This window comes from Thamnophis sirtalis, unplaced genomic scaffold (genome assembly GCF_051295495.1).
Source record: "Thamnophis sirtalis isolate CommonGarterSnake01/CBP01778 unplaced genomic scaffold, rThaSir2_p1.2 scaffold_2, whole genome shotgun sequence".
Classification (NCBI taxonomy): domain Eukaryota; kingdom Metazoa; phylum Chordata; class Lepidosauria; order Squamata; family Natricidae; genus Thamnophis; species Thamnophis sirtalis.
The window spans coordinates 125,950,347-126,022,435 of NW_028261382.1; the positions used below are offsets into that span (position 1 = coordinate 125,950,347).

Genomic DNA, 72,089 nt, shown 5'->3' on the forward strand with positions numbered 1-72,089 from the left:
GCTGGGTAGGCATGGCTCGGTGGTTATGTGACCATTTGGGCATGGCTAACTCAATGTGACTCAGGTTAACAGCTTAGCTGTTACCATGTAATTAGGGTTAACCAGAGAGGCAGTTTCTGTAAACAGGGAAATTGAGATTAGGCCAGAAACAACACCAGAATGTTTCCTTCCTGCCTTCCTTATGGGATAAGCCCTGTAAAGTGGGAAAAAACAAAAGGCGATTTCTTCCAACAATTGGTTCTCTGAACTGCTTAGAAAGTTAACAACCGGTTCTCCCGAATAGGTGCGAATTGGCTGAATCCCACCACTGAAATATACCTTATTCTATTCATTCACTCAGGCAATTTTCAGCCTATTTGCCAAGTTTGGAAAAGGATTACTCATTTCCGGAAGTGTTGAGTTTCATTCATTTCTAACATTTAGCACGCAATATTGAAGGATATTGTAACAAACAATTGTCTGCAGTTTTGCATTCTAATGTTATGAATTGTCTTTTATAGCCCTTATGTGTTCAGGTTTAAGTGAGGGATATATTTATCTGATGGTGTGCCATCAATAGACACATAGACACAAACAACGTCTACATACTAGACAAAAGAGGCAACCAACAAGCCAAAAAGGGAGCAAAAAGACCAGAATACCTCCCCACCAGCAATCAGCACCCAGATGAGCATAGATTAACTCCACGATTAACATCAGACCAACAATCAAGAAGTAAACAATATCTCAAATAAGAAACTGCCAAGCAAGCTAACAGCTCAACCAAACAATGTCTAAGACTACTCCCCCCAACCCTGACAGGGCAAGTCACTAGAACATAAACTGAGAACAAACTCCTTTACTAGCACTAATGAAGTTACCTAATTTGGGTAATGAAATGTCTGCAAGAAAATAAGAAAAATCAAAGAACACCTAGGACCTCTCTTACATATTTGTTTTACCAGCAGTGCCTTTGGGTTTAAAGAACTATTCTCCAGGTATTGCCTTGTAGTCAAATATATCAGGAGCATGGCCTAAATTAACCGAGGTCATTATTATGTTAATTATGTTACTTAACAAATCTATTAAAATAATACCTTCTGAATTTTTTTTGATGAAAATGTCTATAATTTTTTTAAAGGAAAATATCATACGTTTACATGGAGAATGTACTTAGCTTTTTCGTATTTTATTGCTATGGCTGCTGTTGTAAACCACACCCTGATGTTAAAGATCAGGGGTTGTCATTGAAGAAAGTTAATGTTTGATTACACATAAAAACCTCCAGTTAGTCTGAGAAACTACCTGGAGAATTGAGAGATGAAGTCAAGCAGGTGTTATTTTAAAGCAATTTGAAATTTTTATCCTCCAAGGTAAGACATAATCTTTTTACCAACTTTCATAGATTTCACATAGTACCTGATACCTGTTGGATTGTTCTATCACCCTGACTTGTAAAATATGCCACTTCTCTAGTGTATATGCCATTTGTTGTCAAGTGCATTTTGCTAGATATTTGTTTTACTCTTAGTTTAGTTTAGTTTAGTTTATTGTATTTGTATGCCGCCCTTTTCCCCAAAGGGGGACTCAGGGCGGCTCACAACTCAAACCGGGGAAGGGGGGATACAGACAAAAATTTAAAAAACAAACATAACAATATATAATTTAAAACTCACAACAGTCATACCATTTGAGACGGGGGCAACAGCTCTTTAGCCCCAGGCCTGTCGGAACAGCCAGGTTTTGAGGGCTTTGCGGAAGGCCTGGAGGGTGGTGAGGGTTCGAATCTCCACGGGGAGTTCGTTCCAGAGGGTTGGAGCAGCCACAGAGAAGGCTCTCCTCCGGGTAGTTGCCAGTCGACACTGGCCGGCGGATGGAATTCGGAGGAGGCCTAATCTGTGGGATCTAATCGGTCTAGTGGAGGTAATTGGCAGCAGGCGGTCTCTCAAGTACCCAGGTCCAATATCATGAAGGGCTCTTCATTGACTTATCTAAGATCATGTTTCTTTTTTTATGTATGAGTTAAATTTCATATTGCTATTAGTAGGACAGTGGTAGATTGATTGGAAAACTTGACAATAAATGAAAAAGACCAGTATAAAGCATAAAGGTGGGGCGGATTGAATGTAAATATCTTCTCCCCCCCCATGTTGGGAAGGCAATTTCATAAAATTAACAGTGAGCAGCTATAGAGACATTTATGATAACGCCATTATACGGTGTGTGGGAGCCCCTCCCTTTCCACCATTTTGGATTACTTTGCCTTTTCCAGAAATATTTCTCTCTTTCTGCCCTCTCCCCCCTTTTTTTCTTATTTGTCTCAAACAGAATCATCCCTTACCTTCCATTAGAATTTGTATTCATGTTATGTCTTTAGAGGAAGGACAAACTATTGTTTGGGTCCAAAATTCTCTTCAAGTCTCTTGTTACAAGGAGAATTCTCAGGTATAAGACAGTTACACAAAGGGAAACTTTGGGTCTAACCAGGTTGTTTGCTTAGGGTTGTGTAAAGCAAAAGGGTTTCCTTTTCTCTTTTAGTAATAATCTTGTGGTATTTTCAAGTATCTTTCTGCTCACTTCCTTTTTGCTTTCTGTGTATATTTCAAAATAAAAATCCCATGCTGAATATCAAAACAAATGAAAAGAGAGACAAATTCCTGTAAAGGTTTCCTGCCTAGCAAAGAAACTAGGGTGGTACAATTGAAAGCAGACGTGAATAACATACTTGCTGGAATCAGATTTTTTACACAGTTTTGTATCGCTGCTCAGAAATTTGTTTCAACTATTAATAGGAATCTAAAGAGGAAGCTTCATCAAGATGTTTAAGCCAAATGGACTTAATTTGCTGTGTCTCCTTAGTCTTCACCAGGTAAGTGGCAAAAAGCTTTCATTTCCCTTTAACCGACCTGATTTTGAATGTACTGGAAAACAGTTGTTTTATATTGGCAATTATTGAGATAGGAAAAATAGTACATTTCTTGCTTTTTAAAAGAATATTCATAATCTAATTATGGCAAACACATTATTCATTCCCCCCCCCCAATCGCAACAGGTGATACTGTCTCTGAGCATTTCTTTGGTTTTATTTGTGTGGGTATATTAACTGCAATATATTTTCTGCTTTTTTGACCCATGCACACTAGCTCATAACTCTTTCTCTTGTTAGGATTTACTGTGCATTCTCTAATGTGTAAAATTCTATTTCCCTTGTTAAAATGTATAAATAGAAACATATACAAGTTGAATAATTTAATAATAACTTAAAAGGCATATTAAATATCAAACATTCTGCATTCAAATTTTGAATATTGTTTTCATTTACCTCTGATTTTCATTTAATGTATGCGGGTTTCACTTTTCTTAAAACAGGTGTGGGAGATAGATATGTTTAACATTTAGACCAGGGGTTTCCAACTGTGGCAACGTTAAGCCTGACAGACTTCAACTCCCAGAATTCCCCAGCCAACTTTAAGACTGCCATGCTTAACGTTGCCACGGTTGGAGACCCCTGATTTAGACTGTGTCTAAATTGCAAGTACCACTTATGGCAGTGGAAGCATTACGTCTGTTTGTCCTTTTTTATGGAAGCCAACTCTTTATTTGAAGGACTGCCCAGTTCATGTCTGCTTTTAAAATAAAGAACCATAAGAAAGGAGAGCAGAAGATGTATCATTGACCTTCAAAAACTGGAAAGCAGGCAGGGCAAACAGAGGTCATCTGCTCACAGACTGTCCATTATGCTGAGAGGCACATTTCTATTTAAATTGTATTAATTCAAAATGTATATCTTTGCCAGAGATGGGCAAATGTTTTGCTTTTTTAGAAGTTGGGAACATTCCAAGACAACCACCCCAAGTGGCTCCTACTAATCAGAGTAATTAAGTCACTCTAATGAATGGGCAACTGGGTTGGGGATGATAGTTTGCTAATTTGGAATGTATCACTTTATGGATCTTGTGAATCTTAAGAATACAAATAGGAGGCCCCAAACCTTTGGTGGTTGATGAATAACCTTGGAGATCTGTGAACATATTATGGGGACTTTTGCAAAATGGTTGTCATGGAATAGCTTTGGAGGGTGGAGTTAATCAAACATTCCTTTTATCAGAAGACATCTTGGGGGGGGGGATAGTTCTCAGCATCAACTTCATTTTCTCCTTTTTTTCTGGACAAGTAGTAGCTGAGACAAATGGTTGGGCTCTAGACCCCCCACATTTTAAGAAAATCTATGGAGTTCATGTTGGGGCCCAGATACAATCTTGGAAATAAAAATCATCCTATGGCCTATCACTTTGGTTTTTCACTATGCCAATTTCTAATGAAAACTCAAAGCACTGGATTTTGTTTTAAGTCTGGTGAGACAGGGAGTTTGGCAGGCATGAGAGGAGTCTCTGTTGTCACACCATTAGACATTGGAACAGGTTAAACACCCATTTAATCCTTTTTGAAATGTTTCCACCTGTAACAGCCCCTGTGTGACTGTAATGTCATCTAGCAGGTCCAGCAGGAGAGGCATGTTGTGGGTCCTGTCAGCCAAGGGTTTTTGTTAGATGGGACTTAGAAGGAAAAACTTTCCGGTTGTGACTGCCAACCTGTGGAACATCAATATCATGAGGCTGGGCCCCAAACCTATTTTGTCCTTTGGGAAGGCCCTTAGTTGATTCTGTCAACTAGCTTGGAAACTCAATGTAGAGCAGTGGTTCCCAAACTTGGCAACTTTAAGACTTGTGGACTTCAACTCCCAGAATTCTGGGAGTTAAAGTCCACAAGTCTTAAAGTTGCCAAGTTTGGGAACCACTGATGTAGAGTGAAATGTACTATATGGCGATATGGTAATTATTCAATTCCCTTTTGTATGTTTTTCTTGTTTGTTTTTTTGCTTTTTTATATTTAAATTAGTTTATAATACAATAGAATAAGAGTTGGAAGTGACCTTGGGTCTTCTAGTCCAACCCCCTGCCTAGGCCGGAAACCCTATACTGTTTCAGACAAATGGTTATCCAACATCTTCTTAAAGACTTCCAGTGTTGGCGCATTCACAACCTCTGGAAGTAAGTTGTTCCACTGATTCATTGTTCTAACTGTCAGGAAATTTCTCCTCAGTTCTAAGTTGCTTCTCCTTGATTAGTTTCCACCCATTGCTTCTTGTCCTGCCCTCAGGTGCTTTGGAGAATAGTTTGACTCCCTCTTCTTTGTGGCAACCCTGGAGATATTGGAACACGGCTATCATGTCTCCCTTAATTCTTCTTTTCATTAAACTAGACCTGCCCAGTTCCTGCAACCGTTCTTCAGATGTTTTAGTCTCCAGTCCCCTAATCATCTTTGTTGCTGTTCTCTGCACTCTTTCTAGAGTCTCCACATCTTTTCTACATCGTGGCAACCAAAACTGAATGCAGTATTCCAAGTGTGGCCTTACCAAGGCATTATAAAGTGGTACTAACACTTCACGTGATCTTGATTCTATCCCTCTGTTTATGCAGCCTAGAACTATGTTGGCTTTTTTGGCAGCTGCTGCACACTACTGGCTCATATTTAAATGGTTGTCCACTAGGACTCCAAGATCCCTCTCACAGTTACTACTATTGAGCAAGGTACTACATATACTGTACCTGTGCAACCTGTGTTGCTGGTTTTTAAAGTACTTTGATGGGTTTACTATATATGCCACCGGAGTCACTATGCAAGATGGGTAGCTCTATTAATGTGATAGATAAACAAACAAATAAAGTTTTCTCTTAGGAATAGGTAGAGGAATTATGTTTCTAAACATTTAGGTTCCATTTATTCTGTTAGGTTTAGTAGAAGTCATCAGGGACGGAAATTTTGCCTGACATGTTTAACTTCTTGAAGATTTAATGATTGTTGCAATAGGTCAAGCTTTCAGAGTGCCTGGGTAAAGCACAGAGAGTTAAATTGGACAGGTTGGCCTGTCTAAGAAAGCAGAATGAGTTCTGTTCCTTCTCTACTTGTTAGGAGTCCTGATTCTTATTTCTAAGACTCCCAGCCCTTTGAAAGCAACAAAATGCTCTGTCCCCAAGTGTACTTAGGTATCATTATGTACATGTTACTGTGGTGGAAATTTGAAGGAAGCCAAAATAATATTTTCTGCATACCAAGTAGAAAATATCAGGAACAGTTTTGAAGATTCTTGATGTTTGCAGATATATATAAACAAACAATTAGAGAAAGAGAAAGGATGGTTGCAAGAACAGAAAAGAACAGAAGTATACTGTTGGCATAAATTAGCTTCAGGTTCTTTTCGTTTATCATCTCATTCTTCTTAATAGTAAATGGGTTACTATTTGTTACACCATTTCTGGGTTTTGCATAAAGTTGTTGACCCCCAAATAGAATAGCATGAGGGACATGTACTGTACTATCAAAAAAAAAAGGCTTCTGTTTTCTGTATTCACAGAAATCTATTATACCTGCAAGGAGGATGGGTAATATGTACAATGCTTTGAGTAGGGGTTCCACATAAACCAATGGTATTGCTTAAAGCATCTATATATACTTATCATTCAATTCAATACATAAGTGCAAAATGCAGGTATAAGCAGAAGTAAGCCAAAGAAATTAGGAACAAAATATAAAAAGGGAAACAAAACTAAATCTAACATATCTTATCAACACCATTCAACACCTTCTTTATTGTACATTTCTATCTTTGCAAATCATTTTTGTTTCCATACACCTGTATATTGCTTCCTGCGTTGCCCTACGCCCCCCCCAAAGGTGAGATATTTGTAGAACAAAAGGTGTTCTACTAATACCATGAATGAATGAGGATAAAATCATATAATAAATATATATAGGAATAGCAAATTCCATCCATTCACAGTTTTTTGGTCTTCTCCTTCTACTTGATCAATTTATTTAAGCTTACTGTTCCTTCCCCCTCTTAACATTTTTCATAATGGTGACTCTCTTGAATTCAATCCGTATTCATTCAGCACCTATCCTATCTCTTCTTGTTTCACCATCTCCATCTTTTAGGAGTTTGGTATGGCATGAGAATTTTATTCCAGGCGTTGTCTTTTTCTCAATAGATAAATATGAACTCCCTAATTTGCACAGAGCAGGATTCTCAACAACTTCAGGCTACAGAATCTGTTCATTAAAAAACAATAATCCTGGAGCCTTGATTCAGGAAGCAAAAAGCTCTAGTAATAGAAAGTTGACTGTAGAAAAGGGAACATTTTTTTTTGCCTTTAACGTTTTGGAAGACCATAGCAATTTCCCAAGGAGCCCTAAGGTTTTATGGCATACAATTTACAAATCCTGATAAAAGCGTAGTCAACCTGTCCCCTCCCCAGATGATAAAGATTGTGCACACTTCCTGTATCTTATAGATCAAGATTACATCAGATTCTATATATGAATTAGTATTATAGTTCAAGTACTTTGAATCAATAGAGCGGCAGATGTTCAAACTCTTCTTTGCAGAGCTCTTGTGCAGCCAGTTTATAATAACTTGAACACAGGAAGAAACCTGCAGGAACCACCCTTTATTATTCCTATGTTACATTATGAGTCATATTTTATAGCTCACATAAAAATACTCCAACAGACTAGGAAGGGTTGACACATTGATATATAATTTAATCTTTGATCTTTGCAATACGTTCAAGACTTTGATCTTTCTAAATGAATTATATGTCCCCATAAAGTACAACAAAGAGTTTTTCCCATATACTACAGCCTTTAACTATTTATTTCTTGTGTGAAGCCTGAGTGAAAATTTAAGCATTCTGGATTTCAGCTCCTTCCCCCCACCCCCCACCCCACTTTATCCTCGTGCCTGGACATTTCTTGGAGCCTTGATTAGAAAATTCCAGATTTTTTTCCCCAGCCCTCTTGAATTGGTTAGAAAAAAAATACCACCACTTTATCAGAAGAGGAAAGTGCCAGAGCACTTGTGAATTCCACATGCTTAAAAGAAACACTGTTTTATCAGATAACATTTTTAAATGCTAGTTTTTACATTTCCACTGATCAACTTGTAATAAACAAACACACAAACAAAATAAGTAAGTAATTAAGTAACTACGTAAGTAAGGCTGGAGGAGGCAATGACCACTGAGTAGACAGGAAACGGAGAAACAGAACTGCTTAATTCATTTTGTGCTTCTGTCTTTACATAAAAAGAAAAAAACGCAGTCCAACCTATCAAATAAAGCACTGTAAATTGCAGATTAGGGATGCAAGTAAAATAAGCAAGAGAATGGTAAGAGAATACCTATCCAATCTAGAATTCAAATCACCAAGATCAGATGGATTATACCTGAAGGTTCTTAAAAAACTGGCAGACACGATATCAGAACCACTGAACCATATCCTGGAGCACTGGGAACTATCAGATGACTGGAAAAGGGCTGATGAAGTTTCCATCTTTTTAAAAAAAGGGAGGAAATGGATCCAGGAAACTACAGGCCTATCAGTATGACATCAATACCTGGAAGATTCTGGAAAAGATAATCAAGTAATGAATTTGCAAACACTTAGAAGCAAACAAAGTCATCCCCAGAAATCAACATGGGGTTGTCAAAAAGAATTCATGCCAGATAAATCTTATTGTATTCTTTGATTATGTAGCAAAATTAGTGGATTCGCGAAATGTTGTGGATATAATTTACTGGGACTTCAGTTAGGCATTTGATAAAGTAGACTGCAACCTATTACTTGATGAGATAGAAAAATGTGGGTTACATAGACTCACCATTGAATAGATTTGTAACTGGCTGACCAACCACACTCAATATGTAGCTCTTAATGGAACTGCATCTATAAGGAGGGAAATAGGAAGTGGGGTAACCCACTGGGTCTATTTTAGACCCAGTACAATATCTTCAGCAATAATTTAGACAAAAGGGTAGAAAAGAAACCCAACAAATTTGCAGATGACACCAAGCTGGCAGACATAGCCAATACTCCAGAAGATAAGCTCAAGATCCAGAAGGATCTCAACCAACTTGAACATTGGTCCTATCTAACAAAACAAAGTTCAATGCTGAGAAAAGTAAAATTCTACATTTAGTCAAGAAAAAACAAACGCACAGTTATAAAATATTAGTAACTGTGGGAGAGATCTTGGTGTCCTACTGGACAATGATTTAACAATATGAGCCAGCCGTGTGCTGCAGCTTCCTAAAAAGCCAACACAATCCTAGGCTGCATTAATAGAGGGATAGACTGAAGATCACATGAAATGTTAGGACCACTTTTTAATGCCTCTAGAAAGTGTTCAGAAAAGAGCAACAAAGATGATTAGGGGACTGGACCCTAAAACATATAAAGAACAGCTGCAGGAATTGTGTATGTCTAGTTCAATGAAAAGAAGGACTAGGGATGACATGATAGCAGTCTATTTAAGGGGCTGCCACAAAGAAGAGAGATTCTACCTATTCTCCAAAACACCTGAAGGCAGACAAAAAGCAATGGATGGAAACTAATCAAGGAGAGAAGAACTAAGGAGAAATTTCCTGACAACTAGAACAATTAATCAGGAGAATGACTATCCTCCAGAAATTGTGAGCGCTCCAAAATTGGAAGTTTTAAAGAAAAGATTGGACAATACTTGGTCTGAAATGTTATAGCATTTCTTGCTTGAGCAGGGCGTTAGACTAGAAGACCTCCAAGATCCCTTCCAACTCTGCCTTTTCTGTTATTTTGCAATAGCTCACAATCACTGCCTGGATTAGAGGGACTTGCTGACAATGAAATGAAGTGCACCAACTAGCTTGTGAACTAGGCACATGAGCTGGCATAAGACAGAAAACATTATATCAATGGGTATCAAGAAAAGGCAGTTATTCAATAATCAGGGTTGTGTTACATCCCAGTTGTTGAATATGGTTGTTCAATGAAAATGTTAATTTCCCAAGAAATTGTGAAATGCAAATTTCAATTTATGTATATTGGAAACATTAATCTTGCAATAAGTATCTTACTTTTCATACTTTTCTTAAGTGGAAGATCTTTCTGGGACAACAAGAAAGAGAACTATTTTTGTGAAATTCAAATAACTGTAATATGTAATGTAATATATATATATATATATATATATATATATATATATATATATATATATATATATATATATATATATATGCACAGATAACTTAAAATGAACAGATGTTTTATTGACTGTCTTCTGTCTCTAAAATTAGATTACAATTTTTTGTAATTGGTTCTATAACCTGAAACAAATTGAAAAACTAGAGCATACAAATTAGATTTATTAAAGAAGAGAAATTAGACTGGTTAAATGTAGGATTAGCTATTGGGGATTTATCTTGGAAACACATCCTGTTTTCCTCACTCCAGCGCTAAGATCAGAGGTGGTATTCAGCAAGTTCTGACCAGTTTTGGGGAGCCGGTAGCGGAAATTTTGATTAGTTCGGAGAACTGGTAAATACCACCTCTGACTAGCCCCACCCCCATCTATTCTCTGCCTCCCGAGTCCCAGCTGATCGGGAGGGAATGGGAATTTTGCAGTAACCTTCCCCTGGTGTAGGAAGGGAATGGAAATAGTACAGTATTTTTCCTGTACTGCCACGCCCACCAAGCCATGCCCACAGAACCAGTAGTAAAAAAAGTGGAATCCCACCACTGGCTGAGATCGTTTGTTTGTGGAATCAAACAATAGTTTGCTTCCAAAGCAGAATTAGATAAGCATTTCAAGGTACACTGAAATGTAACCTGAACATTGAAAACATGGGAATTGAAGTGTAGAAGCAAAGGAGATGTCAGCTCTTTGAGATAATCTAGATGAGAAACTGAAACCAAGAATACAAGAACTTTAGATGCTTTCTGTATCCCATTCCTCCTTTGGACTCAGATTTTATTTATCAGAAGATGAGAAATAGGTTTTTCTTTTCATTAGATTCAGAGGAATGGAATACCTTCAAAACTGGGAAGTTTTGAGGGAAGAAAAAAATACAGACCATTGTCTCATTTCTTCCATACTAATAGATGTCCTGTAGGTGTTTAGCACTTTCAGAGTCTATAATGTGGAAGCCTTCTGAATCATGGAATCACAGAAAATATGGATTGGCAGGACAATAGGGCCATTGAGTTTAACTGCAAGCTCTGTACAGGGATTCACTAAATTAAGGATCCCCAACTCCCGGGACCACAACCAGTCAGAAACTAGGCTGTGCAAGTAGCAGGTGAATGCCTAAAGTTCTTTTTGTGCATGCACAGGTTGCATATGGGAAACCATCCCCTCCCCTCTGGCAGCACCACACACCACTGCCACTGTTGGTCCACATAGCCAGAAGGGTTGGAGACCACTGCACTAAACCATCTCAATAAGAGGCTCTCTGCTTCTACTTGAAAATGTCTATAGACAGACATTCCACTACTATTCTTGTCAGGCCCTCCCACTGCTCACAGCTCTTAACCAAGACATTCTTCCTAAAAGTTAGTCTGAATCTCCTGAATTTCAACCGTTTGCTCTTTGTTCTACTCTCAGTTGTAGCATAGAAGATGCCTCTCCCTTCTTGTGTGGGACAATATTGTAGATATCAGTAGTTACAATCTCATATCCGAATCCTTTAATCATTTGTCATCCAGGTAGTAGAACTCTTGTTCCAGCATTTCCAATGTCCCTTTCTAGGTGTGGTTCTCAGAATGGTATGCAGTATAGTACTCCCTGTTCAAAGGGCAGCTTTTTCTTATGTCTTCCACACTGGAGAAAGAAGCTGTAGAAGAAGAAAGAAATGTGTGGACGAAAGGTGCCATGGTAAAGAAGGAAGTATTGTTTACATTAGTATAGCTAAGCATTAAAGACATTAGTACAGCTAAAATCTGTCTTAGTCATGGACTGGGGACAAATTGAAGGCCATTGCTCATGGGAGCATGGCCTAAAAGAGGAAAAAAGGGTGCTGGCAGTATATATCTGTGTTGTAGGTAGGTTTAGGTAAGAATAAGCTCTAAATTATGCATGAATCTGGAATTTTAATCAGATTCAAACCCAAAATACTATAGGGCAATAAAAACGGTAGATCAAGATCATGTACTTACATATTTATAGGGCTTCTATGGCCACTAATCTCATACAATGACGCTGGGTGACAATGAGGGTGCTTACTTCAAGGAGGTAGAAGGTTTGGTAATCTGGTATAATAATAATAGTTTTAAAAATTGGGAAAACTAAAGAGATCATTGTCAATTTCAGAAAAGGCAGGCACAGCCACATTCCTCTGTGTATAAATGATTCACCCGTGGAGGTAGTTAGCAATATCAAATTTCTGGGTGTGCAGCTAATGAGTAGACTGGCTTGGTCACTCAACAGCAAGACACTGGGAAAGCATGCGCAACAGTCCCTGCATTTTCGGTGTCGCATTAGAAAAGTACAGCGTCCTCCCTCTGTCCTTACCACTTTCTATAGAGCAGTGATGGCAAACCTTTTTCGCCTCAGGTGCCAAAAACACGAGCACGCGTGCGATCATGCATGCTTGCGTGCCCACCCCCATAATTTTGTGCCCTATGTGCCATGCCCCCTGAATATATGCACATGACATCCCCCTGCTGCCCCACGTATGCATGCATGGCTTTCTTGGAGCCTGGAGAGGGGGAAATGGCCTCCCTGCCCCCACCGAGGCCCTCCCGAGGCCAGAAATGGCCCATTTTCCAACTTCCAGTGGGCTCGGTAGGTCCATTTTTTGCCCTCCCCAGGCTCCAGATGCTTTCTAGGAGCCTCCGGAGAGCGAAAAACAGCCCAACATGCAAACCTAAAATCTGTTCCTGAACTTCCGGTTTGCGCATTGGGCGGCTTTTCGCCCTCTGGAGGCTTTACTCTGGAGGGCAAAAAATAGCCCAACATGCAAACCGGAAGTCCATTGCCGAACTCCTGGTTTGCGTGTTGGGCGCTTTTTAGCAATAGCAATAGCAGTAGACTTATATACCGCTTCATAGGGCTTTCAGCCCTCTCTAAGCGGTTTACAGAGAGTCAGCATATTGCCCCCAACAATCTGGGTCCTCATTTTACCCACCTCGGAAGGATGGAAGGCTGAGTCAACCCTGAGCCGGTGGGATTTGAACCGCTGAACTGCTGATCTAGCAGTAGCTTGCAGTGCTGCATTTAACCACTGCGCCACCTTGGCTCTTTTTACCCTCCAGAGGCTTCAGGGAAGCTTCCGGAGGGCAAAAAATGGTGAAAAGTCAAGGCTGAAAATCAGCTGGTCAGCAGCCGCATGTGCGCTGGAGCTGATAGGGCAACGCCTCATGTGCCTTCAGAAATGGCTCCACATGCCACCTGTGGCACACGCCATAGGTTCACCATCACGGCTATAGAGGGACGATCAACAACACCCTGTCATATTGCATTACTGTCTGTTTTGGAACCATTATTGCTTCAGACAGGAAGGTGGTACAGACACAGAGCAGTGCGGATGGCAGAAAGGATTATTGGCACTCCACTTCCGTCCATCCAGGACATAGCATATAAGAGATGCTTGAGTAAGATCTTCCGGATTGTCTGGGATGCTACACATCCCCTTCATGACCTGTTTTCCTTGTTACCTTCGTGGAGGAGGCTTCATGGTATCCGAAGCAGAACATCCAGATTCAGCCATATTTTGTTTCTATACGGTATTAAGCTTGTGAACTCTCAAACTTCCTATTTCTGCTATATATTCAAGATGGACAGTGATTAGTATTTATATGTTAGAGTGTAGGTATAACAGTGGTGGGATTTAAATAATTTAACAACTGGTTCTCTGGCTGGGCAGGTGAGGCTGGATGGTCATGTGACTGTGGTGGGTGTGGCCAACTTAACATCACTCATCACACCCAGCCCCGTCTCCCGGTTATTCGCCTCAAAAGCAGAGCTGGGTCAATTAATAAAGTTTCTAAACCTCTCTCCCACTTTTTTTCCAACTCACTGATTAAAATTTATATCCAAGTTACTTTTGCCAATACCATAGGATGTATATATTGTTGCTTAAAAGATGCTATAAAGGTGTAATGTTATTGGAGGATTTTTTGAAATAGCTAATGAATGCCATTATGTGGTTGTGTCTTTAAGTATGAATGATTTGAGGTAAAAGCATGTTCAAATAATTGTAGTCAAATGAGAATTGTGGTACGTTGATAGTAAGATATACAAAGATTTTTTACTTAACGTGTATAATCTAATATGAACTATAAGTAATGACTGTGGAAGAAATGCACGAAAGTTATCTGTAACCAATTGACACGCTTTCTACAAGATGTAATGGAGGGTGGTTCTTTTTTTTTCTTTTTGTTCAATTAAAATAAAATAAAAATAATAAAAAAATAATAAAAACAGCTGGCCCTGCCCCCAGCTGTTTTTTGGGACATTTTTCAGCTGTTTTATGGGCCATTTTTATCTAGGTAACTTACATAAATCCATATAAATGCAATTAAAACATACCAAACATTTTCACAGCTAAACCATCCCAGCCCAAGGCTAGAAGAAAAAGTTAGGTCTTCATAGCTGTCTGTAGCTAACAGGCTAGGAATCTTCTGGCCTTTAGTGGGAGGCTGTTCCAGAGGTCTGTCTCTGAGAAGGCATGCCCCCAGGATCCCATCAAAACACAATAGGGAGGCAATCTGGAGAGTATGTACCCTATCTAACCTAGTTAGAAGAGTAGAGGCCTTCAGGAAGAGGCAATCCTGCAGGTAACCTGGCCCTTTCCCATTAGCGCTTCAGAGTGATAACCAGCACATTGATTTATACCTGGAAAGCAAGTGAAAACCAGTGCAATTCATTCAGCAGTGGTGTTACTTGACTGAATCATGCGGTACATAAAACTGCATGTGGATTCTGCACTAAATTCTGGATCAGGTACAGCTTCCAGATGGTCTCCAAGGGAAGCTCCATGTATAGCACATTGCAATAATTCAAACAGGAGATGATCAGTGGTGGGATTCTAAAATGTTAGCAACCGGTTCTCTGCGCGGTTGCTGGGTGAGCATGGCCATGGTGGGTTTGGCCTACTCAGCTTCCTGCATCATGGTGGTGGTGGGCATTTTCACCTTCCTCAGGCTCTGGAGGATTTCCCCGAGCCTCTGGGAAGGCGAAAATGACCTCCCCAGGCTCCTGAGGCATTCTGCTTCCGGACTTCTGGTGGACCGTTTTTCACCCTACAGAGTCTTCCCCAAGTCTCCACGAGTGGGAAAAAGGCCTCCCCAGGTTCCAGAGGCCCTCCGGAAGCTGAACACAGGCCTGGTGTCGGACTTCCGGAAGACCCAATTTTTGCTCTCCCAGACCCTCCGCACAGCCCCTGCACTTACCTGGAAAAATGGGCCATGTGGAGACTCCTGGGAGGGCAGGGCGGAGTGGATGGGGCCAGGGGGTCCTTCCAACTACCGGTTCATCTGAACTGGTGCAAACCGACTATATCCCACCACTGGAGATTCTAAAGCTTGGGTATGGCCTTTCAATTCAGGAAGATGAATGATTTTGTGAGAAAAAAAAAGATCTGTAGAACTGTATTATTCAAGGGGAAGTGTCTGCATAATAGCTCTGCTTATTCATAATAAACAAAATTATTTTGTGAGAAGCTGATAGCAATATATCCAGAATAAAATATAGATTAAGATTTAAGCAACAAAAGTAGAGTTAGGCAATGTCAGTGGGTTTTTTTTAATGTTTCCATTCTTAATTAGACCTCACAGGAATCAAGATTTATTACTGTTGTTGAAATAATGCAATATAATGTTGAAACAATAGTATGTGCATATGTGTGTGTGTGTGTGTGTGTGTATGTATATGTATATGAATAAACTCATTTGGGGCTAAAGAAACCCCCTTATACAACCCTCAATAATTTAAACACAGATGATCTATTTGCAGATAATGTACTCAAACATTATCAAACTATATTTTTGCAATTTCATTATTAATGCTTCAAATTTAAAGTCAAACTTATGTTGTGAATTTGATTTTACCTCCTCAACTTTAGGAATTTAACTGGAAATATTTTAGACTTTCTTGATTATTTTGATTTTTAGAAACTTCTGCCGGGATTTATTGTGTTCAGTATAAATGTAAAATGCTAAAGACTCTTGTCTGCTATCTAATTGTTTGGAATGAAAATTTATTCCCCATTGTTAAGAAAGTACTGCTATTCCCTCTATTATAATTTCAAAGAATGAAACTGCTTTGGCAATGATGTCGTACCTCCTTGTAATCAATTAATATGGAAAATATGAGTAAATTCTGTCATTTCTTGTCCTTGCAGGTTGCTTACCTTCTTGAAGGTAACGTGCAGTCGCCTATCACTGGACCTTTGGAGAACAAAGTTTTTGATGTTGAAGAGGGTAAAGGGGGACCACAGTATTTATACATGGTAATGTCCACTGACTCTTCTCTTTCTTTGGAACAAATCTGAAAAAAAAATGATTGAAGGTGTATGAAGAGGAAATAAATCATGCTGCCATTTTAAAACAAAATGAGGAGAACAAAAAAAAAGAAAGAGGGGGAATTTGATTCACATAAGAAAAAATGGAATTCTGAATTTCTTCTTTTTCTTCATACCAGTTTACATTTCAACCCCCTACCTACAGCGTGAAACTGAACGGTGAAACAGATGACATCATAGATGTCAAAGGTGGAGTCCTGACTGTTAGCGGAGTTCTAGACTGGGAACACAAAACACAATATAGATTACAGGTAAACCAAAAGTGATGTTAAGTGTTCTGTTATTTCCCGCCAAAAGATTGAGTGAAGGCTTCTAAGATGAAAACAATAATAATTAAAAGCAAAACAAAACTGGTAACTTTCTTCTAGTCCAATGCTTATGTTTCTATGGAAGAATGGATGGATGGATTATTTATTCTGTTTTTAATCTGGTAATACAGGACATGATGACCAACGTATTAAACAAAAACAGCACAACATGCCGCAATTGGAAAGAGAAATACAATTAAACTAAAAGTCACCATTCATGTATAACAATTTAACATCTCAAAACCTAAATTTATCAAAGATCATAAACCATATAAAAATGCAAAGTAATATTACCCCTTTCAGAACCATCACGTTCATAATAGGAGTGGGTATTAGTGTAGGAAGTTGACAATTCAATAAGCTTTTTGAGGCTTTCAGGCAGCGCACATAACAATATAATAATTATATTGTAAAAGATAAGACTGCAAACTTTGGTCATCCTTGGGGTATTTTGATTTGGGGTGCCCACCCCCCAATAAAATAGGTATGTTAAATGCTATTATTGTTACCTCTATTTATAGAGAAAGAACTACTAAATATCACTTAATTTAATGGTTTATCATTGAAAGTAGCATATTCAGTAGCATATTCTGGAACGCTTGAACCACATAGTGGTTTGGGGTACTCTGTCCAATTTATTGTCAACAGACTTGATAATGGTTGAGAGGCAAATAACATCAACTACGCTCGCAAAAATAAAATAAATTGAATGCTCTCTACCATCCTTCTAATCCCCCTTTTATCTACTTCCCCTACTTATCACGACCTATTTCTCTCTTTCCCACATGGGTCCCTTCTTCTCCAAAAAAAGAGCTCACCCTTTCTCAAATCAACCCTTTCAGTGGCTATTTCATTTTCCTATGAAACAGTATTTCTCAGCTTCAAGTTGCACGGACTTCATCAAAATTTCCCAGCCATGCTGGGAGTTGACGTCCACATATCTTAAAGTGGTTGAAGCTCAGAAACACTGATATTGAAAACAAAAGCTATTTATAACAATGGGAGAGGACTGCCAGGTTGCTCAATGGAGGCCCATTACCCATTTCACAAATTCCGCTTTCTTAGCCTGTTGATTACCTTAGTTTTAGCCTTGACCAGAGAGAAGCAGACAAGACTAGGAATAAGCAGGTGAGAAATTTTGAAAATGAATTGTAACATTAGTTATGTTAACAAGTGAGAGATTAGCCATTTTGCTTTTGTCTCCTGTGTTGTCCCCACCTGTTTCTTAAACTCAGTTCAGAAATTTCAATCTGCATTATAATGAATTAATCATGGGGCCAGACTGATACTCGCTCCAAATCTATAGGTCTTGCAAAACCTGATTGGCCATTCTACTTCTTCTTCCTCTTCCCATTTGTGCAGGGAATGTAAGCTTGGATTAACTAGTCTATCAGTAGTTTTCTAGGTCAAAAAACTGCAATGTTGAATTGAAACTTGAAAAATATGGGCATGTTGTGCATTTGTAATGGGCTGGGAGTGGGAAGAGGATGATGTTATTGGTAGTACTCAGGAAGTAAGGAATGGCTTGTGATGGTGATGGTCCACATGTCATCATTTTAGGTTCCACCACAAATCCGCGAAGCCCTTCTGTGCGGAGACATAAGCGCGAAGACTAATTCGTGCCGTTCTAAGCGCTAAGGAAAAACGCGACCCTACCGCGATGACATAATCGCGGAGGGCAAAATTGCGCATTCCCAAGCACTTAGTACCCTAAACCTAACCCTAACCCTAACCCTAAACCTAACCCTAAACCTAAACCTAAACCTAAACCTAACGCTAAACCTAACCCTAAACCTAACCCTAATGCTAACGCTAAACCTAACCCTAAACCTAACCCTAAACCTAAACCTAACCCTAAAACAAACCCCTAAACCTAATCCTAACACTTACCTTAAATGAAGTCGGCTTTCTGCCGCGGCGCCATTTTAAAGCGTCCTTCTGTTGCTGCGCTGTTGTTGCGGCGGTGATGATGCGTGGCGATGACGTCGCGGCTTTAGCGCCGCGATTTTATCGCCACGATTTTGACCAGCGCGGTTTTGTCGTGCCACGATCATTTTAACCATTCGGTCATATCTAACCCTTAGTGACTTTATAGGCAAGTGCTCTTCGTGTTACCCTGTCAAGCACAGCTTCTTTCAGTTGTTGGATATTCATCTTTGTATCAGTTTTGATGTTATCAAGCCAGCATATTCTTTGCTTGCCCTTTCTTCTTGCTCATGTAGTGTATATTAGAGGTGGAGACCCTTTGAGAACTATATGTAATGGAATTCCATTTTTATGTATGCTGATTAGTGTACACTCAAAGTGAAAATAAAGTTATTCTAAGTCTAAATCTTAATCTTTCATTCCTACCATCATTGACTTCTCCTTCTCTTTGCATGCATGACATGGCCAAAATAAATCAGACCTAGTCGATATCTCTGATGGGCCAAATAAAAAGTGTGGATTTCATCCAAATAAATGATAATTCAGGTAACTGTAGGTGAGAGTGTAGGTTAAAGCAACATAGTTTAGTATTATAGGGACTTCCAAATTACGTTAAACCTAGCCTTAGTTTGTTAAGCAGGAGTATAGATGTGGCCCAGCACAAACAAAAAGTCAGAATTCAATTCTCTCTGAGTCACACTTTTATTCAGATCTGGACAAAGGAGGGCCCTCCTATAAAACTGAAAGAACCCCAAACAATTTACTCAGTATGCCTTTACATTTTAGTTGATTGAGCAAGAAGGAAATACAGTTGTTTGAACAAAAGTAAGTAAAAAGCAGAAGTTGCTATGATAGCAATATCACTTAGACTTATATACTGCTTCGCGTTCCATGGGTTTTTCTCACGATGACTCACTGGATAAGAGCCTAATGCTGGGGAAGATTGAGGGCAAAAGAAGAATGGGACGACAGAGAATGAGGTAGCTGGATGGAGCCACCGAAGCAGTAGGCGTAGGCTTAAATGGACTCCACAGATGGTGGAGGACAGGAAGGCCTGGAGGAACATTGTCCATGGGGTCGTGATGGGTTGGACACGACTTCACAACTAACAACAACAACAACAATGGTTCACAGTGCTTTACAGCCCCTCTCTAAGTCGTTTACAGAATCAGCATATTGTCCCCAACAATCTGGGTCCTCATTTTACCTACCTACCTTCCATCCTACCTTGAGTCAACCTTGAGCCTGGTGGGATTTGAACTGCCAAATTGCAGGCAGCTAGCAGGCAGCAGAAGCAGCCCTGCAGTACTGCTCTCTAACCACTGCGCCACTGTGGCTCAATGACATTGCTCACCAAGTACATTTAGAAAGAAACATACTCTATTTAGCAACCTATTGCGCCCTATCTGGGGTTTCCTGTTATACCTTCCCTGAACTATGGACAGGTACATGTTATTACAACTCCTTTATTCTCTTTAACTCAGCCAGTTCAAAAGGAAGGAGACAATGTATTGTGTTATGGAAAATGCTTTGTTTTAATATTGTTTTTCTTCATCTCTCTCCCAATTTAGTTGGAAGGTCTAGATCAAAATAGCAAAAGGGTGCAAGGCCCCTATTCTATCATCATAAATGTTGTGGATATCAATGACAACCCACCTAAATTCAGTAAAACAGAATACTTTGGTGAAGTTAGAGAAAACTCCAGACCAGGTATTTGTTTCCATATTTATTTTGACATATTTGAGGTTCCCAGAAATTTTAAATACTAAACATGAAACTGAATATAATATAAAAAGCTATTTTCCCTCTTTCTATGGAGATTCTCAGTCATCAAGGTTGCCCCAAAGGTGCTTTCTCAAGAGGCAATTGGACTTTTCTCGTTTTTTCTTTTTCTTTGAAGACATTTCGCTTCTTATCCAAGAAGCTTCTTTAGCTCTGACTGGATGGTCCATTCCCCACCATCCAGTCAGAATTGAAGAAGCTTCTTGAATGTGAAGTGAAACATCTTCAAACAAAAAGAAAAAACCCCAGAAAATCTAGTTGCCTCTTGAAAAAGCACCTTTGGGACTACTTTCTCTCTATTCTATTGCCAAGCAATCATGGGAGACTATGACAAACAGGCTAAGTTCAGTGGTGAGATTCAACATTTTTTACTACCGGTTCTGTGGGTGTGGCTTGGTGGGCGTGGCAGGGGAAGGATACTGTAAAATCTCCATTCCCTCCCCACTCCAGGGGAAGGTTACTGCAAAATCCCCATTCCCTCCTGATCAGTTGGGACTCGGGAGGCAGAGAATAGATGCGGGGCGGGGCCAGTCAGAGATGGTATTTACCGGTTCTCTGAACTACTCAAAATTTCCACTGCCGGTTTCTCCAGAACTGGTCAGAACCTGCTGAATATCACCTCTACTGTCCCCCTCTCAATCTCTCCCCCTCCCTCTTCTTTCCTTCCTAGGCATAAATAGGAGTGCATTATGTCTTGCCCATTTTAAGCAATGCCTACTGCATCAGATTCTTGGCCTCTGAACCATCTAGCACTCTGTTCTCACAGTGGCCAACAACAGCACAAGGAAGCATCTAGATGCTTCTTTATTGGGCACACCTTTAAAGAGGAAGCACCAAGTAAAATTAAATGCCATGTTTTTTCCCCCTAAGTTTACATAACTATTTCAGGGATCTAGGTGAAACCCCAAAGATACTGTACCTTTGCAACTTTGACTGAAAAGCAGAGTATAGTACTATTCCAATTTCCTCTCAAGTAGCCTTAATTCAAACTATCCTAAGTCACTTTTCTTAAAGTCCACTTTGGGGTTTCTTGAAATATGAGGCCGAGGAACCAGATGGGAAAAATGGCTAAAAGATGGAACAGTTGACATGTGAAGGATATAAAATAAGAGAGCCAGTGAAAAGTTATTAAAAGAAAGGAATGTTCCCAGGGTCTCACAAATCAAAACCATGTGAAAAAGATAATCCCCCTCCCTTTAAAATGCTAAAATATCTAAAGCCAATATTGACCTGGACGGTTTTTCTTGAGGTTTCTAACTAAATAAATTATGCTTAGGATGTTCCATTTAAAGAGATTGGCATGTATATGTTGAAACTCGGTGATGCTTCTTTGGTGCAGAGTGAGACTTTCCATTTCCAAACTGTGTTTTTTTTTTTTAAAAAAAACCCCACCATACAGGGAAGCCTTTCATGTATGTTACTGCTTTTGATCGCGATGATCCCAGCACCTTACATGCACAGCTCAGCTATAGTATCCTTCATCAGTTTCCCAGATTGCCTGGCACTGACATGTATTTTCAGATTGACAATGTTACAGGAGCAATTTCTACAACTGCTGCTGGTAGGTAACTTTTTTTCATAGTGATGCTACGAATGTATAATGAAATACGGCACTCATTTATACATAATAGTAAAGGTAAAGGTTCCCCTCGCACATATGTGCTAGTCGTTCCCGACTCTAATATGACAGGCCATAAAAAGATTGTCATACACATGTATTAGAAATATATACATATTTGAATCATATTTGCATTAGACGAGTATATATAGAATTGTTACTTTGTATTATAATGGTATATATTATGTTTTTTCCCTTATTGGATTTCTTGCACATTTTCATTAGAGTGCTTTTTGTGTATTGTTTTCATTTCTTTGACACTATTAACTTTTGTGTTTTGCTATTTTCTCTTTTTTGTTATTAATTAAAAATCAACAAAATATAAGATGAAAATAATTAAGTCTTGTACAGTTTAACCTAGATTTCATTGGCAACATATGGCTATGCCAAAGTCAGTAGTCTTTCACATCTCTTAATCTAATTTTCTGACATTTGGGAAACCTACCATTTCTAAATGGACTCCAAATCCCCAAGTAAATTCCTAGTAAAACCAACCCTAGAAGGCTTAAATCCGCCCTCCCAAATGTAGAAAAGGGTCCCAATGTTTTACTAGCTACATAGGGTTTGGTGTATATATGTGAAAGATACATAAAGAAATCATTGCATAACATCTGGTTCAGAAGTATTGCTGGGAAAATGTGATGTAACTTCTGAGGAAACGATAACTGGCAACACTGGAAACTTAGCACAAGCACCAACATTCTCACAAATGCAAAATATTTATGCAAACTGAAGAGAAACTAAAGATCCACCCTACCAAAAAAAACCTCCACAATGATACATCATTGAAATCCGCAGATAAATGAAGCAGAAATAGATTCCTGTGCTGTTATATGCTAAAATGTCTTCTGTAGCTAGTTGGTATTTGGGATCCTCGATAGACTTTAGCACAAGAGATGAAAAGAAAGAAAACCAATCACTTGTAAAACGGACTTTCACATATCTGTGTTTGGGAAGCAGGGTTACAGCAGAACCTGCCATTACTCAGAAACATAAATATTATGGTAACTATCAAGCTTTATGAGAAAATAAGTGATGGGGTTATTGCTAAAGAAAGGGAGTTGTAATTGTTTCAGAATGTAGGAGAAAGAATGAGTGCATATTTTCAAGTTTTATTCTCTGTTACATTTTCAGGAAAAACCAGCTTGGACCCAGCAAAAAGGAATGACTTTCTCCTTGTGGTGAGAGCAAAAGATATGGCAGGCAAGCACGTAAATAGTTTTTCTGATGAGGCTGACGTGAAGATCACTGTTTTGGAAAACCTCTGGAAATCTCCTCCAGAAGTGTTGCTCCAGGAGAACTCTACAAAGCCACACCCCATGATCATCACTCATGTAAGCTCCTAAAATGATCAGGCAACTTACCATCCATTATTAAAGACACAGCCTTTGACTTCCACCACGTATGCTACAACTGGGCCATTCAGCAATTCCACTTCTCAATAGCATCCAATAGAGCAATGCCACTGTAGCATGCAAATATGACCTTGGATAATTAGAATGATTACCTTAAGAAAAATTATAGAGAGAAAGAATGGAAACCCATGATTGTAACAATTTTATATTGCAATCTAATTTAGTTGGCAGGAGATTCCCTAGAGGGAAAAGAAGTATTTCCTTATGCTCCACAATATGGTCAGTTGTCATAATAAGCTTGGATAGTTTTGATAAAGAGGATAGAAACATTGCTAGAGATAAAACTGATAATGTCATATGTAATGGAAACATGTTGATATCACATTGATATCATGTTGAGTGACATGTTGATTGTTTGATGCTCAGAAGCATTTGACTGGCTACAGTGGGTAGTAGAAAAAGGAATACTGAAAGTTAATCTTTGGCCTAAAATATTATATCCAGATAATAGAAATCTTTATTTGAATCTCTAAAACCTAAAAAGCAAACGTGTCGGTCCATTGGAAAAGAATATCAACAAATTCATACCTGGTTATATCTCTATTATTTTAAAATGACCATTTTCTTTGAGTTGAGAGTTCCAACTGGGTGAATTCATGGACGTACAAATATAGTTTTAACACCAAAATAGAAGCAGTTTCCAATTTTTAACTTCTAGACTATTGTGTTTTCTGCTGTTCTTCCATCCAGGTAATAGCCAGTGCTTATTCTACATAAGTCATGATTATCTTGTAAGTCCTTGAGCAATAATCTCTTCCTTAGACTCATTGTCAGGTGCAGAAAATCAGGAGCCAGGACAGAATTCAAAAGCATTAAGAGTTTATTTCATTCTATCTATTAACAAGAATCTGATGTACTAATGATCAAAGTAATTGGCTCTAGATAAGAGTCAATGGATTTTAAGGGGCTGGACTTAGGTCTTTTACTGAGACATCATGACTCCAAACCGATGACACATTTGACCCTTCCCTCGGGTTCAGCCGAGTCATCTCTTATACCCATCCAGAATATCAACATGCACAAAACTTTTATTTTCCCAGAACTCTTCAATAGGTAAGAAGTTACAAAAAGCAGCAGAGGAAGATCATGCAAGAGAGCAAAAAATGTAGGCCAAATACAAGGTTGTCAAAATCCTACTTGAGATTCCTTCCAAACTTTTTGAGCATTTTATAGATCTGTGTTTTGTTTTCAAGTAACTGATTGGTAGTCTTTGGTTAATGATGGCAATTGGGATTGGAATTATTATTATTATTATTATTATTATTATTATTATTATTAAAATTATTTGCCATCCATCTCATTTTGAAGCAACCCTGGACATCTTATGCTCTAAAGGAATTTTGCATTGCTAAGTAGCATGTTGGAAAGCATGATGTCACATGACTGTACTGCTTAGCAATGGCAATTCTGACATCCTAGTTGTATTAAAGAGAGAAAAAATATTTTTTAAACCATCTATCAGGTCAAAACTTTTCATTTGTATACCTGTTGCTTATTTTTACATTGTAATATTAGGTACAATGGAACGATCCATATGCAACATATAAAATTCAAGAGAAAGAAAAGCATTCTATTCCATTTACAGTTGATCAGAATGGAACAGTTTATGTAACTAAACCACTAGACAGAGAAGAGAAAGACTACGTAAGTACATGAAAGTGGATAGCGGGTATGCTTTAAAATATGGAGAAAGCTAAACTACAATGCCTTTCAGGTGGTTTTCTACTTGCATTTCAGTGGTGGGTTGCAGGTGGTATGCCCTGGTATGGGCGTACCGGTGCCTGCTGGGGAGCACCAGGTACCGTTCTGGTACGGTGCTCCGGAGGGCCCACCTGCCTACCCACTCTCCTTACTGGTATTTGAGCTGTTTAGGGCTTCCGCACAGGAGATAAGTATGCATGCATACGCTACGGGTGTGTGCACACGCATTCTTGTGGGGGGACACACAGCCCCGTTGCACTGTACCGGTTGCAACGGGATCCAGAATCCACCACTGTTGCATTTCATTATCAGCATCACATTCTATGTTAGATTTTTTTTTTAAATTAATTATTGTTTACTCAGCTTATTAGATATCAACATTTCAAATACGTTATGCTGCTCTTGAATGGGTTTTATATGACATGGGGCAAAACTCTGATAACGTAGTTTGCACTACATTAGTAATTCCTTAAGCCTGTATTCATTATTCCTGCAGTTTAATTATATATCCTATTTCAGTATTCATTCTATATCTTTGCAAACGATGAGGAGGGAAAAATGCTGGCCAAACCAGTCAATGTTTCAGTTCGTGTTGTAGACATCAATGACAACCCACCCGTGTGTAACGAAATTTTGACTAAATTTGAAGTTCAAGAAAATGAGGATGTGGGTAAGAAATATTGCATTTCATGATTGTATGAGTAAAAATAATTGAATGCAAAGCTTCTTTGGTAGTTAAATGAGCATACAATTTAATACCATCAATTCTTATGAGTTTGAATAGCATAAGGAGTTCTAATAGAAGGGAATATGTGTAGCTCAGGGTTGAAGTGTGAGATCCTCGGTGGTCTCTGAGGCTGGCTGTTTGCTTGCAGACATTTCAATACCCAACTAGGTAACATCATCAACACTCAAGCATCTGAAAATACATACATGGTTAGAGAAAATGATAAAGCAACACATAAACTTAAAACCAGAACTGTTTTTGTTAGGTATATTACTAGAAAATTCTAATAAAGGGATTACATATTTAATAATACATGTGCCGACAGCAGCGAGAATTGTATTTGCACAATATTGGAAAAATGAGGGTACACCTACAGATGAAAGTATAATTAGAAAATTATTAGACTGACAATAATAAAAGCTAAGGAAGAAACAGAATATTTTTTAACATGGGGTTTGTTTTGTCAATGGTTAGATAAAACAGGTAGAAATTAGAGGATGAAAGATTACTGATATGTATAAGTAAAAGATGCAAAAATTTCATTATATAAAAGTAAATATCAGTATCATTATTATTACGGTTGTTATTATTATCATTATTACTACCAGTATTACCATTAATACTTTGTATAAGCAAATTGATCCGGACAATACACTGTTTATTAAACACTTAGGTATTTTAAAGAAAAAATGTATCAATAAAATTTTAAAAAAGAACACTCACACATCTGAAAGCAAACAGCTCAGAGAGCGCCAAAAACTCTAAAGCATGAACTATTTAAGGAGAGGCGCTAAATATATAATTTAGGAGTCGTTGAGAATAAAATCTGCACATTTCAAATGAGACTGCCCCTAGTCTCATCCTATCAAAGAATTAATTAGTGCTTGGTTCCCAAGCTCAAGACCTGGATGACGTAGACCAGGGGTCGACAACATTAAACACTCAAAAAGCCACAAAGCTCTTAACCAGAAGCTCGCCATTTAATTCTGGAGCCGACCAGAAATCCGGTTCCCCCACCATAGAGTCTTCTCCTAGCATGACATCCTTTTTCTTTTTACCGACCAGAAGTCTGGTTCCCCCACCATAGAGTCTTCTCCTAGCATGGCATCCTTTTTCTTTTTACCAACCAGAAGTCTGGTTCCCCCACCATAGAGTCTTCTCCTAGTGCTGCGTCCTTTTTCCTTTTACTGACTGGTGACAGGGAGCCACAGCAGAGGGATGAAAGAGCAACATGTGGCTGCAGGTTGCTGATGCCTGACTTAGACAGAATGAAAACGTATCTTCTCCTATCCCACAGGAGTTATCTTGACCATACTAAAAAACCAGTCCTACACAAATAGATCGGGTATGAAAGAAGGTGGTCAGTTCCCTGTGAGTGGTACAGTCACAAGGATTTGATCATTCCAATAGATCAAATATGGAAGAAGATGGTCAGACCCTTGTGTCTGTAGTACTGAGAAGAACAGCTATTTAGAAATTTTAGTTTTTCCAAAATTGCATGTGTGCATTCATGTAGGGTTGTCATGTTTTAATGGGATTGGCTAGTTTATGGCTTAATCTCATGAGAGCAACCAGTTAATATAAGTAATCATATATCATAGCATGATAGATGAAATGTGCCCTTTTAGTTTATTCAGCAAAGTATGGTCGAGTAAATACTCAGTTCTCTGATTTGATAAGATGAGTATGAGTTGAGGTCATATATTAACACTGAGTAAATGCATTCTTTGTGCTTGACTCATTGCCTACATAGGTTATTCATCACTTCCTCAATAAAGAAATGAGGTGACCACCTCCTCTCCTTCCCTCTCTTCTTGACACATTATAAACGTATCCTGAACCTACATCTTCCAGATCTGCTTCAAGACCACTGTTTTCTAACCTCACCCATTTTTATATCTTCCAGAATGGATGGTTTCCTGTTCTTTAGTCCTTTCTAATAACAAGTTCAATTTTCTGCGATGCTTTGCATACCCTCCTTCCAGTAGCTGGCTACTAGGCTGCTGCATTTTCTGCTAGTTCGCAATTACTATATTTTTTTTTAAAAAAAAACTTGAAATTGATCCAACAACAGGCCATTAAATCAATGAGCAAATGTCAATCCTAAACACTCATGCTCCATTCAACACATCTCCCAGTGGGCACCCTTTTCATTAATGCTAATATTAATATTAGTTCTATTAATAATTATGCATATAGATTGATCCTAAAGCATTTTGCTTTCCAAGCTGCTACTTTATAGACAGGTCCTTTATACATGCAACCCCCCTCACTGCAAGGATAAAGTTGAAAAAAAAGTTATTTTGCTCATTGCTAATCTTTTTCAGTGGCTAATCTCTGGATTGGCCACTGAAAAATATTAATTGCCTTTTGTTAGGTTTTTAGGAGATCATGTTCCACACAAATAGCTGTATCATGAATTTGAGAATCAGTGTATATAGGAATCCTGTTAGTTCCCTTGCCCATTCCCAAAAGTTATGTTTGTCTTTGTATAAGTAATTTATTTTATTTTTTACTATGCTTGTTTGCTATTGGTCTAACTACAGTTTTTTCTGCGACCAACAGGGAATTTAATAGGAATTGTCGTTGCCTCAGACAATGATGAGAAGGGGTCTCTTAATTCTCGCCTGAAGTTCAGCCTTATGGACCAGACCCCCAAAATCCCACAAGACAATCTCTTCCGTATCGAATTGGGAACTGGGTCAGTCCACTTATTGAAATCGGAATTAAACAGACAAGTGGTCCAAAATTACTATTTGGAGGTGAATGTGACAGATCCAGGTCAGTGCATCACACATTACATGTATTCCCCAAATACTCTATTAAAGCAACATGGATTACAAGATAGTCTACACCAGGGATGTCAAACTTGATTTTATTGAGGGTCGCATCAGAGTTGTGTTTGACCTCCGGGGGTGGTGGTGTCAGAGTCACCATGGCCAGGGGGGACGTGGCCACCTCAATGACACTTGTGTTGGGGGCACCTGTGGAGGCCGGACTGCTCTGCCAGAGAAAATGGGCTCCTGAGCTCCATTTTCAGCTGAAACAGCCTCCTGCAACCCTCTCCCAGTGAAAATGGAGCTTGGGAGAACCTGTATGCAGCCCTCCTGAGCTCCATTTTTATTGGCAGAAGCACCATGGGCCAGTCCTTCACTGTTTCCAGGGTGCTGCCGTGGACTATATCTAAGCATCTTGTGGGCCGGATCTGGCCCCTGATCCTTGAGTATGACACCCCTGATCTACACTCTCTCATCTAGACTTCTTTCATTTCTTCCATCCATCCCTTTTCACTCCTTTTCCCCATTTTTCTTTTGATCAAGAGCTACACATCTAAAAGCAAAATTATAAATCTTTCATGTGCTTTTTTTAAAAAGGTGTCCATAAGATATGGTTGAAAAGGGCAATATGCTGCTAAAAATTGGCATCGCAGTTTCCTTCCATGTTGGAATGGGAGATGTGAATATTCAGACATAAGCTCTAAAATAAAGGAATAACATTAAATCCTTTATTCCCCTTGAACTACTACTAGTAGTACAGGTAGCCCTTGACTTATGATCAGTTGTTTAGTGACCAAATTGCAAATTCAAATTGCAATGAAACCAAACCTAAATGATTCGAAGTTCTGATGGCTGCCCCTCCCTCCCTCCATGGTCACATAACCACACTTTGGGTAGTCAGCCACCCGCAGGGTCCAGCACCCCCATGATGGCAATTTAGTTTTTTTTTTTGTTTTTTTTTTTTTGCAAAAACCAGCAATTACTTCTGACTTTTTTTTGGCAAAAAAAGAAAAAGAGCTCAGTGCAGAGGAATGGGTTTACTTAACAATCACAGCATTCATTTTAAGACCAAAAAGCCATAAAATTATGTTGGTTATGCGATGGCCTGCTTAATGACTGGCAAGACTTATGACTAAATTCCAGGTTCAGTATTGGCTGTAAATTGAGGATTGCCTACATTCTTATTTGTTAGATGTATTTCTTGTTCTTTTTACAAGAAATCAAGGCAATGCACATTATCACTCGCTTCTCAGATGCCCCACATACATCCCATAATGGCAACGTTTGGTAGGGTGGCCTAAGAGGAAGTGACCGATTCGAAGGTCATTCTTGAGCTTTCAGAGATGGGGTGAATTTGAGCCTGATTCCCCCTGATTCTATACCTATGAAGGGATTAATTGTGGTGGGATGTTTTAGTTATATTTGATGTGTCTACTGTAAAAGGTTTGAGAATTTGTTCTGTGCAAATCAGCTCACACTTGATTTCATTATATTCTTTTCCTTGTAGTTTTCTCAACTATATGTGAAGTGCAAATTCATGTCATTGACATCAATGATAAGATCCCAATATTTGAAAAATCAGATGTGAGTATCTTTGTTAACTAGTTTTGCCTTCACAAGATGTTGGAAAAAATATCAAACTTTTGGCTTGATGGTATCCTCTTCCGAGATATTTGCTTGGCATGTGGATGTTGTTGTTGCATATCTGTGGCTAGTTAGGTAAGTCTTTCCCAAGTCGATTCCAACCAGATATTTTAGGACTACAAGTCCCAGAACTTCCAGCAACAGACACGTTGAATGGGAATTTCTAAAGTTGTAATCCTTAACACTTCTGGAGGAAATCAGACTGCAAAAGTCTGCACTGGAGCTCAGAAGAAATTCAAAGGAAAAATGTTATTTTTTCATAAAATGGCTCCACACAATTACTTTGACCTATTCTCATCTCAGACTGGTAAGGATGAACACTGCCTAAATTGAAGTGGACACGGTGACTCAATGGCTGAGCTTGTCGATCAGAAATGTTATCAGTTTGGCAGTTCGAATCCCTAGCACTGTGTACTGGAGTGAGCTCCCATTATTTGTCCCAGCTTCCGCCAACCTAGCAGTTTGAAAGCACGTAAAAATGCAATTATAAAAAATAGGAACCACCTTTGGTAGGAAGATAACAGCATTCTGTGCGCCTTTGGTGTTCAGTCATGCCGGCCACATGACCACAGAGATGTCTTTGGACAGTGCTGGCTCTTCGGCTTTGAAACGGAGATGAGCACCGCCCCCTAGAGTTGGGAATGACTAACACATATGTGTGAGGGGAACCTTTACCTAAATTGAAGTACATGCTTACTACATGAGTCCTGAAAAGATCCATACTATGCTGCTGCTTTCCATACAGCTTTAATATACATGCCACTTAAAGGCTACGATTGGTAGTTCACTTGGCTGAAATTGCATCACCATCTAGTACGTGAAAATTCTCCTCCAGCTGGCACATTCAATGATTACTGCATGCACTCATCTTTTTTCTTTCCTATCAGTTAACTTTTTATTTTTAAAAATATCTTTATAAAAGGTGTTCCCAACCCCTGATCCGCTGACCAGTACTGGTACGAGGCTCGATCTGGGCTGTGCAAGTGGTGGGCGAGTGTGCAAAACTCCATTTGCGCAAGCAGAGGGCATGTACAAAAAACAATGCCCTCCCCACCACCACTGCTGCCACCGGTCCATAAAGCCTGAAAGTTTTGGGGACCTCTGCCTATCATTTGATTGGTTAAGCATTCGATCTATAAACTGTAGGTGGAAGCAAAGAGTTATTTATACTTGGCTGCCGACTGGTGATCGGTTGGAATTGTGCAGCCTAGAAAACTGCAAAACGCTTGATGAACAGCTGGAGTTTGAGAAGGGTTTTTTGTTGTGAATGACAGTGTGAGAATTGTGATTATGTGTGGAAAAGGAGGAACCAATTGGATAGGAAAGGGAATTTTCCACCACATTACAAAGCAGAACAGACAGTCCTTTTATTATGCTTTCAATTACCTTTGTATGGACGCGATGGCTCAGTGGCTAAGATGCTGAACTTGTTGATAGACTAAAGTTTTCTTCTTTTATTGCTGTGGGTATTTTTCTAATTCATTTAAAGATTGGACCTCTTTTCTAACTTGAAATACAAAAAAGATACAAAAAGAAACTCTTTAACAATGTTTCCGCTCGGAGGCTGGGAGGTTTTGTTGTTCGGAGCTTTGTGTATTCAAAACAGAACATTTTTTTTCCATGGATTGTTTTGACTTGGCACCACAAGGTTTTACTGTTTGGCTACAGAGTGATAAGAAGGGAAACACACAGATGTCCCTTTGAAGTATATTTTCAATCAGAGAAAAGTGAAAACAATGTTCTTTGTGAATCTATGCTTTAATTTTATTAACCTTCCAAGCTGGAGCAGCTGTGTTTGTTAGAATGGCATAACGTCAAGAGAAAATAGAGGTCTTAACTTTGCAAAATATATTTTCAGAACTACAGAAATTATCAAATATAGTAGAGAAAAAACTGGAATACCTAGAGCACATAACAAGAAAATATGATGAAAAAATTGAGGATGTTCATCAAATGCAAAATGGGGTGATTGAAACTCAAAAACCCAAAGTGGAAAATGAATATAAAGAGATTAAACCTGCTGATATCTATGGTAATTAGTTTGTTCCTGAAAATGGAAAGAATGGAATACTGAAAGAGGAATTAAATGGAGAGGAAATCTATTCCAAAAGTCAAGATATAGAAGAAGATAAAATTAAAGAATCTATGGACTTAAAGAAAGAAATTCTATTAGCAAAAGCATTGATAACACTGCTGACAATCAAAGACAAGCTGAATAAGGAAACAGAAAGAGGGCATCAAGATTAGATGAGAGATCTTATAAGCAAGGAGCTGCTAAGAGAAGTCCATACAAAGCTGATCAAGAAGATGATTAGAGGATTGGTACCACAAATGGCAGAAGATATGAATTTTTTTTGTTATTGAAAAGATACAGATTGATAGATGGAAGAATATAACTTAATACTAGTTAAACTTAGTGAAATTTAGTGATAATAGATATAGTTAAATAAATAATTGATAATGATAATAATGTATACAATGTGTAGTGTTATGATAAGTAATAATTGGTTATGAATATTGAATAGTACCCATAAAAGTAAGATTAGAAATCCTTTTGGATTATGTACAAAGGTTAATAAAAAAGAACTAAATTAGATACAGTTAAGTTTTGATTATTAGGGGGGAAATGTTATGATGCAGGATATAGTCAAATAAAGGAGGGATGATGACAACATATATATATATATATATATATATATATATATATATGTGTGTGTGTGTGTGTGTGTGTGTGTGTGTGTGTGTGTGTGTGTGTGTGTGTGTGTGTGTGTGTGTGTGTGTGTGTATGTATATATGTATGTATTGGGTACAACATAAGGAAACTGGATGAACATTGCAAATAGTGATTTGGAAAGGAGGATTAGAAAAGTTTGTTATTAAATATTATGGATGTTTAGTTAGAATAGGACATAAGAATTCAGTGTTATTGGAGGATTTTAGAAATATTAAATGAAATGCCAGTATGTGGTTATGTATTAAATCTTGGTATATTTTATGATGAAGGATGTTTAAACAATTATAGTCAAATAAAAATGGAGGTATGATAAGGATAACATGTATAAATATCTCAGTTAAAATACTTGAGTTAATATGAATTATGCTTGATGACTGTGGAAGAGATGCACGAAAGCCTTTTGTAACCAACTGATACAGTTCCTACAGTATGTAAAGAAGGAAGATTTTATGTGTTGTGTTTGTTTTGAAAATTAAAAAAAAAACAATAAAAAAAGAAAGGTCGGCAGTTCAGTGGCTTGAATCCCTAGTGCTGCATAATGGAGTGAACTCACGTTAATTGTCCCAGCTTCTGCCAACCTAGCAGTTCGAAAGCATGTAAAAATACAAGTAGAAAAATAGGGACCCACCTTTGCTGGGAAGGTAACAGCATTCTGTGCGCCTTCGGCATTTAGTCATGCCGGCAACATGATCACAGAGATGTCTTTGGACAGTGCTGGCTCTTGAAACGGATATGAGCCTCACCGCTTAGAGTCGGGAACAACTAGCACATATGTGTGAGGGGAACCTTTACCTTTACCTTTGTTAGGTCACAATAAAAAAAAATAAAGGTAGATGTAGGAGCCACAATTCCAGGCCCCCTGGCATCTAAATGAGAATCATAGAAGAGATCCTGAACTGTGAGGTTAGATGGAAGAGGTTACTACAGCACATTTGCTAAATCAACTGGAGCCAAACAGTAAACTCTAACCTAAAGTCACCTAAAGTCTTCTTCTCCGTGTGTCATGAGTTGTCCTGATGGAAGATCTTGAGCATGAATAAGAGGGAAAACACCATTTTCAGGATGGAGAACTTTAAAAAGCCAGGCTGAGGAGATGTTTAGTGGAGCATTATCCACCAAGGCAACGAGACTGTTTGGAGATGATTTTAGAATGTTTTGCAACAGCAAATTATGATTTCAAGTTATTACATCATGAAGCTCTCTTCAAAATAGCTAGTTCTTTTTAGAAATGTTATTTCTCCTTTTCTGTTCTATTGTTTTATATTTATTTTTCTTTTCATTCTAGTATGGCACTGTGATTGTTGCAGAAGATCAGAAAAAAGGATATCGTATAGTTGAAATAAAAGCCACGGATGCTGATGAAGTAGGCACTGGAAGTTCTCAGATTATTTACACCATCACAAAGGGTGACCCAAATAATAGTTTTACAATATTGACTGATCCAGATACAAATAAAGGAGCTATTATAATTAACAAGGTGAATGAATGCCATTTCATTTATTGTTATATTACATAGATTTAATTAACATTTCCTCAAGGCAAGGCAGTGAAATGACTAAGAACAATGCTACATTAATTAGCAAATAGCAATAGGATGTCTCCAAATTTAAGAAAACCTCCAAATTTAAGAAAATTGGAGGAAAATGTTTTTATATAGTTGCAATTTTGCAAGAGATTAAAATCTTATGAGATTCTATTTTCCTTTGAGATCTTGTGAGTTTTAAGGCCAAAATGCTAAATGACACAATGAATGGTTTCACACTTACCAAACCTGAAGTTGCAGAATTTTGGAAAATAGTTAAAACAATACACTTAGAAGTCTACCCAATAAATCAGTTTCTTCTTCCTAGTTCCTCCATTTTGAAGGCAGTCATGTAATAAACATTTTACTTGTGGTAAAGATAAAAAAACAGCCATATTATCTTATTGTCTTGGAATACCGAGAAAACATGGAGATGCCACGTGCTCCCTTGAGGAAACTAAAGAGAAAACTCAAAAACTCAGTCAATCAAAGCTTCATCCCCAAGATGAGTGATGGCTAACCTTTTTGTTGTCGTGTGCTGAAAGCGTGCATGCATCTGCACCCATCAATGTACGCATCCCACTCCCTGTGCATGTGAGTGCGATCTCCTGCGCTCCCCCACCCTGCACATGCACACATGATCCCCTAAGCTCCCCCTGCCATCACGCATGTGCATGTGGCAACTTCCTATGCCCCATTTTCGGCCTAGCAGGCCTCCCTGCAGCATTCTGAGAGCAAAAACAGGCCATAGGCCATGCCGTACCCCCCTACTCCCCCCTGCACCCTTACACATGCACACGACCCCAGTGCACGCAAGCGTGGGGTCCATCCACCCCCGTGCATGTGCACACACCTCCCACATGCTCCCCAGCCCCCTGCACATGCACAATAGAGACCCAAAAACCAGCTGGCTGGTGGGAGGCGCATGCAGACGCACATGGAGTTTGAGCTGGGTGACAGCTCGCATGCCAGCAGAGAGGGTTCTGTGTGCCACCTGTGGCACACTTGCCATAGTTTCGCCATCATGGACCTAGACAGTACAGACCTGAGAAAGTGCCTCTTGTGCACCTCAATATCAGGCACTTCCCACAACTAGGCAGATAGCCGAAAAACTGACAAATGTAACCTAGGTTGCAGAAAATGGAATTAATCTTTCTAAAAACCTGACCTCTCTTCTGGCAATGTCTAACCAAACAGAATGGTTGCCAGTAAAAGCAAGCAAGCAAGCAAATAAATAGATGTTTTGGCCCTATAGCATTCTGACCTTAAAACTGTTTGAGATGCATTTGATCTGTTTTGTTGTAAATAAGCAATGATCATTCAGGGTATCTGAATTGTGCAGTTTCAATTGCTGCAAAGAGGGAAAAGCCTTATTTGAGCTTACCCTCAGATTAGTGAACTAGTGGGGGTTTAGTTCAGGGTCTACTTTGGGTCTACTTTGAGTTGGCCTGGCTACAGATGATGAAAAGTTCTAGTGTCGCAGAATCCTTCCTGGAGGATAGGAAGTTGGGGAACTCTGCTACAAATATATTTCGAGAAGATAATGTGGTGTAAGTTCGTGGTGGATTTTTATCCCTGTTTCTCCTTTGCTTTTGTAGGATCTTGATTTTGAAACAAATTCAGTGTATAACCTTACAATCAATGCTACTAATCCCGAACCTCTCGTGGCTGGAATAAAGTACACTTCAAATTCATCTACTTTCTTACGGATTCATGTTACTGATGTGGAAGAACCTCCAGTTTTCCTCCGTCCCAGCTACATAGTTGCGATATATGAAAATGTGACCATTGGTACCAATGTGGCAACCGTAAAAGCTTTTGACCCAGAAGGATACACAATAAAGTAAAGGCAAAAATCTATTTTGGGGTGGGGGAAAATGAGAGTTGTATTAATTGCATTGCTGAATCCAATCCAGAAGATTCTCCTGCTTTCTTGCCTTGAAAGAACCTCCTAAAATGTCATATTGTATTTGCATAGCCTGTTTAACTTGACTGCATGCACTCCACTGAGGATTAAAAAGAACCAAATTTAGCATGTGCAAAAGTAACTCCTGTATTTCCTAAGTATATTATAAAGATGTCAGTTTCTGTAGGTAGAAAGGGTGTAATCCAGATTAGAAACCCAGCATAGAGCTACATGTATAAACATGTAGGTGTATATGAATTTAGAGAACATACATTTTTTCATACTTATGGCTTGACTTTTGAGTGGTGGGACAGGAAAAAAAGTGGCTTTATATTTAATTCAGCAGAATAACATATACAAATCTAGTTCAAAAACCCTATAACTATATTAATTAAATATACTACATATGATTAAATGCCATGTTAGATCTCCTCCATGTTAAAAATGTATTATGTTTGAAAGAACTCTGAATAGGGGTTGCACCAATGGTGGGTTTCAAATTTTTTTAGAACTTCTTCTGTAGATGTGGCCTGCATTGTGGGAGTGGCTTGCTGGCCATGTGACTGGGTGGGAGTGGCTTGCCAGCCAAGTGACTGGGTGTGTGTGGCCAACTTATAAAATGTGGTGAAACTCACTTAACAACGCTCTTGCTTTGCAACCAAAAGGTTGGCTCAGAAACTCTGGTATTTGAAGCATGCAAGTCTTAAAGCTGTCAAGTTACAAGACCCTTGCACCTCTAACCCTTTAGAAAAAAAAACCCAGGGGTGGTCAAACTTGACAGCATTAAGACTTGTGGACTTCAACTCCCAGAATTCCTCCTCTCGCTCTTCATCTTGATGATGTGCAGACGGGCGGGGGAGGGAGCTGGAACCGGTTCTAAACAGCACTGTAGATTTGTGGAACCTCTTCTATAGAAGAGGTTAGAACTGGTAGGAACCCACCCCTGGGTTGCACCCAAGGTTTTTTTGGGGGGACGGGACATCTCCCCCTGATACTTCATGTTGAATTTCACTGGAATAGTAGAAGAATTTTTCTAACACTTGTTTTTTCTGTTGAAAACTGTTGTCCACTGAAGCTCCTCTTTGCAATAAAGAATTGATGTGGCTTTGAGGAGAATGTGAATATCTACTCAGTGTTATCAAAAACAGTCAAGATCATAGCCACATTCCTGCAATGTCTTTTGGTGCAGGAGCCCAGTTGTGGCTTTTATCTTGATTTTTTTCAGTACCCCCATCTTCTATCCTGTTTACATCAAAATTTGTAACAAAAGGTGGGAAATTGATTCTCTGCCATAAGAAAGTTGAACAAATGAATCCAAACATGTTGCTTGATTGAGAGATAGTTTGGTATGCAATAGTGGTCACAGTTATGAATAAAGCACCAGGCTAGAATAGAATAGAATAGAATAGAATAGAATTCTTTATTGGCCAAGTGTGATTGGACAGACAAGGAATTTGTCTTTGGTGCATATGCTCTCAGTGTACATAAGGAGGATAAAATACATTTATCAAGAATCATAAGGTGAAACACTTAATGATAGTCATAGGGTACAAATAAGCAATCAGGGAACAATATCAATATCAATATAAATCGTAAGGATACAAGCAACAAAGTTACAGTCCTGCAGTCATAAGTGGGAGGAGATGGGTGATAGGAATGACGAGAAGACTAATAGTAATAGTAATGCAGCCTTAGTGAATGGTTTGACAGTGGTGAGGGAATTATTTGTTTAGCAGTGTGATGGCGTTCAGGAAAAAACTGTTCTTTTCTCTAGTTGTCTTGGTATGCAGTGCTCTCTAGCACCGTTTTGAGGGTAGGAGTTGAAACAATTTATGTCCAGGATGTGAGATGTCTGTAAATTTTTTCACGACCCTCTTTTTGACTTGTGCAATGTACAGGTCCTCAATGGAAGGCAGGTTGGCAGTAATTGTTTTTTCTGCAGTTCTGATTATCCTCTGAAGTCTGTGTCTGTCTTGTTGGGTTGCAGAATCAAACCAGACATTTATAGAGGTGCAGATGACAAACTCCATAATTCCTCTGTAGAACTGCTGATACTGGGAGACCATGAATTCTAGTCCCACTTTAGGCACAAAGCCAGCTGGATAACCTTGGTCAATCACTCTCTCTTAGCCTTAGGAAGCAGGAAACGGCAACCACCTCTGGAATCATGCCAAGAAAACTTTGTCTAGGCAGTTATCAGGATTCAATAGTGATTTGAAGAATAAAAAAGAGGGTAAAGTAGAGCAGTGTTTCTCAACCTTGGCAACTTGAAGATGTCCGGACTTCAACTCCCAGAATTCCCCAGCCAGCGAATGCTGGCTGGGGAATTCTGGGAGTTGAAGTCCGGACATCTTCAAGTTGCCAAGGTTGAGAAACACTGAAGTAGAGAGCTTAAATAGATAGACCATTTGCCAGATAAAAATGGCTCATCTGTTCTTATGGGCAATGAACAGGGTTAGGATTCTAAAAGTGATGGAAAGAAAATGCACATATTGATGCATAGTACTGTTGAACACAATGCTTTTTGGTTAAATTTGTTTCTTTTGTCTTACTTTCCTGGTTGCAAGGTACTCGCTGAAGAAAACTCGCAACAATTGGCTGAAAATTGATCCTGACAGTGGACAAATATATACAGCTGCCCGACTGGATTATGAGCAGAACCGTACCTACATAGAAGAAATTGTTGCAACTGAACAAAGTAAGGAAGCAAAACTTTATCCTCCAAGGATACTTTGGCTGTTGGAAAGGGCCTTGGCCAAGGTGCTTACTAGCAGTTCTATGTTTGGCTTTCTCCATATTTTTAAAGTTTAAAGATTTAAAGTTTATTTATATGCCACCCTTTTCCCTGGGGGGACTCAGGGTGGCTTACAACTTAAAAGGGGGGGGGAGACAAACTTTTAACATATAAGACAAATACATAATTAAAACACAACATTCATACTATTCAGGCGGGTTGTAGTCTTAACCCCAGGCCTGATGGGATAGCCAGGTTCTGAGGGCTGTGCGGAAGGTCTGGAGGGTGGTGAGGGTACGAATTTCCACGGGGAGATCGTTCCACAGAGTCGGAGCTGCCACCGAGAAGGCTCTCCTCCGCGTAGTTGCCAGTCGACATTGACCGGATATATGACAACAGTAGCTGGGAGTAGCAAGTTATACTATTTAAAATTATTTAGATTCATATGAATGTTATGTTACATATTTTAAGATTACATATATATTTAACATGGCAGTCCACAGCAGATGTGTGTGCTACTGGGAGTCTTTACCAGGGCATGAGGATGTCATTGATGCCAAGAGATGAAGGTGGTAGGCACCAGTCTTGGTCTTGTCTCGATAGGTATTTTAGCAACATATAAGCTTGAAATGGGGTAACTCACAGCTTTAATAAGACAAGTTGGCAATAATGGGGTTGTAGAAACCAGATCTCCTCTTCTCCATTATGAACTAGAAATTAGTTACGGTATTCATTATTTCCAGTACCAGAATGAGAGAGAGAAGTGTTTTTCTATAAAGATCATAGCAATTACCTTTAGCCTACAAAACAACTTCTAAATTTTGAAATCTGCCCCTTAGCTCTGTTCTTTTTTGGATGTCTATAAGGAGAGAAGCAAATTAGAACTAGGAGAAATTTCTTGACAGTTACAACAATTAATCAGTGGAACAACTTGTCTCCAGAAGTTGTGAATGCCCCAACACTGGAAGTCTTTAAGAAGATGTTGGATAGCTATTTGTCTGAAGTGGTATAGGGCTTCCTATCTAGGCAAGGGGTTGGACTAGAACACCTCCAAGGTCCCTTCCAACTCTGCTATTCTATTCTATTTTATTCTATTACCAACCAGCGATAATTTTCTCAAAACAAGTTTTAAAATATTCTCTTGCTCTATTCAAATATACAGGTGGTGTACTTAAAAGCAGTGTTGCACAACTGATACTGCATCTCACAGATGTCAATGACAATCCTCCGTATTTAGTAAACGAGATTGTGTCCTTGTGCCACCCACTCCAAGGAGACAAGAGTGCAAAATTTGAAGTTGCTGATTTAGATTCAGACATTCCAAACTTCACATATTCCCTCCCTGGAAAGTATGAGGACAACTGGATCATTTCTAAAGTGGATAGTAAGTATGTTTGTGATAACACTAATAGCACTTAGACTTATACACTGCTTCACAGTCCTTTACAACCCTCTCTAAGGGGTTTACTGAGTCAGCATATTGCCCCCAATAATCTGGGTCCTCATTTTATCGAAATGAGAAGTTGAAAGACTGGAAGGCTGAGTCAACAATGAACCGGTGAGGATCAAACCCCTGGCAGCCAGCAGAATTAGCCTGCAATACTGCATTCTATCCACTGTGCCACCATGGTCCTTTTAAGCTGGAGACAATCTTCATTTAGAATTTCTTATCTCCTTTGTTTTAGGATACATTTGAATTACTTTTTACTTTCTTCTAGTTGAATGAGCACATTTATTTCTTATGGTTTTTACGTATGTGAGTGCATCTCTTACTGTCTTAGGATAGTCCTCTTAAGGAATCAGGTTAGGAATTTGTGCTTCGTGTCTGAAAACTGAGATTACTGCTAAAGCCAAAACATCTTTTGCCCACTTAAATTGGGCCATTTCTGATAAGATCCGAACTGCCCAGAGTGACACCTACATCTGTTATACAGGTAGTCCTAGACCAATGGTGGGTTCTGGATCCCATTGCAACTGGTACGGTGCAATGGGGCTGGCATCCACCACATGAATGCGTGCAGCACACATGCACATACGCACAGCATGTGTATGTGTACTTACCGCCCACGACGCTCCAGCTGCTCGGTGGAGCATTGCTCAGGCGCCATATGTTCCGTATAAACCTCAAATAAGGGTAAGGAGCGCAGGCTGGTGAGTCCTCCGGAGCACTGTACCGGAACGGTACCTGGTGTTCCCGGCAGGCACCGGTACACCCATACCAGGGCGTACCGGTCGTAACCCACCACTGTCCTAGACTTACAACAGCTCATTTAGTGACTGTTCAAAGTTACAGCATCAGCCATTGCAGTTTCCTCATGTTCATGTGATCAAAATTTGGATACTTGGCAACTGACATGTATTTATGACGATTGCAGTATCCTGGGACGATGCGATTCCCTTTTGCGACCTTCTGGCAAGCAAAGTCAATGGGAAAGCCAGCAGTGATTCACTTAACTAGTGTGGCAAGAAAGATTGTAGACTGAGGCTCAGATATTTGGGCCCCAGTCATCTCACGTTTGGATGATTGTAACATGGGACTATCCACAAAGAGCATTTGGAACCTACACCTGGTGCAGAATGTGGCAGTGCAAGCAGTTCTTGGGGGTTCAAAGTCAGCCCATGTAACACCCCTGCTCTGTGAGCTGCACTGGCTGCTGCTTTGCTTCCCTGTGCAATTCAAGGTGTCGGTAATCACCTTTAAAGTCCTTCATGATAGATAGATGATAGATATAGAGATATAGAGATGATAGATAGATAGATAGATAGAGAGAGAGAGAGATGATAGAGAGAGAGATGATAGATAGATATATATATAATAGATAGATAGATAGATAGATGATAGGTAGATAGATAGGTAGAGAGAGAGAGAGAGATGATAGAGAGATGATAGACAGATAGATAGATAGATAGATAGATAGATGATAGTGATAGAGAGAGATAGATGATAGAGAGAGAGATAGAGAGAGAGATGATAGAGAGATAGAGAGATGATAGAGAGATAGAGAGATGATAGATAGATGATAGATAGAGAGATAGATAGATAGAGAGATAGATAGAGAGATAGATAGAGATGATATAGATGATAGATAGATAGATGATAGATAGATAGATAGAGAGAGATGATAGAGAGATAGAGAGACATGATAGAGAGATAGATCGATGATAGAGAGATAGATCGATGATAGAGAGATTGAGGGATAGAGAGATTGAGGGATAGAGATAGAGATGATAGATAGATTATATAGATAGATAGATAGATAGATAGATAGATAGATAGATAGATAGATAGATATAGATATAGATATAGATATAGATATAGATATAGATATAGATATAGATATAGATATAGATATAGATATAGATATAGATATAGATATAGATATAGATATAGATATAGATATAGATATAGATATAGATATAGATATAGATATAGATATAGATATAGATATAGATATAGATATAGATATAGATATAGATAGATAAACAGAGAGATAGATGATAGATAGATATATGATTGATAGATAGATAGATAGATAGATAGATAGATAGATAGATGATAGAGAGATGATAGATAGATAGATGATAGATATAATGATGGATAGATAGATAGATAGATAGATAGATAAATAGATAGATAGATGATAGATAGAGATGATAGAGAGATAGATAGATGATAGATGATAGAGAGAGATAGAGATAGAGAGAGAGATGATAGAGAGATAGATAGATGATAGAGAGATAGAGAGATGATAGATAGAGAGATAGATAGAGAGATAGATAGAAAGATAGAGATAGGTAGAGATGATAGAGAGATAGATGATAGAGAGATGATAGATAGATAGAGAGAGATGATAGAGAGAGAGAGAGAGACATGATAGAGATAGATAGATGATAGATAGATAGAGAGAGATGATAGAGAGAGATAGAGAGAGAGATGATAGAGAGATAGAGAGATGATAGATTATATATATATATGTATATCTATCTATCTATCTATCTATCTAGATAGATAGATAGATAGATAGATAGATAGATAGATAGATAGATAGAGATAGATAGATAGATAGATAGATAGATAGATAAAGAGAGAGAGATGATAGATGATAGAGAGATAGATGATAGATAGATAGAGAGATAGATGATAGAGAGATGATAGAGAGATTGAGGGATAGAGATAATAGATAGATGATAGATATAGATAGATAGATAGATAGATAGATAGATAGATAGATAGATAGATAGATAGATAGATAGATAAATAGATAGATAGATAGATAGATGATAGATAGATAAATGGCAATTTCTGACTTGGCCAGCCCAAAAGTTTAACGCTTTTCTGCCTGTTTCCTAAGACTTGCCAGCTACTCCCTTCTCTCTCAACCTAGCAGATGTATGTTTAATTGAGACAAGAGAAAAGACAAGTTCTTTTCATTAGCTGCTATTAAACTGTGGAATTACCTTTGGAAGCCTGGTTAACATCCTCTCTATTGGTATTGCATCTACCGGTAACAGCCTTTGAGGTTTTTTTTAGAAGGTATTCTCTCCATAGGCAACATCAATTTTAGAAGTTACAATGTCCTGCTTCCACTAGTTTGATAATATTTATTAAATATTACTAAATATTTTTGTCATTGTTTTTGTCAATGTTTTGATATTGTATTTCTTTTTCTATCTTTTCTCTTAAACACTTAACAATTGTACTAAATCTAAACGTTGTTAACCTATGTGGGTAAAAAATATGCATTGGAAGATTAATAGACTTCCAATAGGCTACAAATCTTTATATATAAAAATAACTAAATGAGTGCTGAATTCAGCCATATTGTACTCAGTGAGCCAGTGAAGATTTGATATTTGTTTGGATGTGACCAGAAAATGAAGACCTTTTAATTCTTTAATTCTTTAAATTAAATTATTTAATTTTTGCTAGTTATTATGAGCATTATAATAATCACAATATCATCATCCTATTTGTTTTGCCAGGCAAACATGGTAGCATTACCCCAAAGAACTTGAAACTTGAACAAAATGTCTATGATGTACTTGTGAGAATTAATGACAATGGAAGGCCACCAATGAAAGATGTTGTCACTCTGAAAGGTATACAGCGAAAATGTTACTCATTATGCTTTCAAAATTGTCTTTTTATTATGGCACATGCTAGAGCAGTGTTTCTCAACCTTGGCAACTTGAAGATGTCCGGACTTCAACTCCCAGAATTCCCCAGCCAGCATTCGCTGGCTGGGGAATTCTGGGAGTTAAAGTCCGGACATCTTCAAGTTGCCAAGGTTGAGAAACACTGTGTTAGAGTTTGTCTTATAATGGATGGATGTTTTTTATTATAGTGAATGTGTGCAGATGTGTCAGTGACAGGTGTTATGTGGAAATCAACAATCCAAATCCATCGCCAACAGTAGGAGCAACAATTGGCATACTTGTTGGTGTTCTGCTAGTTATAGGTAAGTGTTTGTATTAAATACAGAATATGGACTAAAAGAGCTGGAAGGGACCTTGGAGGTCTTCTACTCCAACCCCCTGCTCATGCAGGAAACCCTATATTATTAATTGATATACCTCTCAAGAGATGAATTAATGTCTATGGGGCTTATATAGAATAGAATAAAATAGAATAATAGAGTTGGAAGGGATCTTGATGGTCTTCTAGTCCAACCCCCTGTTTAGGCAGGAAACCCTATATCATTTCAGACAAATGGCTATCCAACATCTTCTTAAGGACTTCCAGTGTTGGGGCATTCACAACTTCTGGAGGCAAGCAGTTCCACTAATTAATTGTTCTAACTGTCAGGAAATTTCTCCTTAGTTCTAAATTGCTTCTCTCCTGGATTAGTTTCTACCCATTGCTTCTTGTCCTGCCTTGAGGTGCTTTGAAGACTAGCTTGACTCCCTCTTCTTTGTGACAACCCCTGAGATATTGGAACATTGCTATCAAGTCATCTCTTTTCATCAAACTAGACATACATCACACACCCAATTCCAGCAACTGTTCTTCATATGTTTTAATCATATGGTTGTTATTAGGTCTGATTACTAGAAGCTACACTAGAGTTTCCACCCATTGTTTCCATCCATTGTTTTGTTTCATGCAATGGCAATGATAATTGCGGGAGGAATAAGAGAGCAATAAAGTGGCAAAAGCTGATATGGAATTCTTGGTGCTCTCTTGATTGTTTGCTAGCAGATGTTTCATTACTCATTTAGGTAACATCCTCCGTTTGATGGTAGGTAACATCAACGGATGATATTTCCTAGATGGTAGTGAAACATCTGCGAGCAAACAACCAGACTCAGAGAGCACAAGAACTTCACTTTTTAGCCCTGAGATTCATATACAGGTAGTCCTCAACTTATGACCATAATTAAACCCAACATTTATGTTGTTAATTGAAACAGTTAAGTGAGCTTTCCTTCATTTTATGATCTTTTTTGCCACAGTTGTTGGGTGAAGGACTGCAGTTGATAAGTTAGTAACCCAGTTGTTAAGTGAATCTCTCTTCCCCATTGCCTTTGCTTGACAGAAAGTCGTAAAAGGGGATCACATGATCTTGGGACACAGCAACGGTTTTAAATATGAAACAGTTGCCAAGCATCTGAATTTTGATCACATGATCATCGGGATGCTGGAAAAATCATAACTATGAAAAACAGAGGTGGGTTGCTCCCGATTCGGCCCGGATCGGGCGAACCGGAAGTAGCAGCGGCGGGAGGCTCCGCCCGCCCATCCAGATGCTTCTGTGCATGTGCAGAAGTATCACACGGACAAGCACGCATGGGACCACACCTGAAGGGGTAGTAAAAAAATTAGCAACCCACCACTGGTGATGTTGTGACTTTGAACAGTCACTAAATGAACTCTTGTAAGTTGAGGACTACCTGTATTCTTTTCTATAGAAGAAACTGATATTACTTGTTAGATTGGGTAATGGAAAGGCACACAAGGCTAAAGGCAACAACAGCTCTTTATTAAAGTACAACAAGTAAGAACAATCCAGTGAAGGTTGAGTCTGACAGCAGCCTTTTTATAGGGAGCTGTCAACCAATAGGATTAAACCTCTGTTCCCGCTGGAACAGAGGACCTTGGTGGAAACCACTGTAGTAGATACCAGTATCTAATACCACTGCAATACAAAGTTTGCAAAATAATATAGCATTTTCTGGACAATATATAACACTAGGTAGGCAATAAGGAGAGATTGGACAGCCATTTGTGCAGAATAATATAGGGTCTTTCCAACTCTGTTATTCTGTATTGTAACATCTTGCTTATATCTGTAGATGTCTAAATGTTTCATCTTGACTCTATTAATTTATTCTCCAAGTGCCAACTTTCTACAGTTGGATAATAGTTATTGTGTTTAGCCTGGGCAAGACAGTTTGATAATAGTAGGATACACTGTACTTTGTCCCTTTCCTGGAGATGAAATGAGAATTCTTGGGGAATTTGAAAACACTTAAAAACTGATGGCGCTATTAAAGAATTTGCCCTTTCAATATATGAATAAAAAATAATAATATTTAGACTATAGATATGTTTTATACAGATAGAACTTGTGAAAATAGATTGAGTTAGCCAAGATTTGGATTTTTAGAGGAAAAATATTTATAATTCATGAATTACATAAAACAGGCCTATTTTAATATTTGCCTGAGTGGTAGATCCAGTTGTCAATTCCATGTCTGAAAGCAAGAACGACCATAGACTCATTTTATTTCTATTTCTTGGCCAGAAACTCTTGAAATCATCAAGAGTTACAAGAAATAAGCAAAAGCAATGAGCTTGAGGGCCCGAGACCCCAATCTTGAAAGCACTTTCTTTGAAAAAGGAAAATATTCATTTTTTTTTCAATCTGGTTTTGTCTTGTCTGCGTAGGAACTCAGAACAGGAAGCTGCCAGCAGCGTAGTTAGGTCAGAACAAGATTTACTCACTTGGCAAGGAAGGCTGAAAGCGGACCCTAAAGAGAAACCATAGTTAGATGCAGAGGATGTGGTTAGGACAGTACCTAAAAGCTTGCTGCATCTTGCGTTGAGGGACAAGCAGAGGTCTATATGGTATATGGGTCATGCTAAGAACATGGGACACAGTGGCTCAGTAGCTAAAATGCTAGCTTGTTGACCAGAAAGGTCAGCAGTTCAGTGGTTTGAATCCCTAGCACAGTGTAATGGAGAGAGCTCCTGTTACTTGTCCCAGCTTCTACCAACCTAGCTGTTCGAAAGCATGTAAAAATGCAAGTAGAAAAAATAGGAACCACCTTTGGTGGGAAGGTAACAACGTTCCGTGCCCCTTCGGCATTTAGTCATGCTGAACACATGACCATGGAGACGTCTTTGGACAGTACTGACTCTTCAGGTTTGAAACAGAGATGAGCATCGCCCCCTAGAGTCGGGAACGACTAGCACATATGTGTGAGTGGAACCTTTACCTTTACCTAAGAACACCTGAACAGCACGATGTCCACATGTACTTACCATGCTGAACCGCATCACTTACACACATGCTGTATTGATACGAAATTTGTAACCAACCATTTTATTTCTGTTTTGAATTTCCTATGTCCTGAGGCATAAAAATAGAATGGCAGTCCTGCTCACTGTTTCCCCCAGCTCTTTGCTAACAGAGAGACCCTTATTTTTTATCATAAATAAAGAGATATATTTTCACTTTCCTCAACCCTGCAGTTATTGTGCTGGGTAAATGATTCACAGTTTGGCTCTTAGCCAATCGAGAAATGCAGATAAAATAACTGCAATTCCAGAACACAGCGCTAGTATTGTTGACCCTGATGACACAGTATTCGTGCAGAAGGATCTCCTTGCCTCATGTACTTGCTGAGTCAGGGATTCAGAGTCATGGGAAGTCACCAGGAAAAGCACCCAAGATCCCAAGTCATCCGAGAACACGTGGTGTCTTTCGGAAATCACCCAAAAGAACATCTTTAGCTATTTCTGTCAATTTCTACTTCCTCTTATCTTATCTATGGTACAAATCTGGGTAAATCTGGCACAACATTATAGTGCTGTGATGGCGAATCTATGGCAGGCTTGCCAGTGGTGGCATACAGCTCTCTCTGCTGGTATGTGCATCGTCGTTCAAGGTCAGATCTCCGTGACATTTCTTTTGTGAGCTTCTGTTTCCCTAAAAACGACAAAACAAAAGCTCACGAAGGAAAAAGATCTTACCTCTTGCCGCACTGCCGGTGTTGGGATGCCCTGCCTCCTGCCAGCCAGTTGATTTTTGGATCTCTGCTGCGCATGCACGCATGTCCGTGCATGCGTGCGCACCTTTCAGTTGGGGCATGGGTGCGTAGTTGGGGCATGGGTGCGCAGTTTGGGCACTCGGTGTCTAAAAGATTCGCCATGACTGCTATAGTACATCTGTCGTGGTGGATGTTTGCATGACATTGTCCTTTAGCCACTATCATAAGGTTTGCATAAGTTCTGGACTCCTGGGAAGTGTTTGGCAATTACTTTACTAGGTAATTACTAGTGTAAGCTGCCATTCATGGAAGAAATGGTTACACTGATGAAATGATACTAGTAATTTGGGCCTCCAAAATGGCCTTCACAGTTGTGCTGGTTGTAGAAAAAAATGACAGATGCTGATTTCTATGGAAGGATTACTGCTCAGTTGTAGAACACAATTGTGTTTGTATGAGGACAGTTCCAGGCCCACTAGGCCCTTGCAACTTTGGTGAAGAAGATGTTATGCTGTAGTTTTCTTACTGATCAGGTTTGATTCTGCTTAGCTTTTCAAGTTTGACTGCCTCCTAACTAGGTTCATGTTTAAATTAAGAACAATAAAATAAAATTACCTAGTTGTAATTAATTTTCTAAAAACAGAGAAACACACCACTATATTCGGAAGCATTAAACTGATCATTGAGAGTTGACTTCATATGGTTACAAAAATAACCATATAAAAGATTCTGAGCTTTGTCTGGAGAATACAATGTACTTAGGCAATATATGAGCCCATTCAAACCCTGATTTAAGACCATATTATAGTACATTTAATATATGATTCTTAGGAGACAACACTCATTGATATCATTTAGATTAATCCCAAGTGATTGTTAATAATACAATACAATACAGTACAGTACAGTACAATACAATACAATACAATACAATACAATACAATACAATACAATACAATACAATACAATACAATACAATACAATAGCAGATTTGGAAGAGACCTTGGAGGTCTTCTAGTCCAACCCCCTGCCTAGGGAGGAAATCCTATACCATTTCAGACAAATGGCTATCCAACATCTTCTTAAAGACTTCCAGCATTCACAACTTCTGGAGGAAACTTGTTCCACTGATTAATTGTTCTAACTGTCAGGAAATTTCTCCTTAGTTCTAAGTTGCTTCTCTCCTTGATTAGTTTCCACCAATTGCTTCTTGTTCTACCCTCAGGTGCCTTGGAGAATAGTTTGACTCCCTCTTCTTTGTGGCAACCCCTGAGATATTGGAACACTGCTATCATGTCTCCCCTAGTCCTTCTTTTCATTAAACTAGACATACCCAATTCCTGCAACTGTTCTTCATATGTTTTAGTCTCCAGTCCCCTAATCATCTTTGTTGCTCTTCTCTGCACTCTTTCTAGAGTCTCCACATCTTTTTTACATTGTGGCGACCAAAACTGAATGCAGTATTCCAAATGTGGCCTTCCCAAGGAATTATAAAGTGGTATTAACACTTCACGTGATCTTGATTCTAACTCCCTGTTTATGTAGCCTAGAACTGTGTTGGCTTTTTTGGCAGCTGCTGTACACTGCTGGCTCACAGCAGTGTGCAGCAGCACACACGAACAATAAGATTGCATTGTTATGAGAAATTGGAGGAAGAGAAAGGAGGAAGACTAGACAGAAAAACACAGGAAAGAGAAGGCAGGTTTATGGGCAGCGTATCTCATAAACTCAGCTCAAGTTACAAGAAATTTAGGAAGAAATGCTCTGAATCATTCACAGACTCTGTCTTAATGAACCAGGAGTGAGACATTCCTCCTACCATTTCCAAGATTTTGTATTTAGTCCCAGACTGGTATTAAAGGTGCCTTCCTGAAATCTGTGTAGCTCTGACAATTGTTAAGGTTATTTTGGGACCCACTTAATGGAGAATATGCTCTATTGAACACAATGAGATTTTAATTGAGTAAGCACATACAGTATAAGCGCTGTGGAAATAATATTTTGTTTGTGGCATGGTTGCAAAGTATGGTTTTGCGTAAAGCAGCTTTCCTGGACCTAGCACCTCTTAGATGTCTTAGGTGACGAGACCCATGATCCCCAGCCAGCACAGGCCATAAACTAAACTATCAGGAGAAAAGGCAGGATGCAACTAGAGCGGTGATGATTAACCTTTTTGACACCGAGTGCTGAAACTGGAGTGTGGCGTGAGCACATGCGTATGCGGGCAGGCCAGAGCGGCAGAACCCAGAAGAGAGGAGCTGGCCAGTGTGCATATGCGTGGCGGCCAGTTGCTCTTTCGGGTTCCATCACATGCATGCACACCAGCCAGCTGTTCTCTTCTGGGTTGCAGTGGGTGCATGCATGAAGACCAGTTGGCCAGTTGCTGCACATGTGTGTGCTGTGACCAGTGGTGGATTTAAAAATTTTTTAGACCCTCTTCTATAGGCGTGACCTGCTTTTTGGGAGTGGCTTGCTGGCCATGTGACCAGGTGGGAGTGGCTTGCCGGCCATGTGACTGGGTGGGCATGGCCAACTTGTAAAATGTGGTGAAACTCACTTAACAACGCTCTTGCTTAGTAATCAAAATGTTGGCTCAGAAACTCTGGCATTTGAAGCATGCAAGTCTTAAAACCTTCAAGTTACAAGAGCCTTGCACCCCTAACCTTTTAGAAACCCCCCAGGGGTGTTCAAACAAGCTTTAAGACTTGTGGACTTCAACTCCCAGAATTCCTCCTCTTGCTCTTCATCTTGATGATGTGCAGACGGACGGGAGGGGGAGGGAGCTGGAACCGGTCCTAAACGGCACTGTAGATTTGTGGAACCTCTTCTATAGCAGAGGTTAGAACTGGCAGGAACCCACCTCTGGCCGCGACCCAGAAGAGAGCAGCTGGCCAGTGTTCCTGCACAATGGACCAGCTGTGTGGCACCCATGCACATGATGGAGCCTGGAAGAGCATCTGGCAACAGTGCGTGTGCCCACACAGAGGGCTCTGCATGCCACCTCTGTCACGCGTGCCATAGGTTCGCCATCACAGATCTAGAGGGTTCTAGTTGAGAAAAACTGGGTTGAATAACATTCAAATGTGTTTTCCTGTTTGTTTGTTTGTTTAGGTATCATTCTGGGATTCGTGTTTTTACACCTCAAGCGTAAAAAGGAGAATGAGCAAAACATCACCCCTGAAATGGAAGCTTTTACTCAAAGGAGTAAATGAAAGTGGACATTCGTGTCTTGCCTGCTGTCATAGTTGATCTCTCCTTTTTTTTAAAAAAAAAAAGTTTTTTTATTAAACTAATTTACATAGGTAACAAGAAATACATTAAAAAGGTACAGTGAAAAAATGTGAAAAAGAAAAAAAAACAGAAAAGAAGATAGAAAAAGAAAAGAAAAGAAAAATTACATGTAGGCACACAGACAGATGCAGAAAGACAGATAGACAGACAGACAGACACACACACACACACACACACATGCAAAAATAAAAGAAATGGCTTTTAATCTTCCTCGTGTCAGTTATACATACAATTCAAACCTTTCTCTCCAGGATTTCATCACACAGGTATTCCTCACAACCAATACTTAATGACCTTCTGAAGCTACATTGGTGCTTTAAAAAGTCTTACAAATGGTCCTCACACTTATGACTGACACATCATCCCTGCAGTCATATGATCAAAATTTGAGTGCTTGCCAATTGACATGTATTTTGAGGGTTGTAATGTCCCTGGGTCATGTGATCAACATTTATAACCTTCCCGGGGCTTCTGTCAAGCGAAGACAATGGAGGAAGCTGGATTTCCTTAATAAGTGCAGTGATTCACTTAACAACTTCAGCAAAAACAAAAAGTCATCAAATGAGGCATGGCTCACTAAATAACCATATTGCTTAATGATGAATGTTGCAGTCCCATTGTGGTCATTACCTGTAATTCCTTTCTTTCTATATCCTGTTCCTTCTAAGCATCAAAATCATAAGTTATAATAAATTCCTTTTTTACACAAAAGGAAGGGGATTTCCAGTCATTTATGAATGTCAATAATGAAGTTTCTCAAAAAATATATATATGTCAATTTGACAACCTCAGTGGGTTCTGTCAATTTCACCAGTCATTCTTTCATGACTGTTTGATCCTAGGTAGAGGCGGATATTTCTCTCTCTGGGCACACTAAGAATATACGTAACCGCTGAACAGAACTCCGTATTGGTGACAGGAAGGGCATCTGGCCATTAAAACATTCTACTAGCTCCATTTAGTTGCCAGACTCCACCCCGCAAGGGATTATGGGGTCGTTAAATGAAGATGATGATTCTTTTATGAAGGGTAGTGCTGAATCTTTCTGTTGTTGTGTATATAGTAATCTTGCTGCAGTAATCATATGTTGAAGTAATATTCCATGATGTTTCTGAAATTAGTCATTTTTCCTTAACTCCCTTTAGTAAATATTGACTGTTAAAAGATAAACTTAATTTCCCTTGGCTCTGTTTGTTTTCTAATAATGGCCTTATCAATTTTACACAAATTCAAATATGAAAGGGAACTAATATGCCTATTTTGAGTTCCCGTAAATTTATATTGCACTGAATCTTGGGATAACCTCAAGTAAAAGTTCTTTAGAACTATATCATATATTTCCTGATAATATGAGCTACTCTGGACCGTTTCTGGGTACTTTAGCCTCTCACAACTGATAAGTAAAAGAGACCAGGAGGTGATTCTTCTGGTCTGTAGTTTACAGCCTCTTATCCTTAATAGTTATTAAGGAATATCAAAAGGACTGTACAACCAATGAAGTAACTTCCTTCAAATGGCTATAAGAAAGGTGATTAGATATACTGTATCACAAGATCTTGTCCAAATATTTTCCATCTTCTCTCTTTCTTTCTCTCTTTTCATTGTTCTGATTTGTCTTTGGGGCCAAATCTAGAAAGTATTAGAAAGTACTCCTGTAAAGTATGTAACTATCCCAAAATATGCCAGGCAACACCCACCCCCCCCCCCGCCATCCATGAAAATAGCTACATGTATACTTTTCTGAGATCATATGAATTTTACCAGTGATGACAGTACATATTTTTCAGGCCAACTGGTTTCCACATCAAGTAAAAACATAGAAAAAAAAGATGATAACTCACACTAGGGTTGCCTCCCACAGATAAATACCATATTTTTCGGAGTATGTCGCACTTTTTCCCCTCAAAAAGGAGGCTGAAAATCTGGGTGCGGCTTATATACTGAATACTGCATTTTTTGCCTCCCGAAACTCCACCCCGTTCACCAAAATAGCCATGCATAGCCTTTAACAGCCTTGCAGACTACTCCTGGGGGCTGGGGAGCGCAGAAATGAGCGAAAAATGGACCTTCTTTTGCTCAGTTTTGCCCTCCCCAGCCCCAGGAGCAGTCTACAAGGCTCCTAAAGACTATACATGCCATTTTTTTTGACAAAATGGGCTATTTTCTGCTCATTTGGGGGGGGCACCCCCTCAGGAGCACTCTACAAGCCTCCTAAAGGCTATACATGCCCTTTTTTGGAAAAAAATGGGGTCATTTTTTGCAAAAAACGGGCTGTTTTGGGAGGCCTCCAGAGTGCAAAAACTTTTTTTTTTAAAGTTTGCCTCTTCAAAACCTTGGTGCGTCTTATACTCCGGTGCGTCTTATATTCCAAAAAATACGGTAGTAAAATAATAATTCAGATACAGATTTGGAATGCTTTTCTGAGGATTGTCAAGTCTTTCTATGCTAGATTACTTTAAAGATCTTTCATCAACAAGATATATAGTGGTGGGTTCCTACCAGTTCGGCCCAGTTCGGCTTTAACTGGTAATGGTTTGACAGCCTGGGTCTCTGGAACCGGCAGCAACCCAGGCCTGCCATGTCCCCAAACCAGTTCTCCATCTTGGTTTTTGTTTCTGCGCATGCGCAGAGCAATTTAAATTGCACTGCGCATGTGCATGCATTGCACTTCAAGTGTGCACGGCGCAGCCATGAGCAAACCGGCAATAGCGACTGCTGGAATCCACCCCTGGTAGAACATACCTACCATGGAATAATGGAATCTACAGATCATTGAAGTAGCATGGCTAATAACCTTTTAAAGAAAGGAGTAATGTAAGAACAACTGCCTTAATATAGGATGCCAGACTTAATTTCCTATGAGATCTACTTTTATTCCTTTTTAAAAAACTTTAGCTATTTTCTAAGTTTAGCTTAACTGCAGATTTTCTGCCAAGGACAATATTATAACCCAACCAACCTGCTGATGGAATCATTGGGGAATGTGCTCCATGACTCCCTTTCTTAGACAGCTTTGCCTTTGGGTTTCTTTTATTAGGCACAAAGGCAACAGAAAAAGACTGAACCAGTCCCCATTGTAATTTGGATCATTCCTCATCAAACTTTAAATATTAACTCTAGAATTTACGGTACGCCTGAATTAAGTGTCATTAATTAGTGTTCATTGTAAAGCCCAATAAATTCAGACCACATTTGAACTCTGAAGAAAGCTATATAGCAGAGAAATCAAACTCAATTTCATTGAGGGCCGCATTAGGGTTGTGTTTGATCTCAGAGGGATGGAGGGGGGCATGGCCCATTCAACATCCTGATGTCGGGGACACATGTTATGGCCAAGTGCTAAGGCGGGACTTCCCTCAGATCCTCCCTCATTCTCATTATAATCTTCCTTCCTTCCTTCCTTCCTTCCTTCCTTCCTTCCTTCCTTCCTTCCTTCCTTCCTTCCTTTTCTTCATTTTCCTTCCCTCTTCATTTTCTTTTCTTCTTTCTTCCCCTCTTTTCTTATTTTTCCTTCCTTGCTCTCTTCCCATCTTCCCTTCTTTTTGTTTTTGTCTTTCTTCTTTCCCTTTCTCCTTTCCTGTCCCTTCTTGCATGCTCAAATGCAAAAGTGGAAACATTTCTCCTTCCGAGCTCCATTTTCGCTGGCAGATGCACCACAGGCTCCTTTACTGTTTCCAGGGTGCTCCCATGGGCCAGATCTAAGCACCCCACGTGCCAAATCTGCCCGTGAGCCTTGAGTTTGACACCCCTGCTATATAACTATGGCTAAAAGGGAAAAGATTGTATTTGGGTTAGTAAACAACAATACACATCTATGCTTTTAATAGAATGTTAATCATATAACGTTGCCTATTAATAACCATTGTGGTGGGACAAGAGTGCAATGTATTTCTTTGCATCAAAAAACTTTAGTTCTCTAATTGGCCTACAGAAAAGGTGTACAATCAATGGGGCTACAACAGTATCAGCTTCATCCAGATTTTGCACTCCCAGAGCTTCCCAACTTTCATAGATATATTTGGCAGCACTATTTTTTCTCTTTAAATGTTTGTGCATGCACATGGGCATTTGCGTGCCCACAAAGCTTAAAATAGTTGTGCTACATTTTTGATAGGCGTATTGTACCTATTTTGAGTGTATGGAACAATTAGATTACAACATCCTCAGGAGACTCCAATTGTTAAATAAAAGATTGGATATATAATTTAAGATTTCTCTTGTTAAGTTCTTAAACCGTGCCATTAATTTTCAGAGAGCCCAATAAAATGACTAGTTTTTTCTTCTTCTTCTGAATCTTTCTGACAGACAATGCGTACCATTTGCTGGATAACTTTGTTTTTCCCACAGTTGTTATCAACTCACTTCAAAAACCATGCATTCCATGGTTTTTGAGAAATGCCAGAAAAGGCTTATATAAATATTATGAAAGAATTCTAATAGTCAAAGGAAGAAACAACAGAATATGAGAGATGTGAAGCAAAAGGTTTTCAGGGAAAGGGAGAGGGAAAATTAAATGACAGTATTGTACAGAAGATTTTTGAGGCTTATTTTGAAAGCTATAAAATAGAGGCAATGATCTTGTGTATATGTACTTGGGAATAAGGCCTGTGTTAAACAAGACTAGATATGCCTAGAACATCAACATAAGAAATAGAAAAATACATTTGCGGTCAAATTATTACTACTAACTTAAATGAGGTTTACTCCTGAGTAGATTTAGGATAATAGTTTGAAACCACAAAATTTATTCCAAGATAAACTTAGTGCATTTGTACCATATATTGTATTTTTCAGAGTATAAGACGCACCTTTTTCCCTCAAAAAAGAGGCTGAAAATCTGGGTGCATCGTATACACTCAATACAGTGTATAAGATGCACCCATAAGAATACATTTTTTGCCTCCTGAAACCCTGCCTCCTTCACCAAAATGGCCATGCATAGCTTTTAGGAGGCTTTCAGAGAGCTCCTGGGGGCTGGGAAGGGCAGAAATTAGCAAAAAACAGGCCATTTCCCCCCCCCCCCCCCAGGAGCACTCTACAAGCCTCCTAAAGGCTATTCATGAGCTTTTTTTTTTTTTTTTTTTTTTTAAAGGGCCATTTTGGGGAGGTTTGCAGAGTGCAAAACCTTTTTTTAAAAAAATTTGCCTCATCAAAACTTTGGTGCGTCTTATACGCCGGTGCATCTTATACTCCGAAAAATATGGTAAGTTAATAGAATCTTAGAATCATAGGATTAGAAGGTCTATCTGGTCCATTCCAGAGGTGGTATTCAGCCAGTTCTGACTGGTTCTGGAGAACCGGTAGCAGAAATTTAGAATAGTTCGGAGAACTGGCGAATACCACCTCTGATTGGCTCCGCCCCCATCTATTCACTGCCTCCTGAGTCCCAAATGATTGGCTTGGTCTTCTTCTGTTGTCCAGAACAGGAGAACGGAGCTGCAAAGCAGGTTAGTGGTGTGGGAAGGGAATGGAGATTTTGCAGTATCCTTGCCCTGCCCTGCCCGCCCACCAATCCACGCCACATCCACAGAATCGGTACTAATTTTTTTTGAATCCCATTACTGGTCCATTCTCTATGCTGGCTGGGGAAGTATGGGAGTTGAAGTCTACACATCATAAACTCACCAAGTTTGAGAAGTACTGATCTAATCCAATCCTTTCCCCAGCTAGAAATTCTCATACTGTTCTCCACAAATACTGTTTATCTTTGCTTGAAAACTTCCAGAGCCGGAGTAGTCACAACTGCAGGAGAGAGGTTATTTCATTGTTTAATAGTTCTCATGTCAGAAAATTCCTCCTGATATTGGCATTAAGGAGAATAAATCCTCAGATGGATGTACTTTTATGGCTGCCAAAAGTTGAGAATGCAAGCTTTGAAGGTCACCCCTTATCCATCAACTACATTAAGTGCAGCATTTGGCAGACCTTGCTCATTGAAAATCTCCATCCTAAAAGATCTTAGTTGTTCAAGTGATGTCAAAGCAAGGTATTTATGTGGACTGTTTTATTTTTCAACTGATAGACTGAACGGAGGCAACTAATTTGGAAAGCCAATCTGTTATTTGTGATAGTTCACTATGCAAATTGAAGGAACGCAGTAATTCAATGGCTAAGACATCAGTCAGAAAGGTTGGCAGTTTGGCAGTTCAAATCCCTAGCTCCGCATAACAGAGTGAGCTCCTTTTACTTGTCCCAGCTTCTGCCAACCTAGCAGTTCGAAAGCTTGTAAAAATGCAAGTAGAAAAATAGGGACCTATTTCCCCTTTGGTGGGAAGGTAACAGCGTTTGTGCCCTTTTAGCATTTAGTCATGCCGGCCACATGACCAGAGAGACGTCTTCGGACAGCACTGACTCTTCAGCTTTAAAATGGAGATGAGCACCACCCCCTAGAGTCAGGAATGACTAGCACGTATGTGCAAGGGGAACCTTTACCTTTACTTACTATCCAAATTATTTATCTTGGTAGTTCTTGATGCAAGAACTTGCATCAAGCTTCAGCTTGCATCCAGACTTAGCCAAATGTAAATAACTTCTATTTAAATCAATGGTCTTAGCTAACTTATTTTATTGATTGCAATGTGTTTATTATTATAAGTATTATTAATTCTCCATTTAGCTCAGTCCTAATATCTACAGTAAGATGTTTGTTTTGAATTAGCAAAACGAGTTAAACATTTATTAGCACGTTGTGTAAACTCAGGCAGTAGTAGTTTCTTTAATAGGTTGTACTGCCTAATTTGAAGTAAAAGCCGTTAGTTTTACCCTGCTGTGTAAGGAAGATGACTTTCCTTATCTTCAGTTCCTAAGAAGAAATGAATGATGCTAGTTCAGTTCCTAAGAAGAAATGAATGATGGTTAGAGGCTGCTCTGAGTCATGTGTTTTTTAATGCTTTAATCCAGATATATTCTGATATTAATGCCATCTTTGCCCTTGTGGTACAGGATGGCTTCAGGGTGGAGGCATAAAACTACACGAAACCTTTGTTGTAATGATTTCTGGTTGACATTGACTAAGTAACAACTGAACGGTAGTCAATTGATGATCTACCAGTGTGTTTAATATTCTTCATTATGGTAAGACACTAAACACAAAATAAACTGGTACTTGTGAATAATCCTCGAGGGGGGAGGCATAAACGGCAAATAAATAATACTGCAAGCCCAAATCTTCCATCATTGCACTCGTGATAAGAAGGATTACTTAGTTTATACTTCCAGTTCTGTTTCTGAAGATGAAGTTTGGATACAGTTGAACTCCAAAGGAAACAGGGCTTCGTGGCTTTTTAAAATCTCAAATGTAAATACTTATGCTTAGAATTGGGCCCTTTTAAAACAAACTGTCAAACTGTAACAACGGCTATAGGAAAGTTAGCCATGACAAACATTGCAGTCATCAATGTTTTGTGGGAAGGAATGACAAATAGAGTACTGTACCTATGGTTGAGGAGAAGGCACAAAAAAATAAGAGACTGCCCTTCCTTTAGTGCTCAAATATCAAGCAAGATCTCATCTGTCCCAGGCAATTAATCTACAGGTTGAGACTTATATATGTCTATAAAGTGGCTTGTTCAATTTGGATTTAGATTGCTAAATAAACTCAGCCATCATGATTTGTAAACTATAGTTTATGGTTTAGTGTTGTTTGTGCATAACATAAATTTACTGGTTGAGTCATGAATCCAGCTTTATGCCTCAATCAGTAAACCAGACAAAGGAAATCATGTGGCATTGTCCATTTGATAGGTAGGTGCCATTGATGTGTAAAGAAGCAAAATAACATCAGATTAAACTTCATTATTGAACCCAATAATCCTGATATTAGATTGGCTTTGATCCTCCTGGTCTTCTATAAAGCACTGAAGACCTGGATGTGCTCCAGGGCATAGAGTGGGTGGCAAGATGTTTGAAGGTCCATTCATGTTATTGTCCTGTGAAACATTTATTGCATTTGTTCATTGCAACCATCATACATTTTTAGGCTTTGTTGATATTGTCCTTATATTGTTTTAATGTGTTGTTAGCCAGCCAGAATTGTATCTGAGAGATGGGTGGTCGTTTAAATCGATTTAATAGATAATAGCAAATAACATAGAACAAAACCATTGACCAAGATTACTTTTGCAGTCGCTCAGAATTTAATGTGTTTTTTTTAATTGCTGTTATTTATTATGTTGTCTTATAGTGAGGCTGTACTGCTGTTGCATTCTGTTGTTTGCTGTGAAACCTGGATCAAAAAGCAGACACCCTCCCCCCATGCTAAATAAATGAAATATTTGCTTGGTTAAGACAATCTCCAATGCATCCTGGAGGTCAGGGGCTGTTGCATTACCCCTTCCCTATTGGCATAAGACCAACATCAAAGAGAAAATTTGACATTGCCTTTCCAATCCACTTCTCTGCTAAAGAGATGGCCATTACATTGTTGTCTTTTAACATAGGTGTAATGTTATGCAAAATTCATGAAAAAAAGGAAGCATAATTAAAGCAAGTGCATACTGATATACTATAGTTCACTTTCTCTCTATATAGTTTTTTTAAGTAAGTCCTTCTTAATTACTCCCTGGTAGACACTTCTCAGATATAACAGACATGACAGTGAAATCAAATCTTAGGCTATTTTTTTAAAGTGTACATTGTCTATCTATGACTATCATTAAGTGTTGTACCTTATGATTCTTGATGAAAGTCTCTTGTCTTTTTATTTACACTGAGAGCATATCCTTGTGTGTCCAGTCATGCTTGGCCAATAATGGATTCTATTCTATTCTACTTTCAACTTTCAACTTTTAATAGATTTGTATGCCGCCCAATCCCGAAGGACTCCGGGCGGCTCACATAAAAGCAGTTTAAAAATATTTAAAAAGATTAAAACATAAGACAGAACAACTTAAAAACAGAAAACACAACATACACTCAGTTTTTAAAAGGGGCTGAAGTTCAATCAAGATCAACAGCCCCAGGCCTGCTGGAACAGCCAGGCATTAACAGACTTACGGAAGGCCAGAAGAGTGGGGAGGGTCCGGATCTCAGGGGGTAAATCTTTCCAAAGGGCCGGAGCAGTAACAGAGAAGGCTCTCCCCCGAGGAGCCACCAGCCAGCACTGCATATTCTATTCTATTATGTGTTGCACATAAAAAAATGGCACAGCTTAGATCTTCCTTTCATGGCCATCAATTTTTGTGGACACCCCTAGCATGTCTTCGTATATTGCCATTCTCTCTTTTTCAGGATGTATCAGTTCTATCCAACCTGTGCTTTCTTGGTCTTCCTCTTCCTAATGATCCATTCACACTTCCTTCCTATATTTGATCTTCATTCATTTTCTCCATAGGGCTACAGTACTTTTCGGAGTGGTCACTGCTCTGTGACCAACATGCATCTTTCATTAACATCTGGAAGAGAAGTTGCTTGGATAAGCTAGTTCTTTCTATTAACTCTGGCAAGTTATGAGTTATCAAACTTCCAACATTAACCCCAGTTAAATGTATTTATTTCCCTTTTTTGACATAGCAGTATCCAATGCTTACTCTACACGCTATCCCCATTAATACCTAATTTTCCTTTGTTGATGCCTAAATTGAGCATTTGAGGGTGGAGGGAGAAAGATAGGTTGTAGGGCTAGAAAACTTGCCCGATGAAAACAACCCCTTTCAGGAGGAAGAGAGATGTACATTTACCATTGTACATAAATGGCAAGGAGGTGGAGAGGGTTGGTAGTTTTAAATTTCTGGGCATTTGTATCTCAGAGGACCTCTCATGGACCATGAATGCTAACATGCTTGTGAAGAAGGCACAGACGAGGCTGTGCTTCCTGAGAATGCTAAGGAAGATAAATCTATCTCAGCATCTACTTTTGTCCTACTATTGCAGCACTATTGTGAATGTCCTGACATACAGCATTCTTGCATGGCATGGGAGCAGCTCTGCAGTGGACAAAAAGGTTCTACAGAGAACCGAGGTGGCGCAGTGGTTAAATGCAGCACTGCAGGCTACTTCAGCTGACTGCAGTTCTGCAGTTTGGCTGTTCAAATCTCACCGGCTCAGGGTTGACTCAGCCTTCCATCTTTCCGAGGTGGGTAAAATGAGGACCCGGATTGTTGTTGGGGGCAATATGCTGACTCTGTTAACCGCTTAGAGAGGGCTGAAAGCCCTATGAAGCGGTATATAAGTCTAACTGCTATTGCTATATTGCTATTGCTATAATCATTAAAACTGCCCAGAATATCACTGGGCTCCGGCTACCAGCCCTAGTTGACACCTTCGCATCTCGCTGTTTGAGGAAGTTGCATAACATTCTCAGAGACTCTACCCATCCTGCTTACAATCTCTTTAGACTGTGGCCTTCTGGCAAAAGTTACAGAACAATTAAAACTAGGACCACACGTCTTCTGAATAGCTTATATCCCAGAACTATAATTGCACTCAACAATGAACTAAAGGGCCACCATCAGTGAGCTATTGGACAGCACTACTTGGTCTGTTGTGTGGATGCTTGGGTGGTTTAGGGGTGGGGAATTTTTTGGGTGGGTGGGGGTGTGTATGGGGATTGTTATGTGTGTTGGGCCTGGTCCCTGGGTGTTATGTGAATTTTGTTGTATGTGTATACTGTATACATACGTACAATGACAATAAAGCAAAGCAAAGCAAAGCAAAGCAAAGCAAAGCAAAGCAAAGCAAAGCAAAGCAAAGCAAAGCAAAGCAAAGCAAAGCAAAGCAAAGCAAAGCAAAGCAAAGCAAAGCAAAGCAAAAGCAAAGCAAAGCAAAGCAAAGCAAAAAGCAAAGCAAAGCAAAGCAAAGCAAAGCAAAGAGCAAAGCAAAGCAAAGCAAAGCAAAGCAAAAAGCAAAGCAAAGCAAAGCAAAGCAAAGCAAAGAGCAAAGCAAAGCAAAGCAAAGCAAAGCAAAGCAAAAAGCAAAGCAAAGCAAAGCAAAGCAAAGCAAAGCAAAGCAAAGCAAAAGCAAAGCAAAGCAAAGCAAAGCAAAGCAAAAAGCAAAGCAAAGCAAAGCAAAGCAAAAAGCAAAGCAAAGCAAAGCAAAGCAAAGCAAAGCAAAGCAAAGCAAAGCAAAGCAAAGCAAAGCAAAGCAAAGCAAAGCAAAGCAAAGCAAAGCAAAGCAAATGTCTTCTGAAACACTTGCCTGCCAATTGGGCTCACCAGGCAGTCATACGTATGCTTCTGATGCTCTATGTATATTCAAGGGCAATCTCTTAATAAATCTTTTTCAAGATTTATTACTGTTCTGGCATCTGCCTTAGTCTTATTGTTCTTTCATATCCATCCTGCAAAGTGTTGACGCAGAGACTAAAGACAATAGTCACTCACTTTAATATTCTGTTCACACTCATTCTGGATCATCCCTCTTCTTCTTTTACCATATCCATTTCTTATGTACTGCATTCATGTTGCAGCTTCACATGGGGGGAAAATGTCCTATAATTCCAGACTATTCATTTTGTTAATGTTGACCTCTTGTTCTCTTGTTTTAATCCTGCCTTTATTATTTTTATTAATTACTCGAGATGACTAACATGCCCAATATTCCTACTATTTTTCCTGTAACAGCAATACTGCGAGGTGGTTTGGGTTGAAAGAGAATGACTGGCCCAAGATCATCCAGATAGCTTCCCAGGCACATTTCACAAATAAATTCCCCTGCAGGTTTTTGCATTCACTCTTGCCACCCTCCCTTTCCAGAAGGAACCAGTAATGGCATTCTTCCATTTCCCTTTTTTGACATAGTGGGTATCCAGTGCTTGTGAATTGTCAGTCTCCACAAACATTTAAATGGAGAGTGCAGCCATTCCATAATCAAGTCACATCCATATTTTAAGATTTTCCCAGCCTGCAGCAACCCTGTTTTTCTCATTCTATTTAGGATTAATTTTCTTGGCCACTAAAATTTATAGAACTTGTGTAATTCCACCCATCATTCTTTCACACATTTCTAAAATTCTTCCAGAATTCTCTTAGATTAGTTTCATCCACTCATTTATTCAGTTTAATTTTTAATTTTATTCACTGCACTGGAAGCTCCTTCTTTAGACTTGTTTACCCATTTTTAAAACAAATTTCTGTATTCTAAAAAAATATTTCCTTATTGTATTATATATTTTCTTTGTCTTTTTAATTTTAACTGTAATTTACTCTCTCTGGCTACATAACTTTTGTAACATTTTCTTTCTATATACTTTATACAATATCTTCTACCCCCATTTTTAACAGCAATGTTTCTCTTTAATAGCTATAAAAATGGTCTGGGTCAATTCAGAATGGCTTATTATCCTTCTAACCTTTTCTTTCAGTCTTGCATAATGAATAATAAAATGAATCCTGCTTTTAGATTTTATATTAATCCCTTTTAATACGTATGCATTAGCAGACTTATGCTTAACCCACATGTTCCAAACAGATCTTTTCCTAAAGAGATGATCACAAAAACAATAATCCGGGAGTTTGATTGGCTGAATCAATTAATTATCTCCATATGATTAGACCACATTCATTTGGATCTCTTACATGAATCCTTTCTCTTAGTTTTGTTAACCCCTCCCTCCTTCCCTTTCTCCCACCCTCTCTCCCTGGCCATCCTCAGATGGTTCTACAGATATTGGTCTCTACTGCCCATCATGGCTTTGGTCAATCTGGAATTCTGGATTCTGGAAATTCTGGAAAACCAAAAAATGGTGCATGATGGGAGTTTTGCAAAGCTTTTCTAGATCTGGCCCAGTAGAAGCTGCTTCATTCATAGAAGTATTTCAGATGATGCCCCTTTTAGGTGATATCATAGGGAAACAATTATAATATTCTTTAAAGGCACTGCCAATGAAAGGCAGTACATGCTAATAATTTGAAGGTATCAAAATACAGTTTGAACTATTTCACATTTAAGTTTTGAATTTCTTTTTATATGCTTATGGATGCCCCTGTTAGAACCTCAAAGGAACTTAACCAGAGGCAATTGCAAATGATCTGCATGCCAATTTAGAGTATTCTGTTTGTAGTGATTAGCTTAATTGAAGGAAATGAGCACAGAAGCTGCCGAATATAAATTTTGGACAGGGAGATGCAAGTAGTGACTCATCTTCTCTGCCCACTACATAACAAAGAAAACTTCTGGACTTCATGCTCATTTATGATGAATATCAATGCTAAAGGACATTTTCACTCATTCCCAAGAAGAAAGCCTTCTCCATTTAATAATGAAAGAAATTTGTGAGAAGCACAGAAAGGCAAGGTTCCTGTTCTCTTGGAAACAAAATACACAATGTTCTGGAAAGCAGCTGTGGTTATAGAATAGAATATGCATTGCCCATTCAGTGAGTGGAATAAAAAAATGCAACAGTGGGGTGTGACTGACTAAAATGGCCCAAGTACACATTTTGTTATTTATTCTGAGATGTTTGGGTTTGGAGAACCAATATGGTGTAGTAGTAGTTAAGGCATCAGGCTACAAACTGTGAGCTTGTGAGTTTGAGGACTTGTTTTAAGTGCAAAGCTGAGTAACTTGGGCTAGCTGCTTTTTCTCAACCTTAGGAAGGAGGCGGTCTTCAAGACCTAGAAACAACTGAATGAAATGGTGGGTGGGTGGGTGGGTGAGAGAGGAGAAGAAAAACAAGGAGGAGGTGGAGGAGGAGGAGGAGGAGGAGGAGGAGGAGGAGGAAGAAGAAGAAGAAGAAGAAGAAGAAGAAAGAAAGAAAGAAAGAAAGAAAGAAAGAAAGAAAGAAAGAAAGAAAGAAAGAAATTATGTTGCATTAGTTTAAATTTGTATGCAAATTATGTTTCACAGTCTTTTAGTACAAGCATCTGGCTGTAATATTTCTGACCTACCGGCATTATTCTGAAATGTTACTGGCACAATATTTCACCCCCTTTCCCTAACAATGAAATAAATATCCCCCTAATAAAGAAATTATTTGTATTCTAATTATTTGTTTTCTATATAACTAAGTAGAACGGAGTAATTTATAAACCAAGGATGGGTACCCTTCAGTTCATGAGCTGTAAGCAGCTTCCCGTGCTCTTGGATGCTTGGCTATGATGGAAGATACTACTTTAAAAAGTAGAAAACTGTGATGGCCTTTTCCTGCATATTGATTAACTATTTGTTTACTTTGATGGGAGCTACCCATAGCTTTCAAAGGGCAAATCTGGTGAAGACTTAAATTATGTGAACATCTATGGACAGCATATTCATCTCCCCCATTTTATTAATTCCTTTTGATTTATCATAACGCTGACAAAAAATGAAACATTATCAGATAATAACAAAATAGACAGCAAAAATAATTGCATAAGAGAAAAGAAGAAGACAACCCTACATGGAATGTTTTTCTTCTCAAATTATAGCAAACATTCAGTTTGATATCAATCACAGCGGGAGAGCATAATTCAGAATATGTTTATATTCTTTGGCATAATAAACACTTTCAACTGTAGCTGAAGAGGTCATTGAGTTTAGAACTGTTGCTCATATTTCATAGAAACATGCTCGATTTTATCCATTACATAATCTTTGGAATGCTTGAAAACACAGTAAAATTATGCTGTTGCCTTCTTTTGTTCACCGCAGGAACAAATAAGACTGGAATACGTCTGTTTGTAGAGACCTTTTGAGGTTATTTGATGGAAGGGAAAAAACAGTTCGTCCTAAGGATGGTTAGATCCTCTAGACAAATGGAGCTTTCTAAAAGAATGCAGTTAGCACTCCAAACTTTCTTTGTTTGCTCTGTAAGTTATAAGTAGAAAACGTGATCTATGCATCTGGAGTTTTAACATTTGTATTTTGAGGGTGTGCATTATTTTTGGTGTTTTCCTCCTGCTGAGTTAGCACTATTCACTCATCGTTGAGTCAGCAGAAAATTATACCGGTGTGATATTTCCTGTCCTTAGTATTGATTCCAATCTTGTTTCTACTGTAGAGTTTTTCAACTTTGGCAACTTTAAGATGTATGGATTTCATATGGCTGTCTGGCTGGGGAATTCTGGGAGTTGAAGTCCACACATCTTTAAGTTGCCAAGGTTAAGGTTGAAAACTGTAGACTTTTTGCTGAAAACGGATAAAAATGATGGTTTATGAATTTGCTGATTGGAAATGGTTGAACATGGGAAGAAGTGAAGTACGTAGTGTAAGCTAGCTGGGGAGGAGTCACAATATTATAAATACATTCGAAAATTTTGTAAGAAAAGCGGGTCATTGCTTCTTTAAATAGTTCATTTCTTTTTGTGTTCTTAAATGTTGCACTTTTCTTTTCCTCTCATTTCCTTACTTCTCCCCTCCTGTCCTTTATTTTATTTTTTACTTTATTCAATTTTTCATAAACATTTGGGGGATAAAAGAGGATTCCAATTTGAATAAAATTTTAATTTCTTTTTGTTAAAAGTTAAAATCACAAAGAAACTGAGCCTCAAGCCATACTTCTATTTGGACACCCAGATTCTTCTGTGTTCTCTTTGAGATAGAGCAATGGGAACACTGGTCTTGTCATCCCGTGCTCAGCCCAAGAGCCGAGGTGGCGCAGTGGTTAAATGCAGCACTGCAGGCTACTGCTAGATCAGCAGTTCAGCGGTTCAAATCTCACCGGCTCAGGGTTGACTCAGCCTTCCATCCTTCTGAGGTGGGTAAAATGAGGACCCAGATTGTTGGGGGCAATATGCTGACTCTCTGTAAACCGCTTAGAGAGGGCTGAAAGCCCTATGAAGCGATATATAAGTCTACTGCTATTGCTATCCCGCTTTTTAATCTATTTCAATTGTATGCTAAACTGTTAAGGGTCATAATATTGATACAGCATGGGTTGCACAGGTAAACCCACCAGTGGCTGGCCAGGTTAGGTGGTCTTAATAGAATGGACCTTATAGATTCATTTTAGTTTGGCCTTTTACTCCAGTGCCCTGGAGTCCCAAAGTTGACTTTTAACTTCCTCATATTATAAATAGGGCTGAACAGTGTGGCAAGACTCTGTAAAGGAGGGGCACAGGAAGCCAGGCGTGGGGTAGAGATAGTACAGAGAAGTTGCAGAAAACTGTTGGTATGAATATCTGCTTTTGTATTTTTCCAAGATGTACTTCCCTGTTCTGAACAGGGGTTTTTACGTTTTGTATGAATACGCCTCTCTAAACGCCCTCTGATTGATGAAGTTTGATTAAAGGTATAAAATCACTGCCCTGGACATAGCCAGGCAGTTCAGATGTTGGTGTGTGAACACGCTGAACTCGATGCATCCAATAAACCTGTTTCTCTTCCTTTGTGGTCTCAAGTCCTGATCTTTCGTAAGTAGATTACAAACCACAATCTGCTGCAACATTTTTGGCGAGCCAGCCAGGAGTTGAGGGGTCTTTGGGACCCTCTGGAGCGTCCACCCCGGTGTCAGAGCTCATCTTGTCAGGGGGAACCTCCCTGGCGCCAACGGACCCGTTTGATCCGAGGGACTTCCCAGCGACAGAGGGCTCTGGCAGCAGCGTTTGGCGATTCCAAGAACCACCAGAGAAGGACCAGAGACCAGGCATCTAAAAGGCTGGCCAGCATCGCAGGAGGGAAGCCAAGTACATGAGGCAAGTACTGTGGGAACCCTATTTAGACCCAGACTCCTTGTTGAGCCGGAGGTGAGGCCTGATCTCCCTCACTAGGTGAAAGGTTTTGGGGAGGATTGTCTAGTGTATGTGTGTGTGTGATTGAGGGGGGGCTACTGCATTTCCCTACGATAGCCGTGTCCATCCGGTATCCTGGGTCAGAAGCCTGTGTGGGGTGATTGTTAAATCCTTGTTGTCTGGTACCCTGGGAGGAGTTGGGGGGGGGGCAGCAGTGTTCCCTTGACCCCTTACAATGTAAGTTAAATCATTTTAAAGAAGGATATGTGACTCAGGACTATGGCATTGAGTGAAGCAGGCATGAGCTTTAAAAGTTTTGTGAATCAGAATGGCCCACTTTTGGTTTTGGGAGGCCTAACAAAGGCAATTTTTGATCCCAACATAGCTTTGAATGTCCATAGGTTAGTGTTTGATCCTGATTAAACAGGATCCGTATATTGACGTGTAGTACAATTTGTTGAGGAGACAGCTTGGCTAAAAAACAAATGCAAAAGACCAACAGTATATTCTTATGGCTGTTCGGGTTGCACACCCCAAATGTCCCAAGCAGAGACCACCAATCCTAGCTAGTGCCCCAGAAGACTTGCCAGAACAGGAAGAGGATCACCACGACCCTCACCACGACCATGCCAAAGGGGGGCTACACCTAGTAGCTCAAGAGACTTGAGGGCATCAACAAGCCGAGCATCTGTGGAGTGGATAGAGTGAGGGCTGGACGGTGTGACCTCTATGATGTCAGAAGAAAGTCCTGTCAGAGGGACAGAGGATGGGGACCCTCTGAGCTCACCAGAATTTTGGGAGAAGAAGGAAGAGGAGATAGAGCAGTCTGAAGAGAGGGAGAAGATTAGAATTGCAGTGTCTAACATTCCAAAACCTGATGTCCCTGCTCACACCAATCTGGCTGACTTTACTGAGCAACGCTTTCCTTCAAGGGACCCGAGATGGAGCCCCTATGACCCCCACCAGTTGACTCTGCCACGTAATCATCAACAGTTAATTGTAAGGGCTGGCCGGCTGGGAGGAAAGCCAGCCACTAAAATGTCTAAACTCTGCCGAAAGCCCCGAGGTTTTTATTTATGGTAACCACTAACCTTCCTGAAAATGCTCGGATGCTAGCTATGGCCTTTATTTCTCAGTCATCTGACACAAGCTGTAGAAGCTGGTAGGGGCACTGGGGAAGCCCCTCAATGAGCTTATGGAAGTAGCTAGAAAAACTTTCGTCAATAGACACTTGTTGGAGGAAAAGAAAAAAAAATCAAAAGATGCAGAAAAAAAGCAGAAGTGCTCGCGGCAGCAATTAGGGAGGGGAACAGGCCCCCACCCTTGGGACGGAACCGATGTGCCATCTGTTACGAACATGGCCACTGGGGAGGGGAGTGCCTCAACCGGGACTGGGCTCCACCTGAGGAAAGGGAAGATGACCGCCCTAGGATGCCAAGGGATCCCCCCACCAAGCTGCCCCAGGAGACCTGAATCTTACAGGAGGGCCTTCAATGGCATGCAGAGGAAAATGGTTTTCAGTCATTGATTCAAAAGATGCTTTCTTGTTTGTCTTCGAATGCCCAGTCACAGGCAGAAAGCAGCAATATGCTTGGACACATTTGCATCAAGGCTTTGAAAAAACTCCCCCACCTTATTTGGAGCTGCTTTAGCCATGGATTTGAAACTTTTAGACATTGCCCCACCTGATGTGGTTTTGCAAGATGTAGCTGACTTGTTGGTCACAGGCCAGACGGAGGAGGCCTGTCATGCCACTGCTCCTCCTACAAGGAGAAAGGAGAAATCCCCACTGCTCCTCCTATAAGGAGAAAGCCTAGGAGGCCTCTCGGACCAAAGCCCAATTAATGCAATTGGAGGTCAGATATTTGGGCTACGACATCCAATAGGGACAAAGGACTCTGGGCCATAAAAGGAAGGAGGCCGTTTGCCAATTGCGAGCCCCACGAAATAGGAAGGAATTAAGGAGCTTTTTGGGGGCAGCAGAATTTTGCCGCATTTGGATTCTCAACTTTGCATTGTTAGCAAAGCCACTTTATGAAGCTACCAAGGGGAATGGAAAAGGAACCCTTGAAGTGGGAGGAAGAGGAACAGAACAGCTTTTTGGAATTGAAGCATGCTGTGACTCAGGCTCCTAGTTTTCAGACCTGACAGCCTTTTCAGTTGTTTGTGGACACTAAGCAGAATATGGCCATTGGGATACTGACCCAACAGTTGGGAACATGGTATCGTCCGGTTGCATATTTGTCCAACCAGCTGGATCAGGTGGTAAAAGGGTGGCCAGCCTGTCTCAAGGCTGTGACAGGAACTGCCCTACTTACCCAGGAAGCCAATAAGCTCACCTTTGGACAGCAATTAAATATCTACACCCCCCATGCTCTTCGAGCTGTCCTAGACCAGAAAGGTCATTTGTGGCTTACCAATCCTGACTGACCCAACTGACCCGTGATGATGTGTGGGAAGCCATGCCCCTACCACCGGAAACCAGTGCCCACTTGGCAGAACTACATGCCCTCACAAGGCTTTGAAATTGGCATGAGATCTACGAGTCAACATTTACACAGAGTCCAAGTAGGCCTTCCTAGCCATCCAAGCCCATGGAGTTTTAGGAAAAGCTCTTCACAGGAAAAGGGCCTCATCACAGCTGGAGGAAAGGACATCAGATATGACCCCAAATTATGCGTTTGTTGGACAGTGTGTGGGCCCCCAAACAAGTTACCATTATGCATGTATGGGTCATCAGAGAGGGGTTTCAAACACTGAAAGAGGAAACAACAAAGCTGATCAAGTTGCCAGAGCAGCAGCCTTGGATCCCCCTTCTCTACAAGCCACATGCCTCACTCAGCCCCAGGAAGAACAACCCCCATCGTATAGTCACTCAGGAACCCAGCGAGCTGAAGCTATAGGGGTGGAACTACTAGATGGGTGGTGGGTTCTGCCGGACAAAAAGGTGTTTGTTTCCCAGCAGTTGGCATGGGATGCTGTCTCCTCCCTGCATAAGCATTTGCACTTAGGAAAAACGGTTTTGGACAAAGCCTTGGCTCAGGGAGGTCTATATCAACAATTTGTCTAGCCTGGCAGCTGCTGTTTGCTCTCAATGTCAGGTATGTGCTGCTAATACCCTCCGTCAAGGCCCAGTTCAGGTGGGAGGGTCAAGAGGGCAGATCACGCCATAGAGGATAAGTTGGCCAAAATTTGTCAGGAAACCCATCTCAAATGGCCGGATGATGCCCACAGCATGGCGTTGCTGGCAAAGAGGTGCACTCTCACCGAGGAGTTGGGTGTCTCGCCATTTGAATTGTTGTATGGGAGGGTTCCTAATTGCGTGGCCCACAGGTGTTGCCCAACCCCAAGTTACAGCCATGGTGAAGCTCAAACAGTTGCCAGCCCTGAATGCCATAGTCCACAAATTGCAAAAATATGTTTTGTCTTGTCGTTCTCATGGAAATGTAACTCCAGTCCACAACTTCCACCCAGGACAAGAAGTCTGGGTGAAGGACTGGTAGAAGGAACTATTGGGCCCCAAATGGTGGGGGCCGTATACTGTTGTTGTTTTTTCTCCCCTTGTTGTTAAGGTAACTGAAATTAGGCCTTGGATTCACTGGACCCGTTTTAAATTGGCTGCGAAAGCTTACTGGAAGGCCTCCAGTGACCCTGCCAAGCCTCTATACCTCACGTTTTGGAAACACCAGGAGGAACGCCACCTCTTCTGCGGACACACGGGAAGCTGTCGCTCTATGAACAGGTGGTGAAGAACCAGCGCCCTCTGCAGGTGTCGCTCCAGGTGCCGTTGACACCCATCGCACAGGCAACATATTGCGTCTACCATGGACACTCT

The 72,089-nt window shown here is 39.6% G+C and overlaps 1 protein-coding gene across 1 annotated transcript; it reads left to right on the forward strand.

The window, feature by feature from the left end:
• Positions 1–1,265: 1,265 nt before the first annotated feature.
• CDH17 (cadherin 17) lies at positions 1,266–51,785 on the forward strand. Its single transcript, XM_087706858.1, has 18 exons — positions 1,266–1,352; positions 2,772–2,848; positions 16,194–16,301; positions 16,493–16,624; positions 20,179–20,317; positions 21,789–21,950; positions 23,142–23,341; positions 24,938–25,066; positions 25,643–25,793; positions 28,416–28,631; positions 30,135–30,211; positions 34,291–34,482; positions 36,126–36,370; positions 39,001–39,131; positions 40,330–40,551; positions 44,151–44,267; positions 44,513–44,626; positions 51,492–51,785. Exons 2-18 carry the CDS (start codon positions 2,798–2,800, stop codon positions 51,590–51,592), a joined length of 2,487 nt encoding a protein of 828 aa, XP_087562984.1. The 5' UTR covers positions 1,266–1,352; positions 2,772–2,797; the 3' UTR covers positions 51,593–51,785.
• Positions 51,786–72,089: the final 20,304 nt, after the last annotated feature.

Bases quoted from the DNA above. Each gene is read 5' to 3' on its own strand.
- CDH17 (XM_087706858.1), top strand. From the start codon at position 2,798: ATGTTTAAGCCAAATGGACTTAATTTGCTGTGTCTCCTTAGTCTTCAC. The intron at 23,342-24,937 runs GTAAGCTCCTAA...TTGTAATATTAG, and splicing joins ACCCCATGATCATCACTCAT to GTACAATGGAACGATCCATA. The intron at 36,371-39,000 runs GTAAAGGCAAAA...CCTGGTTGCAAG, and splicing joins CCAGAAGGATACACAATAAA to GTACTCGCTGAAGAAAACTC.